This window comes from Anas acuta, chromosome 3 (genome assembly GCF_963932015.1).
Source record: "Anas acuta chromosome 3, bAnaAcu1.1, whole genome shotgun sequence".
NCBI lineage: Eukaryota > Metazoa > Chordata > Aves > Anseriformes > Anatidae > Anas > Anas acuta.
Genome location: NC_088981.1, coordinates 76,333,304 through 76,405,392, shown reverse-complemented (window position 1 = coordinate 76,405,392; position 72,089 = coordinate 76,333,304). Strand labels below are relative to the sequence as shown.

At 35.6% G+C, this 72,089-nt stretch overlaps 1 long non-coding RNA gene across 1 annotated transcript; it reads left to right on the top strand.

Annotated features, from left to right (window-relative positions):
• Window positions 1-30,277: 30,277 nt before the first annotated feature.
• On the top strand, window positions 30,278-36,579 carry LOC137853050 (uncharacterized). Its single transcript, XR_011094193.1, has 3 exons — window positions 30,278-30,311; window positions 33,028-33,149; window positions 34,332-36,579. It is a non-coding gene; the product is annotated as an uncharacterized lncRNA (long non-coding RNA).
• Window positions 36,580-72,089: the final 35,510 nt, after the last annotated feature.

The window sequence follows — 72,089 nt, the reverse complement described above, 5'->3', positions numbered from 1 at the left end:
TCCATGTAAAGGATTGCTGTGTCATGCACTTACATGAAAGGCAGATTTAAATCCTCAAAAAAAGCCACAGGAAAGCTCACATTACATTTCCACAAAGAAGCTTGTTTAAATGTGAATTTAGTTCAAGGTCTGAAGTGTACATTTTTAAAACACCAGAGGGTCTTTTAAACAAACCTTGGACCCTTTTGCATGGTTGAATCAGTGTTTTTTGTTAGGTGCTATTGACACAGATTGTTCACTGATGCATTGTGATTTAATGTCATGTGACCTTAATCCTTGCATGCAAATGATTAATTACAAAGTGTATTTGATTTTTTTAGAGGACTTATCACATTTCCTCCACTTCTTTCTCTATTTAGATTGCATTCTAAAAGCCACAAACCTTTCATTTTTTAATTTTTTCATTCAAGTTATGTCAGAAGATGTAATAATTTACAAGCTATTTAGCTTTTGGATTAAAACAGGTAATTGTTTCTAAAATATTACAGCTTTAAGTCCATAGCAACTTTAAACATTTCAATGTTTGCTTCAAGGCATGAGGAGACAGTGACACAGCTCATTTCCTCTGCTGAGCTCTCTTTGCTGCCTTGTACAACACTTATTTCAAAGCACACCACAGCTTAGAACTGTCGTGATCCCCATTAATATAAAATCATTGACCTCTGCTCCCGCTGGTGAGACTAAATTACATTCTGCTGCTCAGCAGCAGCCGCATATGGGGCCAGCTCTTTTAGTCATGGCCAGGTGCCTTGACGTCAGTGCGGCCCCTCCTACGTGCAGGGTTTTTTCTTTTAATGAGGATTATGCACCTTCAAAGATTGAGGAAACCCACCCCCAGGATGGCAGCGTTTCTAATGGCGTCTGCTCTTATCACAGACAGCAACTTAGTGTTGCAGGAAGCTGTGGAGATCCACTCCATTCTCCCTCCCCTCCCTCCCCCCCTGGTAAGGACTGGGAGAGATGATGCTTTGGTAGCTGTGTTCTCCCTCTACCAGTACAAGCCCAGGACACTGTAAGCAGTAATATCACATTTTTATGAAGCCCTCTGTGCTATGGTAAAACAGTATCCCCTATCATGTCAAAACGCAGGCAGGATTCCTTTCCCCTCCTCTCTGCCTCTTGTTCATGCTACACAAAAACAAAGTGCATCTAGCATAGTTTTATAGTCTGAACATTATTGCCTTTTTGAAAAGGAAAGGAAAGGAAAGGAAAGGAAAGGAAAGGAAAGGAAAGGAAAGGAAAGGAAAGGAAAGGAAAGGAAAGGAAAGGAAAGGAAAGGAAAGGAAAGGAAAGGAAAGGAAAGGAAAGGAAAGGAAAGGAAAGGAAAGGAAAGGAAAGAAAAGAAAAGAAAAGAAAAGAAAAGAAAAGAAAAGAAAAGAAAAGAAAAGAAAAGAAAAGAAAAGAAAAGAAAAGAAAAGAAAAGAGAAGAATATATATATATTTTATAAGAGCGATTGGGATTGAAACAGTTTGAGTGTGGTCAGCTTTTCCCACTGTGTGGTCTTTTTTGCTCTTTTTCCCCTGACCCTTTTCACCCACTCCACCCCATGAGACACTGCTTTGTGAGCCATTGTACACTTTTGCCTGTGAGCTCTGTACACTGCAAATAGGTCTGAGCAGTGAGTTTTTATACCAAATCTTCCTAAATATGGGGGTGTTCAAAAAGGAGTAGTTTTATGTCTTGCAATGAGGTATATACTCTTCAACTTTGACACCCACCAGACAGACTGGATTCCCAATGATAATGTCTGGAATAACGTTTGAACAGTCATCGAAAAATACCCAGCAGTCATTTTGGGTCCAGTTCCACTGAATGTTATTCATCACATTAAGCTTCTGATGTCAAAGTGAATTATCAGTGCTCAGTTCTTTCCTGCTGGGAGTCAAATTCTTATAGATCTTATCATATGAGAGCAAGTAACATAAGAATTTGATACAAATTTTTTTTATACAAGAAAACCAGAAAATGTTTTATGGAATGTGTACATATGTATCTTTCTTTTGCCATAAAGTATCTCAGTGTTAAGAACTTTGGCAGCATATAAACATTGATAACTAACACTCTTTTTTCATGCTTAGGTTATTGCATGATTTTATTCTAATTTTGAAATTAATTTAAATCTGACAGTATTTATTATTTCCAAAGGGTTTGCGGAGTTTTGCATGCCCAGTACAAACTGGTCTTCTAAAATAACAGTAAGTGTTGTTGACTGTGTGGTTTACGTTCTTCATTGTGTTCTCCCCTGTGCTCTGAGCAAAAGTTAATGCTGACCAAAAATGATTAGAAAAGCTGAAGATTTAGAAATTTCTTGTTGGTATATACCCGTTGTTGAACTAAAGCTAAGTGTTTGTAATGCAAAGGAACAATTCCTTGCTTTTCTTTTGTGTGCACGTGTGAGAGGGGGAGGAGGAGGTTTTTAATTGTGTTTTGTTCTTTATGAAAGGTAACATCTGGATTAACAACTTGCTTCTGAAAGCTGATACCCAAACAGGGTGCTTTCTTTACTGAGAGATGTCCTAACCCCAGTCACACGACTGCTAATTTGGCTTTTCTCTTAATCTCCACAGAACTTGCTGAACAGAAGCAAAACTATGTGCATGCTAATGGCTCACTTTCTACATGCTCCCCTCTCTCCCTCAGAGTGTCTGGTGTGCAAAGCTGAGCTGGAACAAAGATACACTAATTATTCTCCATTAATTTGTCTGCTTGAATGGTCCTAAATACCAGAGTGATTAATTAGCGCAAGGCTGCCAGGGCAGGATGTCACACCCTTCTCTGCGTTTAAGTGTCGGCAAGGTTGTGCTCAAGTGTTGACAACAGCATATCTTTAATTTTCTCCGAGAAGAAAAGTTTAGTCAGTACAATTAATTTGAGCTTGGCTAGCTTGCAGGAATAAATGTAACGTGTAGAATAACATTACTGCTGCTTAGGCAATTTTTTGCATCCTTAGGGTACGGTAAAACTTTTTGGCAACTCAGTTATTGAATATTGTTTTCCTATAATTGTTTCAATTTGGTTTAATTACTTTTGTGCATTTTGCAGTTAAAAAGTGGATCATAAAACAGAAATTATTATCTTTAATGACTTGAGAGGGGGTATACATGAATGGCTAGATATGATAGATGAATTAAAGAGAGATGAGTAATGTCAGTTCAGGTTTTGAATCATATAAATTCAGTGCTTTTTCATGGTGACTTGTCTAAAAATGTATGTCAATGTCATTTAAAAATTGCAGTACTTCAAGGAAATTAAGCAAAATAACTTGAGATTAAAATATACCTAGTCAAGTAATATTTCACATGGGATCAGCACTTGCTTTGCCTGTTTTTTCATATGAAGCTGTTAAAAGAATAGTTAAAAATACAGTTTTATAAAATTAGCCCCATAATCATGCTAAGATGTATAAGTACATATTTGTGGACTGTATGTAAAAATTGTTTTTGTTTAGAAAGTACACTATGGAAAATTAAATTATCAGTTTTAGTAGCACTGATAGTTATAAAACCTACTGCATTTGCCACTCCTTGTGTTTTGTTTTGATTTTTTTTAACCATTTCTTGGAGCCTAATTTTTTCCTCAGGGGAAAGGGTATGTATGCAAAAGAAGCGCTAGACATTAGACTATGCCTGTGACCTTTTAGCAGCTACCCTCAGATAAACCCCTGAAGGGACCATAGCAGAAGCTACAGAGAGTTTCATCTCTTCTTGCATTGTTAGTTGTTATTGTTCTCCTTGTCAATTAATTCCCCATAACAAATATTTGACTGTGTTGTGGCTGATCCAAGCAGCTTCAATGTATGTTACTTTCCATCAAAAACAACTCTTTCTCTTGGTCATTCATCACTGTATTTCAATCATTAGTGCATATTTTACTTCATAAGTGATTCTTTTATTCTGGTATATAAGAGCACAGAAGTTCTCATATTACAATGAGAGTTTGGGGAAGGGTTAAACTAAATGAGGAGCATTTATTAGCAGCTTGAATTGATAGAGCCTACGTATACCAGGTTTTGCAGACAGATGTTAAGTACTGGGATGCAGATTGTAACATTCAGTCATGATTAAGTCAGGTAGGGCACCCACATGCAAGAAACAACAGACAATTCTGACAAAAGCTACTGGTTTCTGCCTCCATCTAAGGTCAATAAAAATAAGTAGACACAATAGACTATGCATATGAACTGAAGGTCTTGGCTGTGAAGTACAGACAACAGAATCTTGCATATATATATATATATATATATATTAAAGAACAGGTCATTATGAAATACCATCCCTTTTCTTCTTTGTCAAGGTTTTCCGCTGCTTGCTGTGTTGCTTAAGTAGGACTTTCTTACATCAGAAGTCTGATTGCTCACTCTCTTCTCTGATCAGTGTTGAGAAAATGATGCGGAGAAAATCTTATCCCCTATCCCTGATGTTCTTCTAGTTCCTTTGTCCTAAAAATAATTCACTAAATTTTAGTCTTTAGGTTCTTGCTGACACATAGTGACTTGCTAAGCTTGTCCTCTTTCTGCCCTGTGATCTCATTCTAAAACCATCACTTGCCCAAATGGCTGCATTTGTTTGCAAATTACCAACAGCCGTTCTACACAAGTCAGTGTATTGTATGCATGGTACCTATGGCTTCCTATAAGACAGCTCTGTAACCAATATACTTCATAGAATCATAAAATCATTAAAACTTCCAAGATCCTCTGGTCCAACCGTCCCCCTACCACCAATAACACTCACTGAACCCTGTCTCTAAGCACCACATCAAACCTTTCCTTAAATACTGCCAGGGATGGAGACTCTACCACCTCCCTGGAAAACTTCAAGTCAAAATGTCTAGACAGAATGTTAGGAAAAGAGAGAGTCATCATAATTTCAAATTTTTGTGTGGTTGGTTTGACCAGAGAACTGGGACCCAACTATTCGTATATGCTCCCTGCTCTTATAAGTATTAACTTTTGAAGTTTCTCCCAACAGTATTTTTGTAGGCATTGTTCTTCACACTCTCCTACTTAATCAAAACACCAGCATCCATCAAGATGTTGTGAAAATGAATGAGCTGCTTTGTTGGAGAATCAATTCTGTGTACTATTACAGGACCATACTTGTTGGTAGTGATCCAATTTGGATTTCCTGAAAGTTGCTACCTCGACAGCTAGTCCCATTGCTCTCAACAGGACCAAACTAATCAGTCAGAAGTTATTAAGTCTTCTAATGCTGTTACAAAACTTCAAACAACTAAAACATAAGAAGAAAGGTCAACAGCACATATCTTGCATCATTGATGGTTGATGACTCTAAAATTGTATCTATGATAGAGTAGAAGGCAGTTCTCAAATATAACAATATTTTTTGTTAATTTCTGCCTTCAGGTGGTACATTCATGACTGTCTTCTTGCCATCATTTTCAAACAGCAGCTGTAAGTCCAATATACTCTTTCCAACATACTAAAAAATAAGAAATGCATCAAAGGACCTTCTTTATTACATTGATATTAAATGAAATCTAGGATATACTTGGTGCACTGAAAACATTATTTTAAAGTGAAAAAGGTATTCCTTTAATTTTGAAAGGCCAGTACTAGTGTCAGCTTATCTGATATGTAACTGCTGGTCAAATGAGTTCTCCTTGCATGGGGAGAGCAGATCTAACTTGTGTAGGTGGTGTGTTAGCAGAACTATGCCAGCTGTCACACTTTCTTTCACCCTTGTGTTACATTTTCACACAGAAAATCTCCCTTCTTCCATGTATCAACTAAATGGAAAGTCCATTCTACACAGAAAAGTACAGGATCAACTTCAGAGACATCTCACATGTAGATGGCACAGAATCTCGCTAATAATATTTCCTTTGTAATTAACATTTTTTAAGTTGCTTCTTGTCTTATCCCTTAGCAATTAATTATTTGCTGGAGACTGTGGTAAATCAAAGGCAAAATGCAGCTGTTGTTCTGAAGAATATCTGAAGTGCATCCTATTACTTGACTGATTATAAAGCCCCAGACTTCTGTAGTGTAGCAAAGTATTAATGTGAAACATGGGCAAAACAGGTTAGTCCTTCAGTTTACAAATCATCTACCAATAAGGAATGCCTAAATATGAGGCAGAATTCCAGTGCAAATTGGCATAGCTTCATTGACTGCAGAGAAACTGCATTGATTAGCAATACCTGTTGAGTCCACACCTGCATGAGATCTCTATTTATCACAGCAGGAAGATTTTGTGTGTATGTACTTCAATTGAGCGAGCTCTGGGGGCTAGAAAAATAACTGCAGTTATCTCTTTTGTCTCGTTCAAAGCCAGGCTCAGTGGCTACTTGCAATTGGCAGGTCCAGCTGGACTTCCCTCAAAATTAGGGACTGAGCATAGTTTCTTTACTTGCAACGTCTCCATTAAACTGCTGTCACCATTTTTCACTGAAAACCCTAGCTAGAGAGTCAGGTCCCTTTTGTGTGAAACTCACACAAAGTTAAAAATAGGCCGTACAGCAAGCATTTCAAGTTTAAAAAGCAATCAGACAGTGCTGCATATAAGCAATGAAAATAATAATAATAGATTTTCTTTTAATTCCTAAATATTCTGTTGTTAACTGAAAGACTGGTGTTCAGAAGCCATCCTGTCTTCTTCTTTGTAGCAAGCATCACAATTCTAAACAAATGTTAAACTTCATGCTATAAGTGTGTGGAATTGTGTAAGCTCAATAGCTCAAGACATCACCTTTCAAGGTACTGAGCATCTCTATAAGAATTTCTATTGCTGCCCATAGAAATTGCAGGTTCTTGTCCTGTTATAGAATAAAAGATGTCTTAATGTGGATAAGGCAATTATTCCAAACCCCTCCTTTCATGAAATTCACGTTTTTTCATTAATATCATCTTAAATTAGAGCAAGTTGTTGTCTTTTAAATGATGTCATCACCATCTGCTCCCCCATTTACCTGCTACCTACTGCTTAAGAATATTTTTCTTCTGATAATGTGTGAAAGATGGAAAATATTTACAATTCCATTTGTGGAACAGAGCCTGAGATGTTCTCAGCTTTGTCAGAGGAACAGGTATTTCTGAACAATTAGGCCAAGTAAAATGGCCTAGTAAAAACACTATACTAACAAGCTGTGAGACGCTAGAGGGACACAAGGAAAAATGTATTATCCTGGACTTCTGAATATTTGATGCCATCATTTCTGAAGTGTAGAAGTGCAATAGCCTTGAAAACTTTCCTATCGATAGAAAGCATTTGGATGAGTTCTTGGTCCAAGAGCTTCATCTCTCACAGAGAAAAGGTGATTTTGATAATATATTAGCCTTTCTGATTACAACATATATTCATGCAAAGGAGAAGGAGATCTATCCCTTTTCCATCATGTTATTTATGACATCCACATATCACAAAAGTAATTTGGACAGGATTTGATTCTCATGCAAGGTTACATTAGAGAAATACTAAAAAATCTATCTAGTTACTGTTACCTATTTGCAATCTTTTTATCTTCCTTTGTCACAAGAAAATCCTAAATAGATATGACTGAATGAAATATAAATCACTAAAGTAGGAGGATTTTATGTATTTAAAAAAAAAAAAAAAATCCAATAAATAATAGGAATTTGCAAAACAGGTGATTTTTTTTTTTTCAAGAAATTAGTGCATATGGCAATTCAAAGATGTAATTAGGAAAATTACTTTTAATATTGATGCAGAAGCTGAGTGCAGGGAAGATCATTCAAGTTTCTGGGATCATAATGGAGAATGTATACAGAGGAAAGCAGAATATTTACATAAACAGGTCAATGATGCAGCAGACTGAAGCACAGCATGAACTCCTGGCAACATGTGGCTTTGAACACAGAGTTAGTCCCCTTCCCTTCAAAATGGAAATTCACTTGTGATTATGATCTGACTAAATCTCTCTTCTGGCTCTTGGCCTCACATAGGATTGTAGTGTTGGGCTGAACCATGTGAACATGGCTATAACTTCTCGCACATGCACATGTTCCCACACACAGACATAGACAGAAGGGAGAAGACTGCAGCATCCAAAGGATATCAGGGTCTGCTTCAAATCCTGCCAAAACTGGCAACATACTTGCAATTGGTATTTCTAGGCTGTCAGCCCCTGTATGGGCTGTCACTTCTGAACACTTATTCACAAAGTGCTTTCAGAAATATGTTTACAGAAGAACCTAATTCTGACTTTCATATTAGTGTAAATTAGTGGGAGCACTTTCCTTGGAAGTGCTCTTGGAAGCCATTTTGGAAAGCTCTTATTATTTGCTTGCTACTGTAAATTAATCATGAATGTTTGTATATTATTCACAAACCTAAAACTCAAACAAACCCTCTCTTCCCCCATCTCTCCATGTTTATGTATTTTCCACAGTCAGCTACACTGACCAAAAATAAGATCTGGGACATAGCCTTATATATACATAACACATAAAGGTGGGCATTGTTCTAATCTGGGCACAGTTTTGCCACTCAGTTAATGAGATATTTCACTCTACCTTCACAACATGAGAGCAATCCCATAGTTATGGAAGGATAGAAGTTTGAACATGGGTAACTGAGTCACTTTGTATTCACAGCCTTGCTAACTTGCTTTTATGTTGTGCTCATCTGCCACACCATTAGAGGATCAAATGTACGCACAAATTTAAAAAGTTAATACTTGTAGAGGTGGCTTTGGCAATATGACAGAGGGCAGGTTGTTTGTCAGATTGAACTAAAATCCTGAGAGCAAACTTTTAGTAAGAATATGAACATATTCTGCTGCATATCCAAGCCACTCAAGTAGTGTGATGCCAGACCATACCACTAAAAATGAATACTCTGAGTCAAAGGAAAAAAAAAAAAAAGAAAAAAATAAAAAAAAAAAAAAAAGAGAGAGAGAGATTGTTACACAGATAAGTCAACCTAAAAGACTGTGGAGTTTTTAAAATTTGAGGTTTACTTTAGCAAGGTAATGCCCAGGAAGAAGAGAGAGTGTGCACTGCATTGTTCTGACAAAAGTTCCCATGGAAGTAAGAGAGTTACCAGATGAGAAACCAAACAATGTTCAATAAAACATGTGCGCATCTGCACAATAGAGTAGTCCTTATATTTTACGTTGAGCTACCTCAGGGTCATGGAAGGTGTTTTATTAGCACAGTCAACAATAATAGCATGATTTTTATTAGTAGGAATATATAGAGTGAGAGACTACTAATTATTTTTCAGCCTGTGGGGCATTTTTCCTGAAATAACTGTTAATTTGAACATTGTCGTGCAGTTCACAGATTTACATGAACTTATTTCAGCGCGACACATGGTTAAGAACAAGACTAAAATTGTTGCTTTATTAATGGTTTTCAACGAATGTATTAGAAAGTGCTAACCATGTGAGTATAGGGATGATATTGATAGTACTCAGAAGGTTGAATCTTTTTGGAAGCAGCTAGCCTGAAGCCCTTTCCATGTGATATTTTTTGAACATGCAGTGAGATATTAAGCCTACAAGAATAAAATTCTAGTGAAATGAGAATTTTTTGGCGTTGTCTTTGTTGGTGTTGTGTAGTGGTTTTGTTAGAGGTATTTTTTTAATTAATTTATTTATTTATATATCTATTTTATTTAAACTGATCTGGCAGATCTAAGAGACAGTTTTTTGGGTAATTATTTAATCAATGCATACTGCTTAGATGTTTATGCATATATGTACGTATGTATAAATATAAACACACTCTTAATGAATGTTCTGCTAGAAGTGGCAAAAAATCCTGGGAATGCATTCAAGGTTTTAGCATTTTAAAATATGCTGGCATTTTTCTTACCTCAGCTGTCTCCTTTTCTTTTCAGACCATATACACACACTTTCAGTCCTGAGGAGAGTCATATATGTGATCTGAAAAGCCTTTAGCTCAGATTAAGAGAAACGAAAAGGAACAGAGACAGAGTATCTGCAAGGACAAATAGTTTGAATTTTCTGTTTCCTTTGTCAAATATTGCCTTCACTTTTCCTGAAAAAATGGTAGCTTCCCTTGCTGATGGGGACATTTTTACTGTTATTTTCAGTGTAAAACTTTAGTGTACAGCAATCAGCCCCAATTACTGCATGCCACCATGCAGTGTGCAAACTGGCAGTATGTGTGGCACAGCTGTATCTGAATGGTTTAAGCTTTTTTTTATTATTATTATGTTTATTGCCAGCTATGGCAAACATAGTAGAAGAAACTCCCAGAGTGAGACTGCAAGGTGTCCCAGTGAGCGGTCAGAGTTTTTCCATGCCTTTCTCTCCAAGGACACATGTGTTCAGAGAGTATTTGCCTTCCCTGAAATGGGAGAGTACTGGCAGCACCATTCCCCAGAAAGAGATGAATACAGCCTGCAATGTTCATATTCTTTTCCTAAGCATATATTGACTTGCTGTTCAGACTGAATTAGGGGGAACATTTAGCTATTTTGCTTTAGGAGCATGGTGTAATGTGAATATTTGCCTCCCCTAATGCTCTGATTTCTAATTGCTCTCCCTCCAACACCCACTAGATCTCTTTAGCTGGTGTTGATAACCACTTGCTTGTGATGTTCCAGCTTTGGTCCTTCCTGCCTCCCATTACTCTTTGCTCACCACTGGATCCAAAAGTAACTTTTTCTTCCTTGTGGTTCAGGAATACTTATCAGTAGCAAGAGATACAAGTAATTTATGTGTCATTTTCTGTCTAGATTTGATGAAGAAGAGGAACACAGGGCAAAGCTATGTTTTTCAAATTTTCAAACAGGAAGTATTTCACAGAGACAAATATGTTTTTAAACAATACTGTGTAACTAGGAGTTCCTATAAATTATTTTAACTGGATTTATAAAATGTTTCAGTTGAGATCCTTGAGATTTTATGGTTTATTGTAACTATAATGGTCAGGTCTCAGGGTCCAATGCACTGATGTCAGAAACCTATCCTAAGCCTCTGTTTGGAAATGCAAATAGAAAGAGAGACAAAGGATAAACTCTCATACTTCTGTTGTGGGAGCAAATAACACAGGGATTCATGCAATCAAAGGACAACACAATAGGACAAACCTGCTGAGATAACACAAGGAAGAAGCACCCTTCTTATCAGTTCTTGACCCTTATCACCACCTTTAGTGTGCTGTGGGTCTTAACTGCTGAAGAATTAGGGTGATAAAACAAGATTCAAAGTTGCCTCCCTGCCCTAAACTTGCCTTTTTCTGCTCTAAACTTACCTTTGTCACCAGTGAAAATTTTAGTTGGCTACCATTTGGGGTTTATTGTGAGCACCTAAAGTTATCAGCATTTCGTACATTTTGCCTTTTGGCCACTGATGCTTTAACCATGAGACTGATAGGACATCCTTAACAGGTCCCTTTTTGCTGAGAGAATTCAGGCTGTTGGTCAGAATGGCTGTGATAAGTGTGCTTTAATATCCATTTTTGATCATGATAGAAATTATCTCAGTCATGTTGTAATGGAAATTGTCTCAAGTCAAGCTATTACATCTATTTAAACAAAAAATAGCAAGAAAACTAGGAGAGAAACAGACACAATCAGGCATAACTAGGAACAGATGATAGGAACATGAATTCTTTATTTCTTGTGTTACGGTCATTCTCTAAGGATTCTCTACAAGGTACCAATAGATCCTGATATGCAGCTCTGTATCCTAGACTTTGAACTGTCCTATCATGTATAGTAGCCATTGTTATTACACACAGGCTCTTCTCTGAAATGTAAGACCTAAATAGTAAGGTCCCATCTGAATCTTTCAGATGCACCTTTTTCTAAGAGACTTTACTTCAAATAAATTAGATCTCCTGGGGTTTGAACTGCATCATTTTTACAAGTGTTATCACTACAAAATTGTGATACACTAATAAATATTTCATTTTTAGTAACTTCCTAGTCTATTTTATGTATATGAAAAAAAAAAAAAAAAAAAAAAAAAGCTCTTATTTCAAGAAAAAAACAGTCCGTTTTTTTTATAACTCTTGTATTTAATTTTTATTGGTCTCTTCAAAGGTTTTGAAAGAAACATAAAACTAATATTTGTAAAAAACAAATATATTTATTTAATCTAAATGGAAACTGAAGATATCCCAATCACTATATCCCTTCCACTGTGTCTGAAACTGAAAAAACATTTTAAAAGTAAATAAATAAACTTCACATCTGTGCTGCATCACACAGAGTTGAAGCAAGCCTTCATACTGTAAGATTGATTTATATTTTCATGTTATCCATAGCTTAAAAATTTCTCACTAACTTTTTCTTCAAGCACCCTTTATTTTTAATATACACAAAAGTTGAGGGTAAATAAATGAAATTAATGTTTATAGTAGGTCTTCCTGTTTCCAAAACACATGGAAAACAGAAAATGTTAACTGAAAATCCTACTGACTGAAACTAAAAAGAAGTGTAACAAACATGGTGAAAGTTTGTCTGATTTTTTATTTATTTATTTATTTATTTTTGATCCAGGAAATGAAGAAGCACAGCTAACTAAGCAAAATGGCACTCCTCATTCAACTCTACTTTGATTTTTTCAGTAATCGTTTTCACATTAAAATAACATAAGACATAGTCCTACTGTAAGCTCTTTAATTTTGTGATATATTTCCACATTATAGCAAAAATGGCTCTGGTTTATTATGATGGAATTATGAGCAGAAGTGCAAGATATATCTGATAGATCTGACCCTGTGAAGCTGCTGGACATTTCAACCATTTCTACTTCGTCAATGATGTCTGCAGCCTGAATACCATAAATTTATTTGGAAGTGAACTGAGAAATTTTTGAGGAGAAAATAAACGTGGCTAATTAAACATGTTATAAGTGAGTAGATGTGAGGCTGGGGAAGACCATTTTTAAACAGAAATATCATTTTCAATAACATCTAAAAACATGGGACAACTTCATGAAAGTAAACAAGAAGGAAATGATTATGCAAGAATCAAAATAATATTGTTGTTTAGATGTTCTTTAAAGTTGTGAATAGCTACCTTTGCTTTAAAATTCATATTTCTGAACTTTGAAAAAGGTTCTTGAAGACAATTTGGTGCTGTTTTTCTCCCTCTAAAACCATATGGTTGAGAGAATTAAGCACTGTCCTGGGAATCAGGACTTTCTCACTCCTCCTCTCATCTTTAATGCTGATGGGTCTTAACACTTCCTACTACTTTAAACTTTGGAAATGCTATTTAATTATGCTATGCAACAACCCAGTTTGCAAACATTAATTAAGCCTCATAGCTCCCTTGTGGTCTGAGACAGGTAAAATACCATTAGTCTCAGATAATAGGGAAAATAAGGCTCAGAGGGGTTAAGTGGCATGCCCAAAGTCACAGAAGCAGTAGTATTTGGATCAGGACTATAATTCAAACTGTCTCTTAATCTACAATGACTCTCAAGCAAGGCCCATGTAGCAGTGTGAATTTCTTGAGTTAAAAAGCAAGAAACAAGTATTTTAAATGTTCTGAAAATTCAGTACCTTTAATTTGAAGTTACCTCTAAGCAAGCATTCAGCTGAGCCTTACTGATTAATGAACAACCAGAAGCCACCTGAATACTGTGGAAAATAAACTGAGGATGCAAACAGTGTCTTCTTAAAGTTTCTGGAGCAGGGGGTTTGGGTACAATTATGCAGAGGGCATCACCATGAGGGTATACTGCAGGGCTGTTGCTTTGGAGCATGGACCCAAAGGAAGCAGCAGCAGGATTGCTGCTTATTTCCATGCAACTCAGAAGTGATCTTCTCTGTCTGGGAGGGGACAGGGAAGGGTTTCCATCCTGTCAGCTGACCCAGGTGACACAGAAAGGTAGAAGAGGCCGTTGAGGGAGGAAGTTGGTGACTCCTGCCCCGTGGCTCCTCTGTTAAGGAGCTTTGCTGTCTACCCTCCTCTTAGAGATGAGCCCCAGCTGCGCCTGGTCTCCCTACCAATCTCTCCCTACAGAGAGCCAAAACCAAGACCTGACACAGCAGAATTGTAAGCTTTGTCTAGGACTCTAGAAACAAAGGAGAAGGAAGGATATCCAGTGTTCACAGTAACATTAACTTCAGCTATGAAGAGCAGGCAAAGATCTCAAACAGCACAATGACCAGTATATTTACCCAGGATTAAGTACCAACCTCTCTTCAAGCACTGTTACATATTCCAGTGCCACAAGAGAACATTCTGCAAATAGATAAAGAAACCCTGATAAGACACCCAACTACTTTCCCACATACCTTCTCCAAACATTGGCACATACCCTTATGGTAAGAATATATAAGACGGAATAGTACTGTTGTTATTTCTATACAAATTGTTAAATAAAATCTTTCCTGCAGTTCATAAACACAGGTGAAGTTTTTATTCAATGCATTTCTATGTAGAGTCTACCTCTGCCTGCATTCAGGTAACCAGTTCACAAAGTGTGCAGGGCCTGTGCCCATGCCTTGTTAACATCCTGCCCAGCTACCTTGTGCTGGGACAGAAGGCATTGAAGTGGGTTCACTCCCCTTCTGTTCATCTTCCTTCCTGTGCTCATGACCTAGATCTTTACCAGATCTGTGATGCCTATATCAGATTTCTGAACCACAGCCTATGTGCTTCAGATGCTCTTCTTCATTAGCCAAAGTCAAATCTGTGGAGTTAAAGATGAAGATATGGATAACCTTGTCAGTGGCAGACATCTGAGGTCCCACTTAAAGTTAGGAGACAAGATGACATGTCAGAATGTAGTAGACCGTTTCAAAAATACTTACAAGCAGATTGAAGGAAGTGAAGATATTATTGTCTGGATCAGTTCCTCTGATCTTCCCTTTGCCTAATTTCAGTGTCTTCAGGACATTCTGGCAGATCATCTTAGCAGAGATATCTCAAATGTCACAGGGAACTCCTCAAATACCTTGTCTTCCAAATGTCACGAAAAATACAGAATTGTTTGTGATGTACTGTAGCTGTTAATAAGAGATTACTTCTCCAGAGGAACTGAAAGACTTGGACCTTCATATATGTGTCCATTATATATGCATTTTGGTTTTTTTTTCCTTCAGTACCCATAATATGTCTGCCCTTGGAAAAGCTGTTCAGGCTCCAGTGCTGTCATTGTGATGGCTCCACTTTATGCCAAGTACTTGTACAAATCTAATCCAAATGGAAGCCATTCCATTATGAATTTGAACAGGAGTACTTGGTACCTCTTCAAGTGATGATATTTGTTCCCACTGAAACCCTTAGCACTTCCTCTCAGCTTGATTACAGTTCCTCTGACCACACCTCACTGCATTTCCTGTGGTATGGCCACATTATCTTTATGCCAAGTTACAGAGAAGAAATTCTTGAAACAAGTAACCTCTCCCCCTTTATTTTTTCTTTTTTATTATTTTTTCCCCTTTCTTTCTTTTGCCAGCAGGCTCTGGCTAGCTGCTTAGTCTTTCCATCATCTTTCAATAGATGTTATTTTCCTGGTTCTTATACTACCAGCCAAGAGACTGTAATAACCACAAGGAATTCCTCAAATATTTAGACCTCCAGATATTTCCTTCTTCCATCACTCATATTTTCATCACTCGTATTTTCTAAAGTTGTCCTTGAACCACATCCACAAGTAGAGCTTAAAGCCTTCTTTTGGAAATTAGAACTGTTTCTGTCCTATTTCTTTACTGACCAAGTCTAAACTTAATGTCCTGAATGCAATTAAGCATATTTTATTTTCTCCTTGACAGTGTGGTATTAATCCAAACCTCATTGAGACTAAGTTTATGATGCAGATGAGAAATTTCTGCCAGTTTTGCAAGTAAGTTTCTGATTTTTACCTTCTGCATTTTATCAAAGAAAGCCCTACTCTGTGTTGTTCAGTTTGAACCAATACGATCTCCCTCCCTCTTTCAATAACAACCTTTAAAAATTTATAGTTCACTAACTACACCAGACACATGAAACTGTAGTTATGTAGAAGGTGTGAATTCTGAAAGCATCAAAAGTTTCAGAATAAAACTAGAAATTTCACTTACATGTAAATCCTCAGATAATTTAATTTCCAGACTGAATTGGAGTGAAAGAAATGGCCACTGGAGTCAAGACAAGCCTTCCTATCACTTTGATATTCTTCTAGAAGCTGAAGAGCTTTCCTTGATACATAAAGAGTGAAAGAGTGGTGGAGCAGCCAGGAGAATATCTGGAGACCCCATTCCTATATTGTCATGAATCTTCATTTGACAGAAAAGAATATAATTCAAAATAAATGCTGAGGGCAGGATGAACTCCTATTTCATGCTGAAGATACAATTTATAATTTGGGAAAGCTCTCTTCATTATTTTTTTTTTAGATGCAAAATCTAGTTTTCAAGGGGAAGATTAAAATAGTGTCTCTACATGCATTTATCTTTTCCACATATCATTCTTTTAGCTTGGGTAGGTCAGAATGAATGTTGACATCCCCTTTTTCTCCATGTTGCTTGCACTGTGGAAGTGGGTGATCCTGAAGGGGAAAAAAAATAAAAGGAAAAAAAAAACAAAAAAACACATTTGACATAGTTTAATTCAGTCATGGTCTTTTGCCTGGATTTTGCCAGTGTTCACAGGCATGGTAAAACTGTCCACTTCCCTCTTACAGCTTTGAATGTGTTTGCATCTTATAGGTTCTCTTATATGAGAACTGCTCACCAGAACACAGAACAGCCAACACCGTGTTTTGCGCAGCGTGGCTAAATCAAAATAAGGGCATCCTGGCAAACATTTGGTAGAGAGAGTGTAATAATTATTGGTTTGGTTTTCGTTAACCTCTTTTTGTTTAGTCAACATTAAGTCAATCCACCTGGAGCTTAATACTGTATGTTACTATAGTAACTTTACAGCCTATTTGATTGTGACAAAGGGCTTCATCTCGTCCATTTCATGCTCCTGTGTCGACCTACTCCCTCCCAGTGTTTTATTATATCTGTCTTTAAGAGTATCTGCAGGAGCCACAGCTGCTGTGCTTTTGTAGCAGAAAGCAGCTTTCACTGTGTGAAATACTCTGCTCTAAAAGGTCTTATGGGCTGATGGCATTATTGAATTTCAAAGCAAAGACAAACAACATTAAATTGTTTAAAGCTAATATTCATGTTTTGCTGTACACCATGTATTATTTTTTTTTCAGAATGGAACAGTATATAATCACTGGTTGATGCCCTTGAGAACAAAACCACAAAATAAAGCAATGTAGAATACAAAAAGACTTGAAAGTAATTCAGTTTTCAAAACAAAACAAAAAAAAAATGTGTTTGGGGCTTGGGAAAAACATTAACTCCAAGAGCTGGAGTTAGCAGTTTGTAAAATGAAAAATTGGATAATGCTCTACAAAGGGGCCAGATCCTTCTCTTTTAAACCACCATGAAGCTATTGATTTTAATGGCATTACTTCACATTTATACCAGTATAAGGCTGAGTAGTACATGACCCATGAGTGTAAAATGCTTAAGACTCTCAAACTGTCGCCTGTTCGTTTTACAATCTCATTGTTATATAATACTATAACCAACCATGTGGATGATTGTAACAAGCCACTGCGCAGCTATTGTTTGGATGGCTGGTGCAATGGAACTCCTTCATTATATTGTTTGTTCCTGCTGTTGTTTAAATTTACCTTGCTCTAGCTTCTGAACACAATTTATTCCTTACTGGAGCTCTTTTCCCCGCTACTCTCTACAGATGCTGGCCTTGTGTGCAAAAACACCTTCTAAATCCATTTTTGTTTAGTCCATTCAGATTTGCTCTGTATTCCTAATATTTATCCAAATGTTTGATTCAAGAATAAAATCCCCATCCTAGTTTTTCAGTCCTTGCATGTTCTGAATGCTTCTGAATAAAGCTCTGTGTATTTCTTTGTCACAAGTGCAAGGGCGATGCAGCGAGGCTCCTTACGAATTTCAGCAGAGTCCTGCTCCAGTTGTGTTAATTGTTGCACAGGGAGGGCAGTGAGTGCTGAATGCTGCCTTGTTAACTTGCTAAGCAGCTGGTCAGCAGGGTAGTTTGATTCCAGCAAGGCTCTTGACACCTCTGCCAAGGGTTATTGATACCTCACACACCCCAGCTGAGACAGATTGTTTTAGTCGTGCTTCATATCCATAGCACAGCCTGTAGTTAGGAAAAAAAGTGATTGACAGCTCACACCTCCTGGGCCCTTCTTACTACCAGACACAACATCTGCTATGCCCTGTGGAGCAGTGAACCAACACACACTGAGAGAACTGTTTCTAGCATTGTCAGGGTTGATTTTGTTTAACCCTTTCCGGACGCTCTCTGGAGATGCACATAGGGGTTTCTGTAATCCTTTGCACGTGCTTTAAAAGTGTGGAATATTTGACCGAGTAAACAGCAGAGAAGATGGAGCTAGGGATGGTGAGAAAACTGTTGGTCTATTGCTCTTCAGAAAGGTGATCAGTGTGTCTAGAATCTTGTTTTTCCCATTGTTGCTGCATTTTTCTTGCTTACAAACAGCACTACAGTTGTGGAGGAAGTGGTGCAACTCTGAAACATGGCCCATAATTTTCATGATGCAATTCCCTCAACGCACTGGGGAGGGAGGCTTAAGCAAAATGTTAAGCAAGCCTGCTTTCTGACTAGATGTCTAGGTCAGCCTAGGTGCACCCTGGCTAAAGATTAGGTGATATCTACAGATACCATTGAATAGCTTTTTAACAGATGCTACAAAGATAAAAGGTACTATTTGCTACTTTCAGAAAACTCGTCCATAACAGATTTGGCAACTGCATCATCCTCACTAAAAATGATTACATTTGATTACAAATATGGATCATTAAATATACATGTACCAAGATTTTGTCAACTGTCTTCAATATGTGAAAAAATATAATAGATGCTTTAAAGATTCCAAAAAGAAAGGTGATGGCTTTAGGAGACATCTGACATTTATGAAGGATTGATTTGATTTCTAAGGATTGGTTTTAGGTTGCGCAAGGAAGATGTGGGTTCCTCAACATTAGAAGTGTTCAAGTCACATTGGATGGGGATTTGAGCTACCTGATCTAGTGGAAGGTGTCCCTGCCCAGTGGGGCTGGATCTTTAAGGGTCCCTTCCAACCCAAACCATTCTATGATTCTGTGATTTAGTTTTGGACAGTTTTATTATTTTTTTTTTCCCATAAAAGAGCACCAGAAGTATTGCTGAAACCTACAAATGAATATTTCCATTAAACCTTATTTGCTTTCATCATATGTGTATAGTCAGTGAGACTTTCAAAGAAAATGCTATGCAAAACTACAGAAGTCATGTAGTAGCGGATCAAAATGACATTTTGGTTCTTTTATTTCCACTTGGCTACAGACTCTCTTCTGACCATGTTGTCATGCTTCAGAACGGATGCTTGCCAGCTATATTATCTGTGTTTACAATGCCATAAGGATGTGTTATGCTACAGAGGAACTAATGGCATTATTTATATCTTTATTATAGCGATGTAATTAGCAATATTATTATTGCTAAACATCACTATCACCTCTTGTCAGCACCATGTAACTCCAACATAAGTCACAGTGTATTTTATATCCTGGATGAAATTATTGGCTGAGTTTACATGATGCTGTCTTGCTCACACCTCATGGGATTATATGGCTGTACAAATGCTGTATTCTGCTGGTAGATTGAGAAATTTTACTGCAGTAAACCAGCATTATGACTATATAACTTTCTCCATGCAACACTTACTTCTGGTGGTTGTCTATCTTTTTTTTTTCTTTTTTTTTTTTTTTCCCCCAAATGTTACTACAAACTGAGCTCATTAAACGGTAAACAAGTGACCTTCAAGAACCTGAAATGTAATTTCTGATTATTTTAAAATTCAGAAGAGCCTCAATGTGGATTGCATGAAATAATTCAGAATATCAAATTAGCAAAAGGTCATTTTCTTATTCTGTCTTACATATTTTCTGTAATAGAAATTGCTTTAAAGTTTTCTTCAGCCCACAACCAAAGAAAAAAAAAATGTATAAAAAGAGTTTAGTAAGAAATGAGAGGTATGGCCAGAAGTCAGATGCATGGAAAAGTCAAGCTTTGAATCATACTCTTTTTCTGAATGAATTCTCCCCTCTAGAGGTCATTAATGTAAGAGTGACACATTTCCTCCAAATAAAGGTTGTTTTTAAATATATAATGATGACAAAGGACTTTCCCTTTCTTTGAAGTTAACATCAAATTTGAAAGGGCTTCACAAACATAGAGCTCCAATGTAGACTTTCAAATAATTGATTGGCAGCCCCACTTCTCAAAACATTCATTTCTAATGCTCATTTCTAATGCTCCTATGACAAGAGACATGACACAAACTCAGCAAGTCCTAATTACTGTCTTTTACTAGTTGTCTAAATACACCAGGAATAGAGGTCAGCCACACTTGCAGCCAAATCTCATTGGCAGCATCCTGAACCAACAGCCTTTTGTGACTTATCAAGCATAGAGCAAGTAAGAACATATAAGGCTTCAGAAAGAGGCTGTGGCATCTGTGAAACTCACCCCAAGCAACGTTCTTCAACATCAGAGATTTAGTTCCTGGTATTGATAAATTAATTAATTATTAGCAAAATTGGCTATATATTTACAGAATACAAAACAATATGTACGGCTCAAAATAATTATATTATCAGTATATCAGTAACAAACAGATCAATGTTTCATATCACCAATTGCCCAGAAGTGATATTTAGGTGAAAAGTGAAACTTATCAACAAAGAAAGAGTGTTGGGTTAATTATGTCACATTTATTCCTGTGCAACAAGAACATCATTGAAAAGAAGGGTGAACACCCCTAAATCAGGCACATCGTAATGAAATATTCAGAATTTGGGACAGAAGTAATCAGAATTTGGGACAGTACATCTAGATTGCAAATAACTTCAGCATTGTGGTGGGGAAGGATTGTGGAAATCGTGAAACAAACAAACAACAACAACAAAACAGATATAATTGAAAGCAAAAGAAGGGTCCATATTCTTAATCACTTTTTAAGACTTGCAGTAAACTATCTGTATCAGGTTTTCCCTGTCCCTTCATTTGCTGACATGTCAGAACATATAAAAAAGGTAGCATTGAGTAAGGAGGAAGACATAGTGCATCAAACATAATTATCTCCAGGATCTACATTTCATACGTTTCATTCCTTCCCCCCGCCTTTTTTTTTTCTGAAAAGTCAATCTTATTGTTTACTCTGAATGACAAAACCAAGGGTTAACAGAAGCAACTGCATGAAAGCCTATGGCTTCTGCTGCGTAGAAAGCTCAGATTATATAAAATAAAGGTCTTTTCTGCTCCTGAAATCCTAGATACTTGAAAGAATGAAGGTCTTAGTCAAGCTCTTGTAAATGCAGAAAAGAATTTCACATTAGTTTGACTCTTACATTCTGCATGTGTCTGTGTGCATGTGCGTGTGTGCGCGTGCACTGTGTTTTTCGTTACAGGAGAGCATCTCAATAGAACAATCAAAGAAAAAAAAAAAAAGTTCTGTATGTCTACACATGTACTTAACTACCTCTGAGATCATTGTGTATTCTTGGGTCATTGCTGAGATGTCTGTAACATAAATATTGAGAAACAAAATAATGGGAATATTTCTGAATATTTCTTTGTACTTCTTGGTCTAAGTTCCCTTGGAAAGATACTGGAAGATGAGGCAGTCACGATGCCTTGAATGACCAGAAAAATGTTCAGCATGGTGGGCATTGCATCCCAGCCATGCAGCAGGGCACATGGTCCCCCTCGTACCTCACACAAAAGAATAAGTGAAATGGAGCCATTCAGTCTTATGAGGCTGGGTTTGTTCCTTTAGCAGAAGAAGCTGTAGAGCAAGGATATGTGTACCCAGATTTAATTTCCTTCTGTGCCTTCTTATTGAACAGAACACATTGCAACATATTTCAGAAGACTTTGTGTGAGTGTGTGTGTGTTTAATTAAAATGCTACTTCACTACCTGTCATGCTCCACCCTCTTGGACTGCAGATGCAATTTATATCAGTGGCTGAAAATAGAGCATAATGTACAGCACCAATACAAATTTTAAAAATAAATTTTAAAACTCTCTGGGAAGCCTTATATTCACATATATCATTTTCTTTTTTTTTACTTGGTCCCAAATGAATGGGCTGGCAGTGCAGGAAAATAAAATCATATGAAACATTTAGTTCTGGATTTTTCTCTTCAGGTGGCAGGAAACTGGGATTTGGGGACTACTGTTGGGCACCCTCCTCCTGCCTTTGCTATAAGTCCTTCCACACCACAGCCTCTGGCCACCTCAATCTGATCAAAAATAAACCAAGGAGTTATTAATTATTCAATTTCAGTTATTTAATAATACAATAACTTCCTATGTCATTGAAATGCTGGGAAATGTATAGATTCATAGTATTTACATTTACAAAAGCAGAACTTGGCTTTCACAGCAATCCTTTTTTTTTTTTTTTTTTTTTTTGTCTTTTTAAAAAACAAACCCAGTCTCCCATGTTATATTTGACCAAATATCATTCTATCCAGTCATGATGGTATAAAAATTCAAGCATGGCTTGTTGCATCACCAAATCTGGCTAGTTCCCTGAACATACCTGTATGCAGTAGGTCATTAGAAAAATCTGTACATAGTACTTTATGTGGCAATTCAATTTCTGCCAGGATAACCCAAAGAACATCATTTCCCCAGTCCATTTTGCTCCCTGGTCTGCTGGGGTCTCTTTCAGGGCTTAGCCCTCTGTTGCCCTCTCTTCCATGCTTCTACTAAGCCCACAAGCAAACTGATAAAGTCAGTTCAGTCTGGGGTGATGTCTTTCACTGGATGCAAACAGAATTATTGCTTTGTTCTTTCAGTCTTGGGGTAGGCTTCTTAAGTGGAAGCCAGCTGTGATCCTGAAATGTGGAAGGCAGAATTTTTAGGAACTGATTAAGTCTGTTCTCTCCCTAAGCTAAGGATGACATGCCTATTCAGAATCTCAGTTCATATCAGACTCTTCTGTCCTTCAGACAGCAGCAACTGGAAATATTTTGTTTAATCATCTCAGCTGGAGAATTTTCTTCTTAAATGTAGACTTTGTTACAGTGATCCATAACTGAGAATCCCTTCAGGCTTGTCTACTACATTGCACTCTATCAGATTTGAAGTGTGAAGAATCCTTGAAATTTCTAGTTCCTGCAGAATACAGTTGCTTTCCCTCATAAATACAGTACTAGCAAGAACATATCACAACTCTGCTCCACAGACTATGTTCAACACTGGAAAATCACAGTGCCAAAAAAAAATATCTTAAATGGCCTGTAATCAGTTATAAGAAAGAGTGTGTCTGTGATTGTGGAACTCTTAAACCAAATCTCAAGGACATTTAACAGTCAGTAGAAGTCAGACCTTACAGCTCTAGAAGTGATCCCTTCTAGACTGCACATGAGTGCAGTGCTCTGGATACTTTGACCTAACTTTTGGTTGCCTAGGCTTTTCAGATGCTACCAGTACACTTCACTTAGTACTTCAGTACTTTATTCTAATAGTAAATGTGTTTGTAACTTGTTACTGCCATATGTGCTATAGGTGAGTACTGTACGGCTTGCTAGCCTGAAAGGACTCTACTTGGGGGTCTTGTGGCCTTAAACCTTCTAATGCAGTTATTTTGTAATGCTGTGAATGGGGTATATGAGGAGCATCTTTGTGAACTTTGCACTGCACAATAAGGGGAGCAACTGACCAAATAGTATTTACAGTTGTTTTTAACTTCAACTTAATAAACTGTGCACTAATCCATCCTTAGAAGGTGGAGGGGAAGAGGTGGTAAAATTTCCTACTGCCTTGTACTTTTTTCTACTTTCATCTACAGGTAGTGTAGCTCAATGGCAAATCACTGAACCGGATACATACCTTTTGAATGACTTTGAGACACTCACTTCACATCTCTGTGACTCTTTTTTCCTTTCCCTCTTTGTTGGTCCCTTTAAATGTATGGCATAATATTATGTAGAGCTGTGTTTGGAGAGCATTCTCTATCCTAGCAGGACCCCACCCCTGGCTGTTAATTCCACGATCTTAGGCTCGTGATTAAGTTACTGCAGTGTAACAAGGTACCTTACATCTGTTGCTCATTAGGGGGAATTGTCTGAGCCAGGGTAAATGACTACATCTGAACTAGTCATCTTGACTTTCCCTGTAATCAGTGGGAAAAAAAATTGTCAGTCTTAGGGTGCATTTTATAGTAGATGTCTAACATACACCAGATGAATCATGTCCTCCAAGTGCCTAGTTATCTCCATTGAATATAAAGAGTGTCTAGAAGAAATATCTAAGATAAAGATTTCCACATGGGAGGAGTCTAAAGTTACATGGAAATTACCTTCATAATAACTGCATAAGTATGCTTTTTACCACAAACAAAAGTGAATTACTTCAATGCAACATATGAGCTAGGTCAAATTATCTTACATCTACCCTGAGCTACACACACACATGCAATCAATATGGCTTAGCTGACACATGTTAAGTGGATCATGTGTTCACTCACCTGCTTACATTTCATTTATTTACCATCAGCCTCCTTTGTGACCAAGTCTTTTTAAGGCCCCTTACTTTTCTCCTCCCTTTGACTGTACAGGTTGAGGGCAAGGTCAGTCTTTCTACTGGCTTGCCATATTTATCTTACTCTCTCAAGCAGAGTAACCTCAGTGTACCCCTCTTCTTGAGCTTTCCTTCTCCTTTTACTCATAAGGTCTCCTCTTTCTATATAGCCTCATCAATGATCTCTATGAAGGACACTGTATAAAAATGATATGAATCTTAATGCATAAGTCTAGGAAATTTTTAAAATACAGACTGTAAGCATGTGTATAAACTATTTTGTAAATCAGAAGCCTTACAATTTTTAAGACAGGCTGTAGTATGAATATAAGATCTCTTTAAAGCAAATACTTGTAAAGATGCAAACAGGCACCCTTGAAAATATTTCTTGCAGTGCGTCTATGGGAGATAATATTCCCAAACAAAATCCCTTTTTGTTTTTGTTGTTGTAGCTGCATCATAGAAACAACAGAGATGTTTCTAAAATGTAAACATATTTTTGTGTAGATTTCCAAATATATATCTAAGACTATTTTCTTATTGAAATATGGTTGTTTACCTAAGGTATAGAAATTACAGAGATATACAACATAAGTTTGATGTCTATTGTATACATTTCTGGTTATATCAAATATTTAATACCTGGTATTCTTAGGGATTTGTTAGCATCTCCTTTAGAACTTGCCTGCGGCAGTTACAAGATGGAATGTAAAAAGTGGTTTTGATTATCGTTTTTGGATTGTCACCTTGACAGTTTGGGTTGAGTTTTATAGGCAAGGAGGAAGAACACACACAGACACACACAATTGCTCCTTTTCAGTTTGCATCCCTCTCCCTGTAGACAATGCTCCACAGAAATGGAGCAGAATAGAGATTAAAGGATTACCAAGTGGAGCTATTTGAGGGAAACCTGGCTCATTATTATTTGGAGACAGGAATATGTAAGTGGCTAGTTACATCTGCAAATTGCTATTACTGGGGGATTGCAAATAGACCTTGGTGGGTTTCTGAGTAGTTGAGTCAAAAACACCACTGCCAGCAAAAACATGGGGAAAAATTAAACAGAAGCAAAGAGAAGAGCGGATGGAGGAGAGAAAAAAAAAAAAAAAAAAAGGAGAAGAAAAGCAAAGCATCTTTTGCTCTTTCTGCCCTTTGAATGAATAGAAAATATTTTACTCTAATACCAAGAGAAGTCTAAGGTCATTGCTTTAATTTTTAATCTGAGCTGGAGGATGTAAAAGAAGTGTTAATGCACCTATATATACATTTCCTTTTAAAAAGAAAACTACTATATCTGCTGATTTGAGTATCTCACTAGCTGTTAGCTTACTGGTTCTACATAGGATAAAGGCTGCACTTAGCCTCAACATCCTAGCAGTGCCCATCAATCCCATTTTGCACACTGGGGGAAAGATATTTTGTCAAGAGTGAATGGAAATCTTATCTGAGCATCAGAAACTGGATGACAGGGTTCCAATAACTATATGTTTGTAGTTGGGCTTTGTGTTTGTTTTGATGTAGAGTAGAGGTTGCTGTTTGCATGGTAATTGAGCAGGCTGTTTTGTTAACTGAATCTTAGGCACTAGGAAGACTCATCTGAGTGATTTGATCATGGAAGGAAAGTAAAATACTCGTGATAAATGTTTCTTCCTTCAGATTCTTTCACAGTATGACTGAAAGCTGTGTTTCGGGGATGTTTTGTAAATGACACTGAAGCATCATAATGAATTGAGTATATTAACATCTTTACATTGAGTCTCCATAGCCTAACCCTGAAACCTACAACCTTTTGTGAACCATACAGATTTATTTTTTTCATTTAAGTCCTTTTATTACTGTGGTGCCAGCTATTGCTTCTATCATTAAATGTCTGTCAGCATTTCCATTATAAACCTTATTTTCAAGGGATTTATAACCTACCTATTTTAATTCATGTTGATCTGTAATTTGCCATAGAAAATTTTCAATAATGAAAAGATGGCACTTTCTTTTCTTGCAATATTTGATTTAAATGTGTAGCTATTGTGGACTGACTGATGAACAAAAGCAAAGCATGATCTTAGGTAGAATCATTTTCCTACAAAATAACTGTTGATCAGGATATAAGCCAAAATATGAATTTTGCAATTTGGAAACAAAAATGGAGAACTTTTTATTTTGCAAATAAAATTCGTCAATTTCTGACTGATCAGAGAAGGATATTTTTTTCTCACCGAAAATAAAAACATAAGCTGGAATAAAGTACTTTGGGCATAGTTATACTTTCAGTATTATTTCCTTTAAGACCAATATATTCCTATTTATTCCTATCACTTAAGAATGCACCACAGAAATGCAGAGTTTAATGAACATGTCTTTAAAACCTATTGAGGAGTGCTTTTGGTTGCATGTTATGATGTAATTCTGTGACAAATGGTGAGTTGTTTTGTTGCCACAATACAAGAAAAAAAAAAATCTTTCCATTGGCTTACCCATCTTGCTGTAGCTGAAGGAGCTACAACATTATTCTTATGCAAAAATCTAGACAATGAGATCTTATTGACTTAATACCTAATCCAAAACCTAATGAGGTAAAAGGAATATTTCCTTCGAGTTCAGTAATCAGTAGAGCCTCATGGCTCATTGTAACAGCTCTCTTGAATTTCTAGTAACTGAGATAATCAGCTGCAAATAAAAGTCTGCAGAATATCTGGGGTCTTTGTTGTACACAGCTTTACCAGTTTTTATTATGGCTAACTCACCCTACATCAGAAGACCAAACACCGTTTGGTCAGGTGGACACTTATCAGGTGTTTTTGTTTGTTCGTTTATTTATTTCTTTTACTTGATGTATAACACTTAATTAATTCCTTCCTTGCCACCAGCCTATAATTTTAAGACTGAATGTCAAACTTGAAATAAAGTTAATTTAAAAAGTGAGCCAAAACTAGGATCAGAAGCTGTATGAGCCATGATGGGTCTTAGCGTCTGTTAAAATTTTGCATATATCCATGTGTTTTATAGCCTATTTAGTTAAAGAAAGCACTCACAGATCAGGAAAAAACAAAACAAACCAAACAAACAAACAAAAAACTACTGTACAAAGATATGAAACCAGCTTTCTAAAACAAAATAGTGTTTGAGACAAGGAGAAATATTTTTTCCTCCAACCTCTTTTACTTATAGATAGTAGTCTTGGATGTTAATCTTGTGGTTCTTTGTGAACTCATTTTCTTACTTGGAGAGGAATGGGGTGGACTTGTGTATGATGTCACTGAAATACCGGCTTCTTAAATTGAGGGCTACCTGGAAGAAAATATGACTTTTCAGTGCTCCCACATGAGGCAGGGCTATGCGTGTGAAGCCAGATGTCCCGCTGGCCTTAGTAGCAGAACCACTTCTAACAGTGAGGGATGTCTGTTAGCTTGCCATTGGGCCATGAAATCTGTTTCTGTAACACAGGATAAGTGTTTACTTATTAGCAGTAGCCCTTCAGACAAAGAATCTACATGGACTGCTAAATGTGTAAAAAGTGTAAAAATTTGATGGTTACAAGAGCTGGTAAACTGTATTTTGCTGTTAGATAATCTGATTGCATGAGTCACAGAGAACAGGAAGCTGCCATTCATGTCAGTACTCAAAGAAAAGAAAGAGAAGAAAAAAATCCAGAAACACAAATCTTTTTCCAAAGGATAGATGGCAAATTAAATACAATTCAGGATTCTTTTTTTCTTCTAAATTACATTGTAATGTTCTACAATTTAATCTGCTAGATTGCTGTCCTAGATGTAGGTTAGTGTACCATGTATTACGTACTATTATGTTTTGAAACACTTCAGTCTTTGCATTAGAGTTCATATCCTCTGCTACAGACTTTTGAGGAGCATTAGCTTACAGACCTTGGCTTCTTGGACAGTTTGCTATCATCCAGCTGCTGCTCCAATGCAAAGAGTATATTTTGGGTAAAACTTGTTCTATCATGAACTGGCAACGTTCTCCTCTTCCTATATCTCAAATACTGAGATGTCACAACTACAGCAACATTTGTCACTGGAAGGTGAGTAATACCAATTGAATAAACGTACAAAGGGTCAAGCCCTTGGGAAAATAAAAAGGCAAATCTCTCATTGTAAATGATTAGAAAAAATTGTAAAGCTTCCAGATGCAAATGGCTGATATTTTAGAATGTAAATATGCCTATTTAGAAAGTGTTTTTGTGTGTGCGCATGTGTGTGTGAAAAAAAAAAAAAAAAAAGAAAAAAAAAGACTCGTTCGCACAAATAAAAAGCCTACAAATTTTACATTCATGCAAACTGGAAAGAGGTTTTGTTTTCTACAAATGGATTAATTTTAAAGATACTGTTTTATATTTTGAAGACCAACCAATAACACAATAGTTTAAAAATAGTTCAAAAACAATATTTTATTTTTTATTTTGGCATATCTGATCAGGCCAAAGGAAGTACATTAAGTAGTGATAGACTATTTGGTAGTGACATACTGCAGTCAGAAGTGTAATTGCTCTATGGTGGATACAATTTTTGTGCATGGATTTAAATGTTTATGACAATACTTGTTTTATTTTAGACTGAAAGTAACAGTTAAAATAAAGAAAAAAAAAAAAAAACGTTTTATAGAGAAAGCCAAGGTGCTGCTTCACAAGGGCTAAAAAACATACTTTACCATGATTGCAATAACTACAGAATATTTACTTTATGGAGAAAAAAGTTAAATCGTGGCATGATTTTGTTCTGTACATACCTAGATTTGAAGGAGATTTCTAATCAGAGGGCTCTTTATTTTAGCACAAAGGTAATGAGAATTCAATTGTCGGAAGCTTAAGTTAGTTATATCTAGATTAGAAATAAACAGGAAATATTTAACACTAAGGATCTGTTGCATGTATTACCAACCAATGTGGTTGACTATCCAGTCTTTTATGTTTTTAAATCAAGTTTGTGTGGCCTTTGGAAAGGGCCTTTGGAAAGAGAGGTTACAGTTCAGCCACAAGATGTTAGTTCTTATGCAACAATTATTAGGTGAAAATTTGTATTCTGTGTCACACAGAAAGCAAGGCAAGATAATGATGACAGTGGCTTTTGAACATCAAAATCTAGGATCTGCTGACAGTCAGGTGACTTTCTTGTATTGAAAGTCTCAGATCAAAGTAGTCTACCTCATGGGTACCTGAGTATTGTGCATATTAGACATGCAATTTGAATGTTATCAAAGTAGCATAGGAAAATGTTGGCCAACACTCACTGCACTCATTCTGACTAGGTGTATAGAGTCTCCTTAAAATTATTTATTTTTAAAAAGATATGAATGTTATTTAGTGTCTTGTTTAATCCAGCTATATTTTTCTAATATATTATCACAGGCACTAAACCTTGCTCCAAATAAATTAATGAGGACAGATTTTTACTTAAACTCTACCCTTTATGCATTATAGACTGTGTATCTGTTCCTCAAATAGAATTCTGAAAAATATTCTATTTTTATTGAATATAATGAAGCTATGTTCTAAAAAATATGAATTCAGCAAGAAAGACTGTTGTCTTCAATGCACAGCTTTGATTTAATTGCATTCTCTGGAGAACATCATGTTACTGAATGTCACTCTATTATATTCTTTCTAAACAGTCTGTATAACGATACAAAGCACAGGATATGCTGTGTTTTCCTTCTCCTTTAATGTAAACTTTGGATAAATCGTTATAATTTGTATTGAATAGATTTTATCTTATTTATTAATCCATAGCAATGACAACAAATTAATGACCCAAAGATCAGGTGAGTAATTTAAATAAATGTTTTCATTCCATTTTCTCTGTCTGTCTACGTAAGTATTCTGGAATATATCTGTATATATTGGTTGGTACTGTATAAAAGGTTGATACCTCTTTTTTATTATTTTATTTTTAGTAATGTTATTTTTACTTTTTTTTTCAGGCTGAAGGGAATATTTGTTGATCATATGACACGTGGTTTTCATCAATATAATTGTGGTGGTTTTACCCCCTTTGTCATTCACCACCATTACCATAATTGTGCTGGGCAGCTAAACACCACAACCGCTCTCTCACTCCCCCTCCTTAGATGAGGAGGGGAAGAAATAAAGCAAAGAAAAATCACAGGTTGAGATAAGGATAATTTAATTAAAGGGAAATAATAATAATAATAATTAAAGAAAGATTATTATGAACTAAACAATTTAACTAAAGGGAAAAAAAAAAAAGGGAAAGGGGAAAAGGAAGAGGAAAGGAAAAAAAAAGGAGGAAAACAAAAAAATAAAACAAATGAAGGCTACGTGTAAGTGCAGAGGAAAGAAATTACTCTCTATTTCCCACAAATGAGCGATGCTTGACCACGTCCTTGAAGCAGGGCCTCAACGCACGTACCTGGTGTTCGTGAGGAGGACCAACGTTTTCACAATGAAAGCCCACCCCTCCCCTCTTCTTCCTGTTTCCACCTTTTATTGCTGAGTGTGACATCATATGGTATGGAATATCCCTTTGGTTGGTTTAGGTCAGCTGCTCTGGTGATGTTTCTCTTCTCACTTGTCATGCTACCAAACTGGTGAGATTAAATACAACACTTTTTGGTTTAGGACAAAGATAGCTTGTCTAAGGAGTCAAGTTCTTTAGTTTTGCTTCTCAAATGTATTGTTTTAGTGTTACTAGATCACAGATGTCATCACCTGTTAATCTGTGTGAACAAATAATTACCGTATAAGACCAGAGAGCAATCTAGGTAGCAGGTGACCTCTGTAGACCTATAGAGGCTCCCCATGTCTTTTTTTTTTTTTTTTTCCTACAGGATTTTGATGTTTCCTCTCTTGCCTCCCTTAACTGCTATCAACTGTGCCTAAATAACCTACCTCTGCCTACAACATTACCTCTCTTATCCCATCATAGGATACCTCATAACATTTTTTCGGCATCCTGAATGATGTGACACAGCTGGGCCATATCAGAGATTTTTGCATTGTTCACTGCTGTGTAGGCTGCCTATCCCCCTTCTCCCTCTACTCTTAAGAGCAGAAATTTTCCAGCAGGTGATGAGAGGACTACAGGAATAATACAAGTTTGGCATCCTCAGTAAGGTCCAGCATAATTCAGTATGGCTAGAAGCCCTTCATCATAAAAAGAAACACTAAGACTCCCTTGTTCTGATGTTCTTTTCTAGGCTTCTGTAATTACTTTTAGAGACAGAACACCTGGATAATTATTTTTTTTTTCTCACACACTATAGACATCCTTAGGTGTAGGTACATTTCTTTTCTCTATATAAACTTTAAAATAAGCCAGTCAAATATCAGACATGTCTCCCAGATGGGTACACTTCTTCTAATACAATGCTGTTTGACCTTATTATCTTCCGTGTGTTCGCACTGCACCTAAAGAGTCAAGAGCTATGAATATTATGTTTACCAGATGGAGAACTTAGTCACATAAAGTTAAGTATCAAAGAATAAAAGAGAAATCTTCAGCAGAACAAGTAGATAAATTTCAGGTACCTGTGGTCCCAGTCTAGTGCTTCTGTCAAACAGTTCTTAGTCAAAGAGAGACAGAGGTCATATCTGTTTTTCTGATGACAGGCTTTAGTGTTGAAGGAAATATTAAAACATTTGAAGCTTTTCATTTCAATGTGAACTTGCAGCATCTTCTAATTTTAACCATACTCTAAGTACAGAAAAGTAGGAAGAGAAAATGTTCATGTGTTCAATATCTCTTTATTCATACACAATGTTATATGTATAATAATGTATGCACGTGACGGCTTATCTCCCTTATGACATTCATCTTCACCTCTGAGGAGAGAAATAATAAGTCACTAGTGACTATTGCACTTGACTTATCCCTCCACATCAGAGAAGATAAATGCCAATAGAGAGATCAACTCTTTTGTATTCTTTTCTAGGGGAGAAGGAATTTATCATAGGGATACTGGAATTTATCTTGATCAGATACAAATGATTTCATCATGGTAATAAGGGAATACTTATTGCATGCATACAACATCCATATTTTGAGTATAGTTTCATTTTTTATATATAGTTGAATTTATAAAACAGTCTCCTACTTTTAAGTCAATGCAAGTTGAAGCTTCCAGTTCCTACAGGCTTCCATTTAGTGAGAATTATTTGGGTAAAGGGAGAAGGGAGCAGAAACAAAAGAACAAATGAAGAGAGTGAATATAAAATGTATGTAAAAGGGAATTGGTACACAACTGAGGCATTTGTTGTCATGTATCACATCATATTAAATTGGACACTTCCCAACTTCTGCTAATGTAACACCATTTTGATACAGCTTTTATGCATGAAGTTAATATCTACTGGAGATAGAAATGCAGCAGAACATCTTTTCCAGATATTACATTTGAAAAATACAAGCAAAATTTCCTTCAGAGTAATATTTTATTTGTTCTTTTTATAACCTGACTGTATCTCTTTCTCTATTTCCTTTTCATTTTTATTAACAAAGTATTTTCTCTAAAAATATAGGTCCTATTTCTTGATATATTGTTATGGTTTCATTCAGTGCTGCAGGACCAGGTAGCAGCTACAACAGCTGGATTCAACCTCTAGAAAATATCCTGAAGGTATACCAGCTTTTGATCAAAGAGGTCAGAGTTTCCAGTTTTCAGAGGTCCCTTTGCTTGAATAAACCCTATACTCTTCAACTGTCATAATCTCTTTGTTCTGGAAAGTTTGAGAGCAATTAAGAGGGTTGCTGATACCTCTGTAACTGATGGTAAAACAAGTCTGAGAATCCATGTGAATACCTATAGATACTCTAAAGCTGTTTGTTTGTTTGTTTGTTGTTGTTTGTTTGTTTGTTGTATTTCAGATTTGTGGCAGATGGTAATGGAGAAACTGAAAATTCAGGATTATCACTGTTCTTTTTTCATATAATTTCTTGTTTCTGTAACCAGAAGGACACCTGTTGTATAGGTCTGAAAAACACAAAAATTACAGTGGGACTTCATTGACAGCAACTGTGAGGTGAAGCAGGCAAAGTAGAAGGAAAACAAAATGTTTGTTTATGCTCAATATCTCTTATGGTACAGGAATACTGCAACAGGAATGAAATAAGATGCATGACTATGTTTCAACTATATGTAGTGAATTAGGTTACATTTGTTAATGTTGGCTAGACTGTTTATAAAGACATTTTAATCTATCAGAAAAGTCTATAGGCTCATATTGCAGACAATTCTGATTTGTGAAAGGTTTATGTTATAGGTTCTTTAGGTATCAGCATTGCCTCATATTAAAATATAGAGCATTTTACAGAGACATGCCCTACTGTTTGTCACTTTGCATCATGATGCTATATCTCAAAAATCACAGCCCCACCTAACCTCCCTAATCCTTTTTATTATTTTTTTATTATTATTATTATTTATTTATGGAAAGCAAATGGATACTGAATAGCTCTTGAAAACAAGGGTTTACAAAGATCAGGAACTTGGAAGCAATTCTTAAGTTGGTGTTTCATGGACTAAATAGGTGGAACTGTGACAGCTTAAATTGATATTTTAAAGAGGAATTAATACCTTTAATATCAGTAACTCACTTTAATAAATGTGTTCATCAATATATATTTTAGATAATATTTCCTTCTTTGTTTTATATAAAGAATCCTAATTTGTAACAACAAAACTAAATTCATCAGTGAGTCTATCTGTATATTTAAGATATCAGTTTCTGTGTTTAAGTATTTGAGAAAAATATCATAAAGTTATATTAGGGAATATGTAAATTCATCTGCATGTGTTATCTAAATACTTTGTGTATACTTTTAGGTTCATATTAGTGTTGAAACTAATATACTGCAACCTTGAGCACAGTGGGAGCTATGAGAATCAGGGGAGCCATCAAGCAGGCTGATTAGACTGCCCACTGAGCACAAGTGATATGAAAACAAGCAAGCCTTGGCCAGCGCTAAAGACAGAATGCAGCAGGAACTGCAGGCATGTTATACAAAGTGGGATGCTGTTGGCACTTATAAAATAGCAAGATGGTGCAAAAATGGACCAATCACCCCAAAATGCAGCCTTGAGTGATCAGTGCGTCTCATGGGAATGATGGGACAGAGTTAGTGGAATTGGAAACTAAATCACAGCCTTTGCTGTGCACAGTTATGGATACACATGTTTATATATAACCTGTCCACATATCTGTCAACATTACTATTCTGACTGCTGTGGCACCTTGGTATGCTGGTGATATTTCAGTGAAAGAAAACAACTATTTTTTTAATTTTTATTTTTTTAACTTCTGAATGAATTGTAAACACAATAAACAGATTTGGAAAAAAATGAAATAGTACATACTCAAAGTACTGCATACAATTGTAGTATCAAGGACTGCTATAGGTCTCTAACTAGAGCTCCGTACAATTTCTGATAGATTTCTAAAAGGAATGCATGGATATTTTTTATTTTGGAAATGCATATAGACATAATTTTTTTTGCCTGTAATGCTCCTGTCAATGATGGAAACATTATAGATTTTGTAAACTTGAGAGAAATCAGGTTGAAGGGCAGATACTTCAGCTTGATATCCAATAAGAAATTATGTAACTGTGTGTTCTTCTGAAAAGAGATTTAAACTACATCTTGCTATACACCGCTATTGTGGATCATTCATTTTGTGGACATGTTACCAAGGCTGATACTCTTCATATTCACAAAAGATGAATACACTCTGCCCTCAGTGAAAGGCAGAGGTGGCTTTACAAGTGAGTCTTTCTACTAAGAAAGGCATGGACATGTTTGTACTGACTGCAGGAGGGAGAAGGAGATGTTAGCAACTGAACCAAAGCAAATCTACAAATATGGGACTCCAGAGGATCTAAGAAACCCTTTGTTTTGTTTTGTTAAGGAACTGTTGCTATAAGAAATGACAGAAAAGCCTCTGGTTAGAAAACACTATCTGCTTTCTCCATCCATTGCTCTGTCTCCACCCATACTCATGACAAAGCAAATTTTAAGATTTGTTTACTAATTTCTCCTCAATATGGAACTATTTGGAATACCATTGCATATAGTCTAGTGTTCATCTCTTGTGTCACTTGAGGAACATGGTCATATTGTCACCTTATTTATATCTGACAGAAACCTTTTGCTCTCTTGATTTTAATGATGAAATCTTTTAAAAATATGAAATTAAAAAGAAAAATGAAGGTGCATGAAAAAAAAATATTCACAGCCTTTTAAATCTTCTGCATTGAACAATAGATTTCTGTTCCTCAGTGTTTCTCTTTGTTGCATTCAACAAAAGGGCACCAGTGTTTATAATCATTACATGATTTTCACAAATTTCAAAAAAGTACTTTATGTTTGATGTTATCCCTATGATTTGTGTCAGCTCATATGTGAAATCAAACAGTTAAATTTTTGACATAAAATCCTAACTTTAAAGGGGATGTCATTCACCACCACTTGAAATTTTGGCATTTTGTACTCTAGACTTTGTGAAATAAGGAATGATTACAACAGTAAAACTGACAGTCCCTTCAACTATCAGAACTGAATGTCATGGGGGCATTAACAGTATATCCAGCCAAAAGGAGCTTCAATTTTAATATAAACAAGTATACTTGAAAACTGAAGACCAACAGTAAAGAGAATTTCACAGACTGCTTGGAAAATCTGTCATACCCTTTCTGGCCTAAATCTGATTCCAGGTAACCAGCCCCTTTAATAAATAGAATTAAAGTAAAATAAGCTGCTTAAAATAATTTAATTCTGCTTGGCTATAGTATGGACCACAATTCTTAGGGAGTTCCTCATTATAAATACAATTTTCCTAAGCTTTCAGACTTAAAACAGTGTTCAAAGCAAATATGTTCCACAGTAAATAATATGTCCTGGTATGCATTGCAAGTATCAGTAAAACTCATGTACAGAATACATGATATAGGTCTGCTAACAAAGACTCGAAAGTTCTGAATACCTTTTTCCTGTTTTTCAACATTACTATGATTCGATGGTGTTTCTCATATGAAATCAGTTATTTTATTTCAGTTCAATAGTGTTTGCACAAAGTCGTAACCATGGTTTTTCATATTCTGAATGTAAACCTATTCTGATGGATATATGTATGTTTTACAGAACCAAGATGTCAGTGGCCTTTGGTCCAAGTAATAAAATCACCTCTTACACAGAAACAAGAAGTACTGTTAAGGCTTTAAACATCATCATAAACTATCATGAGTCACTCAGTACATCATCTTCAGGTACATCTTTTGGTCTGTTCTTACCAGCATCCATCGATCACAGTTTATAGGCTCAGAAATGGCTCGGCCAACACTCAGTAGTAATATTTTAGCCATAACTACACTGCAAATAAAATCTATAGAGAAAATGTAAGGTAAATGTCTGATGTCTGGTAAAAAAAAAAAAATAATAATGTTGTATTTCTCTCTTTGTGAAAGTACTCGCTTCTAGGATGCAGGTGTCTCAAGATGCATCCATATCTACAGCCAAGGCTGCTCTAGTACGTCTGCCTCTCTTACAGAGATCAGAACTGAATCTAGACAAATGACATATTAGTTCTTCCCTTTTCTTCATGATTTTTTTATATTTTAAACTTTGCAGATCATTTTGTCAAACAGTTGTTAGGACAGTGATTTATCTTAATGACCAAAATCACAGACAGGGAACATATTCTGCCTTCCTCAGCCAGTGTAGTCTCATGTCAGTCAGTTGATCAAACAAGCAATTTCTAGAAGAAAAGCTGGTACTTTATGTATAGACAAGTAGCTGAAAAGTTAAAGTGAATTTCATGTAATGAATATTACAAGGCTTTGGATTCTGCATCTAAGAAAGCACACACAAGGTCAAGGGCAGAGCCTCAGAAGAGATGTTACTACCATGCCATGGTCCAGGTTCAAGGCTATTGGATGCTTTGGAAAGTTGTTAAAGTTGTCTATTTTGTCAAATATATCATGCTGGAAATTGACCCAAAGATCTCATTGTGTTTTTTTTTTTTGCGCCAATTGAAATATCCTATGTTCTTTACTAAATTGTAATATAGTTTCTATCTTGTTTCATTTTTCAAAAGCTTTTTTTTTTTCCTCAAAACCTTCCCCATATGTATCAGTTTTAGAAGGTACATAATTCCAACACTGTCATATAATACACACTCCATCAATAATAAACTGCTCTGAAATAAAATGGCCTTTAATTTTCTTATAAATATGATCAACATCAGAGCACAGAGTATCTCAAAATCCCTCATTCAATTCACCAACTCAACAGTTTCTCAACTTTGAGGGAAAACTAAATAGCAAAAGTGGTACTTGAAGTATAAGGTTCTCAGGTGAAGCTCAGGAGATATTTGTTCTTCAAAAGTCAATATATGCCTCAGATTTCAGAAGCTGTTCTATTAAGACTGGTATAAATAGACATTTACATTAGTGTTTTCTGCATTGCAACTAAATGTTGCAGTACTCTTGCCATAATCTTAAACTCATCTTGCTGTTGAGTAGTCCATTTTCCCCTTGGATTTCCAAACTATCTTTTCGTTAGATTATTAGTTCTGATAAGTCAATACAAACAGGTACCAATCTCCATGCTAAAACCAAAAACTACTAATATTGGAAAAGAGAGTCTGAGCAAAAAATAATGGCAGTGGAAACTTTTAAGTATGCAGCTGTGAAAAGAGTGAATGTAATCTCTACTGTCTCTTAAAACAATCTAAAACTGTAAGTGACCACATTATGGTTTCTAGTGTTAGTATATTGGGAATATTTACTTAACATTGGAAGAAAGTAGATGTGTGAAAAGTTAGATGATTTCTGATTTTTCATTCATCAAAAAGATATTTTGAAGGAGGGAGGAGGAAAAGTTAATTTATTTTATTCTCTTTGGAAATTATAATCTAAAACATGAAGTCAGAAGCTATTTCTTGGAAAACTGTTTAGCACTTATTTAACGTGTTTCATTTGTGTAATAGGTTTCATTTGTGCCGTCAGTCCACATCCATTCAGCATAAGTTAGAATGGTTCAGAATAGAGTCAAAGTGACATGAAACTATGACTACAGTTTTAATGTTTCTCCTCAACTCAGCCAGCAGGGAAAAAATGTGCTTATGTCAAGCAAGTGCTTAAGCATGTGCTTAACATTATATGTGTGATTCGTTAAAAGGACTGCCAAGTTTGAAGCTGAAAGGGATCATTCCATTCATCTGGTTTGGTCTCCTGACTTAATAGAGAAGTTGTCACTTCTCTGGATAGTGACAACGAAAATATGGTTGCAAGTTTCAAAATCTCCCTAGAGCATCAGGATATAACTTTTCTTGATGGGATATATCATGGAGTTCAGTTTTAAGGACTATGATGTTCAGAAACTTTCTGCCAATAAATGCTGGTCTTGCAGAATTACACATAAAATTGTAGACTTGTCAGTTTTCAAGTGTGTCAGTATTTTATTTAGTTAAATATTAAAAATAATTGATTTTTTAAACTACATAGTATTGTGAGGAGTATGCTGTTACTTAATTTTGTGTGTTTTTAAAAAGCACATTTGTAAAAAAATTTCTCATTATGATAAATAATTTGCAACAAAAATTGATAATCTAAATATTGTTTAAAAATGAAGATGTAGAGAAAATATTTTATTTAGAAACAATGATGTTTATAATAGTTGATTTTTAATAAATATGTTTGAAAATATACTACACATGTTTCAATTCATTCTTGTTTAACATAATGTATGATAAGTGGAATATTAAATGGCCAGACAGTTTAGTTTTTTGTTGTTGTTGTTGTTGTTTTGTTTTTTGTTTTTCCTTAAAAAGAATTTTAATGAAAAGAACAGGCAGGCAAAATATTTCTTGAGCTCTTCGTGTATAGAGAATGTACAGACAAAATATTTTACTGTAGATCCTCACATACAAATAGTTTATAGTGTATTTCATAAATGCTAATTTCCTTTCTAAGCGTCTCTATTGAGCATTGACTTTGGGGTAACTTATTGTATGCTTAAGTTAATTACATCTACAAATATTTGCAAAATCTAGAGAAGAGGCTTTACCTGCTAAAGGCAGCAGAATCTAACCCATTATTAACTTTACTTATTAAAAACTACTTACATTATGTCTTTGTTGTCTTTTGACTTTACTACCAGGAAATGGGTAACAAGATAAATCTATATTACCAGTGTATGGAAAAAAACACCTTTTTAATATATAAACCTTGAAATATCACACTACACAATGCTATGACTTTTGGCCATTTTATCCATATGTCAAATAAGCCATTTCTAACACAGCAAATACAAACACACACAGTCTTTATTATTTAAAAACAATACAGAAACTTTATTTTTAAAATCTAAATTTTAAAAATCCCTAACACTTTTCTACTGCTTTTGATGTCTGTAGATAATTTGTAAATTGTAGAATTTACAAATCATATCATTAGGAAGGTCTCAAATTCTAAAGATTAAAAATAGCTTTGCATTAGCTTTGAAAGGTCAGTGTGTACAGGTACCTTGTGTTAACAGAAGTACCTGTCACTCAAATATTGTTCATTCTTCAGAAAGATATTCACCAAAGCAGAAAAAGTAGCATCTTTTTCTTTTCTTTCTAAAGAAAGAAAATAAAAATAGACGGGGAATTTTGGTAGTAAATATGGTTAAAAATAAGGAAAAAATCACATAATCTTTCAAATGTTATCTATGAATATTGACATATTTAGACTGGAAAATAAAGAAGGTACTTATAGGTAACAGAACAAGAAAGATAATATGATCTGCTTCACCTATTTAAGTGAATGAGTTAATACAGAGAGAAATAAAGTGCTTGATAAGTTGATTCAACAGCCTAAGAAAGAAGTTCAAGGAACTCTACTCTGTACAGTAAAAACTGGAAGAGCTGTCATACGCTTCCTAACATTAATACCTTGTGGAGAAAAAAAAATGACATTAACAAGCATCTGAAAAGTATTTGTTAGGCCTGATGAAACTTAAATTTTTCTTTGTTATGATCTTATTATACACCCTTGTTATGAGGGCAACTCATTGGTATGTTGTCCTTTACAATAAACTGTATTTGCAGCACAAAGTTTACCTTTGTTATTGGAAAATCACAAGCAAGAGTTAGAATGCACCATTCTCAAATCAAACTTTGATTTGTTGAAAACAAGCAGACAGTTCATATTTTATAGGTAACTAAATTATTCCTTTTCAGCTATAGTGCTGGTTATTGAACTAATCATGTGCAAATACTTGCAACTTGCATTCTACGTATTGCCATCAAAACAGATATGCATTGTAATTAAGCAGGTATTTTTTACTCAATTCAATCAAGTTTTTCCAAGTGAAGATATATTTGTGTGTATTGAAAATGCTGCTGTCTTGAAGCCAGGTCATTTCACATCACTGTGAAAGGTTTTCTGACATTATTTTAACTTATTTTTGTGGAGTCCAGGATAGAATTTGAGGCAGGCAGGAGCACTAAATAGAAGTAAAAACTCAGTTTCCAGCGTTTCCTAAGAGCTTAGTGGTCAGGGTTGTCTTGAAATAAAGTCTCTGATTCAGCACAGGATGTGCATTCCCATTGTCCTAGATGAATGTCTTACACAGCAGGCTCTTCTGAAGCACATACCGCCTTTAGCTTCTCCAATTGTTGCAACAGTTGAATATTCTTTCCTGATATATGCAGGAACTGTGTTCAGTATTGTGGCATCCACCTGTCACGTACAAGAATTTTGGAAATTGAAATGAGACCTGAAGATTAGTTTTGGGTAGTTGCCCTATCTGCCTTTTACTCAATGCCTGTTGGGAGCCCGTGGAGAAGAGGGCACTGACATGAGAAACAATGTGAGTTTCAGATTTCAGAATGGCTTTCAGATTTCAGAATGGCTTCGGTTATTCTGGCCTTTTGGTTGTTAGAACTTTTCTTTCTGCACCAGGCTTTTGGGTGTCTGTAGCCTGCTGGCCCAAAATATTTCCCAGTGTTGTCCACTGTTGGCACTCTGCTGCTAAAACAAGTGATGTTCCCACTTTGCACTGTAGCCCCTGGGCTTAATGCCTTGGTATCCATGAGCAGCAAAGTTGCCTCTTTTGAAAAACATCCTCTCTTCCATGCCTAAGGCTCTGCAGTTCCTGGTGAAGACCTACACTACCTCATGTAGAAATTGTGAAAATAATTTTTATTTTAAATGGTTAGAAGCAGGTGTCAAAAGATTGATAATTACTATGGCTCTCAACTTTTCTTATTCCACCCAATAGCATTTTATTTTTTTTGTTTTGCTACAATAAATAATTTGTGCAATGGAGATGTAAAATATATATATATGTAAGTGCATTCATCAGAAATCAGACCAAATACTGTATAAGAACAGACTAGAACAGACTTCTTGCATTGTATGAGCTCACTCTCTTTCTTTCTTTCTCAAGGACTTCCTGAACTGGTGATGCTGCATACCTGTACACCTCAACATCATTTCTTCTAAGCCAATCTCATAGATTTCCTCAGAAGGTCTCTAACTCTGTCTTTCTCCCTGAGCAGATCACACAGACTTCTCTTATTTGGCCAGAATTAACAAGCTGAACCTACAGAATTGAGTCAGCACAACTTTCTCAGTATTTTAATGCACATTCTTACACTTGCTAATAGCTTGGGTCAACAGATGAGGCCTGCATTCCTATGCAGGGGCATAGATCGTACTATCCTGATACAAATGTCAAATAAATTACCAAACCGTTAGTTCCTTGGCCACGCTGTTAGGGGAAATAAATAAGGCTGTGACCTAAGCTATTGTTTATGAGTCAGGTCTTCATCATGTAGTAGATATTATTGTACATGAGAAATAATGGCACAAGCAGAAAGATCCAAAATTTTGCTGTGAGGTTGCACTTACCACATGGTATATTAAAATATAATGAAAATATATTATGTTATGAGTTATAAAATAATGTCAAATAGACCAAAATGCAAGCAGGCTCCTGACTGAATAAATCAGGGAGAATACGCAAGGCAATAAATTCCAGTCAGTTTCCTCGCTGTGTGGGCAAAAGGGGATTAAACAAGGCAGTAGCTTAAATTTATAGTAGCTCTTATTTATGAGTCAGGCCTCAATCATGTATCAGAGACACTAGGCCTATAATAATGGCACAAGCAAAACAGAACTGATTCTCAGAGGGCGGATGCCTTCAGGACATGAAAGTGTTCTACTGCACAATGTAGAAATAGAAAATGAAGGCATAGAGGGAAATCTGAACAACAGCATCACCATATTTCCCTGCAATGGAACACAACATCCCTACAATTTTCCCTTTCTTTTGCCTTGTTTCCTTACGCCCACCTTTACCATTTCCTCCCCTTCCCCATTGCCACTCTTATTTCCTTGAGATAATGTAAATCAGTAAAACCAAACAGTTTCTGCCCAGTTCAGAGTAAAAAGGAAGCTGGAGTTGTTCCCTTTGTCATCTGTCTCACCAGAACAGCTCTCTTACTTCCCGATATACATGTGACAATCTTATATAATTGGACAAAGTATCTAAAAAAAAGACTGTAATTTACTTGTAAAACACAGGGACGCACGTGTAAAGCAGTAATGCCTCACAAAAGAGCTGGGATGATAGTAGCTACCAAATTAAACATGAGCTTACTTTGTGATCCAAGCTGAAAAATCCACTATAATTTTTGGCGGTGTGTGCAGAGTCATCATATCAGGTTGGCAACATACAAATCTCTGCAAACCACAGAGTGAGCTCCAGCCACTTCGATACAAGTGAGATGTCAAAACAAACTGGTGGGAATTCAAAGCGGAACACTCCTTTTCCCTCTCCTCCCTTCACGCCTACCCGCCTCCGAACATCTGACGAGGCTGGAAGAGCTGCTACATCCGGAGCCTTTTATATATAGAACTTGTGAATGGTTTGTACTGATTCATATATGCATCACTGACACTGTGCTGGCAACAGCACAGCGATGAGTGCAGCATAAAATCTATGTAAAATAGGAGAGGATATAACTTTTGCTTATGTCAGTCAGACTTTGTTTCAGTAGATATTGGTTGGTTAGACCAAATTTATATGTGGGACATAGACCTGTGTAAGTACAGAGAGCTGTGTTAGCAGTATTTTGGCCAAAGTGTTATTGCGAAAGGAAGAAGCAGTTAAGAGTGTGTGTTGCTGATATATACCAGTTTGTGATAAATTTATCGATGAGGTATTTCTTGGGTCTAGGTTAGAAAGTCTAGCCTAGGGAGGTCTCTGAGTAGCTGTAAGTCTGATGATCCTGCTCGTCTGGGATATACAAGAGGCCAGGTCAAGTGCCCTGTCTCATGGTTCATCCTAGCAGATTTTATTCAATCTTCTGCAATACAGGTGGGAGCTCTGACCACACATTTATTTCCTGTTGGAGTCCTTCTCAGCAAGAATAAATAGAAGATGGGCTCTGTAGCCCAAGAGTTTTTGATTATTTACTGTGATGTAGAGCACCCAAGTTTGAAGTCTTGGGAGAATAAAAGTTGTTTTATGTAGGAGTTTGTAGTTACTCTTGAAAGAGAGCTATCCCAAAACAGCAAAGAAATGAGGCAAATTTTTCAGAGATAGAGCAAGAGACCAAGAGAGAAACAGGAGTGAAGTGAAGTGAAGTGAAGTGAAGTGAAGTGAAGTGAAGTGAAGTGAAGTGAAGTGAAGTGAAGTGAAGTGAAGTGAAGTGAAGTGAAGTGAAATCTAGTTTCCCCTACAACACATATGAAAGCTCTAACTATTGAAAAATGTTTCTCATATTCTTCTTCCTTCTTATTATGACTTCAAAGATCTTAAATTTTATATAATAAGCATTATGTATATATATATATCATATATATAATATATATAGTTTTATATATATGATATATAATCTTATATATATGATATATAATAATATCATATATATATATATAAAGCAAATTTTATATAACAAGCAATACAATGGATTTGGTATAATTACAATAAGTGTCAAGAAAAACCTTTACCACTTGGGTTACTGAAGCAATGAAATCTCTGCAATAAAACTGATGAAAACTATACTGCTTGGACAGAGAGAGGTATAGGGAGTAATACTAAAAATAATAGGTCTGGAGGATGGACAAAAAGCTTCAAAATCATTTTTCTTAATTCTTTTGATTTTGCTTATTTGATACTCCATATCTCTATAGGCATTCTGACTTTTAATTTTTTCAGCAGAAATATTTTTGAGAATAATCTTAGAAGATGGAGTTTAAGTTGAGAGGCGAAAGAAGTAAATATTTTACATTCTGTAGCATTCTATAGAGATAGAAATGCATCATGACTAGGTTTTTCTCAGATTATATGTTATTTTCTAGTGCTGTTATATGTTTTACAAGACACAATATTGATTTAATGCAGTAGTTGGTTCTCTTGTAGTGCCTTCCAGGCACTATTCATTAAAAAAAAAAAAATCTGCACACTTAGCAAAAAATACTGTATACTGTACTACCATTGCTGGTTGTAGAGTTTGAAGTTTGAGGTGATGACTTTTACACCACTAATACAAATGAGGTGCAAGTTGAGACAAATAACATTCCAAAATCTGAAGAATACTCCTTATAAGTCTGTTCAGTTTTTATGTTATTCTGTTAGCTATTTGGGATGTACTAGCAGGTGTTTTATGCTGAAAAACCTGGTAAGAGAAATTACTTCTATTTGGGGAAATTATACTTCTCTTGCTAGTTATCATCATGTGGTCTGTTTTCCTGTTCATTCTATTTTCCTGTTCATTTCCTGTTCATTCATGTTTTGGGAATCATATTATTCATGATTATGCCTTCTCTGATGTGTGGATCATCTGAAATACAATTTATTTATTTTTTTCTTATCTGTGAGGCAACCATGTTGCCTGCAAGTATGTTGTTTTGTGCTCTTCTGAACGAACATCTCCTTCACAACTTTCTCAAATAGCTCAAAGCTTGAAAAAGCAAAAGTAAATATATTTTTCTTACTCTTTAACTGTATTTATTTTGTGTTGTCTGCTACCCTGCCTGCAGCACTGCTAGTGTTCCCAGAGCTCATGAACTTATTTACTTTCCATCCAGTTCTTGTTGCAGAAGGCTTTGTTCCTGTCTATCACAGTGGGAAAAAAATGTTCACAGCTTTCTGAATCTTATCATAGCACTTGTATGTAGACAAGAAATATAAACAGACTAAGGAGATCTAGGTGTGAGGGTGGAAGAATTTTATCTTTCAGGATCCAACAGTTGGACAAGACTTTACCAGGACATATTAAAGAAGCTGGTAGAATTTGGAAAAGAGGAAAAATCCATTTACATCTCCTTACTTTAATGAACTCCATCTTGTCCCTTTTCCACTGTATATTGCTTAACATTAAAATGTCAAAAGCCACTTCTCCCATTGTTTTTAGTTGCTCATCTGCATTAGGAGATAAGCCTCAACTACCACCCTGCAATTTACAGAATAACTACGGCAGTTTCTCAGATTTTTTTGTTTGTTTTCTTTTTGTTTGTTTGTTTTTAAGACTGGCAGAGGAATAAAGGTCTTTATTCCTCTATAATAAATAGAGAAATAAATAAACAAAGGTCAGAGAGGAAAAGTAGAGGAAAGGAAAATTCTGAGGTTTAGTTATTCAGTTTGGAAGATTTCTGTTGCGGAGAAGCTACATTCTTTCAAGCATATGAGATGCTTAATGTAACTTCCTGGGCAGTTTACTATACATTAATTTTACTGTGTTTAGTCTTAGAAATTCAAAATACTAGAATGGACTTCTGAAGTGGCCAGGGAAACCCAGAAGCCATCTTTCCTGAGGAAAAGGGGGTAACTGAGGAGACATTCTGAAGTCTATGGGCAGTCTTTGTGAGCTTCATCTGTCACAAATGTTGCATGTCTGATATCATTTTCTGTCACTTTATATTTCACTTGTTTACAAAACAGATGTTTTTTGTTTTTGTTTTTGTTTTTTGAAGATATGTCCAGGGAATATTCTTCTGAGTGCTCTGTCAAACAGTTGACTTTGAAAATTGATAACTAGTAAAAGAAAAAAAAAATCTGAGACCAAAACAATTTTAAAAGTATTATTTTTTCCTCTCTTCTAACTCACCAGTGACTTTGCCATGAAGTCTGTACTGTGGCTGTGAATCAGAAAGGGTCCATTTCTGTATTTGCAAGAATGAAGTTGATCAATACAGTGAGTTTTGTAAGAGTTTGTTGTTGTTGATTTGTTGTTGGGTTTTTTTGTTTGTTTTTTCTAATGAAAAATAAGTGTTTATCTTCTAGTCTTCCTTCATTTGTTTTGTTAAATGGAGATAAGAAGCTACATTGATCAAGAGATGTTTATTCTGTGTTTCTGTAGAGTTCTTCATCACAGGGACAGTAACAATTCTTAGCTCAGGCTTTGACATTACTTTAATATGTATAAATAATAACCTTTAATATCTTGTCTCTGCAGTTTAAGGATCACACATTCATGAAGTACTACCAAAAATATATTTCAGTCACTTCATGTAGGAATGTCTTCTTGCCATCTTCCCCTCTTATAGAAAATGTAATAGCAATCACATATGATGCAACCTAAATAAGCACACCCATCTTTCAAGTGGTAGTGTCATACATTCTAGTTTTATTTGGAAGTTCAAACCACTTGGACTAGCCCATTCCCAAATCCACAGTGTCTTTTGACATGACCGCATCTTACTCATTCCCCACAGCAGCATGAGGGCAACATCAGTGAAAAGCACTTCCCGCTCCTGTGACGGCTGGCTCAGTGGGCTAATCTAGTAGCTAGGCAACAGTAAGGAGAAGAGCCTGGGACCAGGGAAAGACGCTTTTGGCAATGAAGGCTGCCTGGTTGCATGAGGGAAGTCTACATATTTCCATACAGAACAGTCTCCCTGCATGATAACAAAGTGTAGTGAACCTTGATTGCAAACACTGTTTAAATAGGGTCAAGGTTTGCCAAGGGTAGTATAACCACATCTAAAATTAACTCAGTAGTCTTTCCCAAGTGTCCCACATTCTCATTCTACTAGACACATTTTGACAGTCCATACTCAATATTAACTAATTTTATGTAAAACAGTAAATTTGGAGAAATATATTCCATTGCATAAAGTTGTTAATGTATGCAGAATTAAGCAGTCAGTTCTGTAATTGTTGCAGACTGTTGTAAACTGAGACAATGAAACTTTTTGTCCTGCATCTATTAGATCATTCTTGTTTCAGAGAATCAAGGCAGATTTCAAAAGAACAGTATTCTTGTCTGTATCCTTTCTGTATTAACCAGTGAAGAAGTATGCAGAAGCTGGACTAAATTTGCTTTGTTTATATGCAGCTTGTATATATTTATGTGTGCTTCATGTATTTTTTCATTTAAATTTCTTTCTTTTCCCCTCACTAACTCCTTTTATCATAGTGTGTCCTAAGTGAAAGACAAACTCAATTAATCATCAACCAACTTGTACTTCTGTGGCATCTGTCTTCCTGATATCTAAGCATTATTTAAGTTTGTGTTGAATTTTGTGTTCAAATTTGCCCATCCTTGCTAGAAAGACTCATGAGGCAATTTCAAGAGCAATTTACAAGGAGCTTTTTTTCCTTCTCTGTATGAGAGCAGCAATTCCTCTGATTCACAGGTTGACAGGAGCACATCACTTGGTGCTCAGATCAGTGCACGAGCTGCCCATCGAATAGCAGATCAAGTTTAAAGTCCTAAGGGCAAATTCTGCTGTCAGTTACACAGGTGAACATGTAACTGTAAGAGCAGAATTTGGCCCCTAGTCTTGATCTTCAAGTCTCTCAGTGGGAAACTTGATTACTGTGCTTAGGACAAAGTGTAAGAATGCTTTGTAAAGAGCTTGGTTCACTAATACTGTGAGCCACAACTCTTTTTTTTTTTTTTTTTTTTTTTTTCTTTTCCCAGTTTGGGTTGTTCTTGAATTACAATTCTTAGCCTGTATGTTGTACTATTGTATTCATTTATAGAGGGAGGAATCATTTTCTTCAGGTCCTGATATGCAGCAAAGAAAGAGTAGCATTGAAAATAATCTTCATTGCCATCTTTTCATGAAAGAATTAGCTAGGAAATTTGAAGCTATAGATAGATTTTTTGTTTTTTGTTTTTTTGTTTGTTTGTTTGTTTGTTTGTTTTAATAGCTATTTTTTACCCCCTTCCTTCTCCTTTCATTGGACCTTCCAAACTACTTAATTGTGTCCAAGGTCCCTTCAGCACTTGGGACAGTCTGTATTTATTAGTATAGATTAGTCCTAATTTCATAATGTTTTCATGTCACACTGCTGTAGGAGCTTTTGGTGGAAGCTGGATAATTCCATAAATCTGGGCACTTTGTTTCATGTTATATAAAATGAATTATTCTCTGGGGTTGATCTTAGCCTTAGTGCTTGAGTGTTCATTAGGTGCTTCCTCCCAGGATATTACTTCCTCCATAGAAGCAGCTCTCTGATTGGCCAAGTGAGCCAGAAGATAACCAACAAAGAAAATGTGCTCAGAGAATACTACATTTTTGGATTCTCTGGATTCTCTACATCTGGATTCTCTGTCTAATACTGTGGCCATGAGAAGGTAGGGGCTCTCACGTTTTGCCCAGATGGTTTTCCCAACGTGAACGCTGGCATTGGGTCCGGGCTCTTCCACAGAGGACCCCTAAACTCTATGCATCCCAGATCTCACAGTACATGTATGTAATGGCAGGTTATTTTGACCTGGTTAATCTTTGCCCCACGTCTTCACAGCTCTGGTCAAACGACTACATCAGAGCAATGTCCACCAGATGGCAGCATGCCATATCAGAAATCAGTCACTTAAATCAATATTTAGGCATCTAAATTTTGTTTCTGTTCCTGTTTTTGTTTTTCCTTAGCCAAAGAATCAAATCTAATAAAAACTTATGACCTCAGAAAGTCCGGCAACCCACTGCATGAATGTAACCTGCCGCCAGTCCCTAGAGAGGCCAGTGCCTGGAAGGAAGGCATCTTAACCTGATGCCAGCATTTTCCAGTCCACTTTTGGAATGCCAGAGAAAAGTAAAGAAACAATGGGGCAGGGGCAGATGCTTCTCCTCGAGGCCTTCGAGGGATGTCTGTGCTCCCACAGAATTTACTGCTTTGCATGTGCTTGCACAACACAGCTATGAGGATCAGATGAGTGGCTACAGAGAGTGAGATTTGGCCAGAGCAGGAGCGTGGGTGAGACCTCCTTTGCAGGGGTGGTGACTGTGGTGGTAAGTGGGCACAATGGCACCTCACTGTGACTGCTGCCAGCCTGGAGGAGCCACAGCTGGATAATAGGGTGCTGTGGCCATGACAAGGAAAGGTACAATAACCATCAACTACAGATGAGGCAGAGTTGGACAAATTAGAAGAAAGTTTCAGAGCAAATAAGAGAGTAAGACAAGGAGACACTCTGCACTAACCTGTGTATATGTTTATACAAGATGGGGAAGATCACCTCCCATTCAAATATGACATTAGCAAAGTTAAGGAAATAAGCAGAATGGTTGTGTAGACTTTAATGTGGCAGTGATGTTTGCAACACCACCAGATCACAGATATGTAAAGCCATGAAAGTGGTCATTTTTATCATGAACATTGATTCATAGTTGCATAACTAGTCATGACAACTTAATTAATTGCTTATTACCAAGGGTTTTCTCTTTTATTAGAGAACAAGTGACTTCCTTCCCTTGTACTGGTGTATATTTCTCTGTGTGATAGAGATTAATGCATAAAGCTTTGCAGGAAACTGCCTCATTGATTTTGTTGCCTTTGTATTTGTCTTCCTTAGGTGACTTCCAGTAACGTAGATTGAGGGGACACAACAAATTTCACTGGGACATCAAACACTGTGCTTACGGCAACTCGAGGTTTGGGCTTAATTTAGAAACCCCATAAGCAGTAGGTCCATTTTTCTCTCTTGTAATTTTTCCTTCAGTTTTATTGACTTATTAGAAAATGCATTGTTAATCCAAATCTGACTGTATGTAATGGCAAGTTATTTTGACCTGGTTCTGCTTAATGTATAATTACCATAATACACTCACAAACACCTTCTATAGCTTTTTGGAAAGCATAGTTTTGTAAACATATATGTAATTGAATATACTTTTGCATGAGACTTTATATATTTTACATTTATATGCGTGTGTTTGTGTATGTATTTTACCAGTACTTTAGACATATTCTGGAAAATTGAAAATTTCTGTAGTTAGTGTTTAACCTTATGTATGCTCAATGAACAATTATTATAGGACCATTTCACCCTGTACATTAGTGGCATATATGTATTCACTGAACCTGAGAAGAAACTTGCCTTTAGATCCAAAAACCTTCAATAAAGAAAAGTCTGATATCAGTACTTTAGAAAGCCTATAGCTTGGGGATAGTGTACATGAAAGAATGTAAGAGAGCTGATGGGGTACTTTTAAAAAATGTCCTGACAGAGTCAAGGTGATGGCCATTTTTAGCTGCCCTGCTATCCATCACCTCTTTCAGCCAGGCATACTCCATCATATGCAACAGCCTCATGAATTTATGCATCAAGCTGTGCAGCCAGTCGTGCCGAGGGCTCTGGTGACAAGTGAAATTGCTGTGCGCCTCATTTAGCTGTTTATTGCGCCTGAGTACGTGTTGCAGCTGTCATCTTACGATGGGATGATAGTGCTCGTTAATAGACAAGACAGGCAAATAATGATGGAGACTATAGCAAGAGATGCTCATCTGCCAATAGGCTCTCAGCAATATCAGAAACATTCTCAAAGTTTTCAATCAAAAATAACAGTGCAAGAAAATACTGAGGCCAGCATCTGTTTTTTATATGACCAGCAGTACAGATTAAACTTCTGAGAAACTACAGCCTAGTCTACCACATAACTTAACTTTTTGATATTTTCCCTCTTAAAAAAAAAAAAAAATCTTTCTCTTTTAGTAACTTTTGAAAGCAATGATTAGCACATGGCAAAATAACCCAGTGTGTTCTTTTAGCTTTTCTGGTCCTTTAGGTACATGTCTGTCTGCTGTAATTAGACCTGTTCTTCCTTGTTTGAGTGTTGTGTATACAATGCACTGGGAACTTACAAACATTGTTTAAATGGTGTTGCAGAAGTTTTGTTTAATAAATAATTTTCAGTTACCTGGTTATGCTGTCATCTATTAGCCTGCTTGTGTACTTCCTCTGGAAAATAAATAAATAAAAATAAAATTATTATTATTATTATTATTATTATTATTATTATTATTATTATTATTATTATTATTATTATTATTATTATTATTATTATTATTATTATTATACATTATACATTATACATTATACATTATACATTATTGTTATATATAATTAAATAATTATATAATTAATAGTAATAATAATAATAATATAAATAAAAGACTTTAATTCAGTGGCATGCAGAATAATTTCATTAGGGGGAAAAAATACCCTTCTGTGAAGCCTGCATTTCTTTCTGTGAAATAGGAGATACAATGCCAATTCATGTGTGTAAAACTCTATCAGTAAAGATGATACCGTATTCTACCTTTCCTGTCTACATTAAAATTTATGTGCTACAATTTGTAACATATTCTTTTCTGTGATTTCCTCAGACTTTTAGCTTTATGATTTTTCTAACTTATTTATAATGAAATCGGTTATGTTTCCTCATTAAATCCTTTATTTAGAATGGCAGGTAGGGGGTTAATGTGTTTTATGTTATTAGAGGAAGAATTTGAGTGTGTTAGTTGAAGAGACTCTATGTAAATCATTCTGGAATTTTCTTTGAAATATATGTTTAAACATTTTTTATGTGTACTTACCAGACACTTTACTAAATATTAAGTCAAAGTTGACACTTAGGATATGCATTAAATAACATAAAACTCACGCATGCACACAAACACACAAAAAGAAAACGCATAACTGCAATATAATGTGTCTTGTAGAATACGCAATAACACTACAAGGGAGTTGTGCAGGAATACAACACCACAGAAAAAATCAAAGTGAATATATGGCAATTATTCATATAGGGATAATTTTCAACATGGAACTGACATGTTTTTCCAGATTATTACTACATAATAAATAATAATAATCTTAAAATACTAGAAAAGTTACGACAGTTTGTAATGTAATTTATGTCTCTATTCAGTTGCTATCATTGTAATATCAAGTTGGCAAAAATGAATCTATGGTAAGTTTATGATGCTTTGAAACCATATATTTCATAGGATGATCTAAAACTGCTTAGCAAAGGGATAAACATTATCCTCATTTTACAGACGAAGACACTGAGGATAGAGAAATTTCCTGCTCCAAATCAATATTAAATAAAATGTTCATGATATAAGACTTGCTCTTGCAAAAGTCTAAATAAGATAAGGGATCTATCATGCAAGTTACTAAAGAGCCACCATAAGACCAATGAGGTTAGGTTTTCTCTAAGTTATTGTCTGACTTTCCCCAAATAGCTACAAACCTACTTAAGTTGCCTGGAGTCTCTCTGAAGAGATCAAATAATAAGAGACCAAAGTGAAAGCCTAGAATATTACACTGATGGTAGCATAAAAGAAGTGGTCATCTGGCAACATCTATTGCCCTCTGCTAGCTTTCGACAACAACTTTGAGAGAAAATTGAGAGAAAACTGATTTTTTGGATAACTTAAGTGAAATCAAATAACCCCACTGTTAGAGTCCAGCCAATATTTTTTGCTAATTAAAATCAGAGGCATAGACGAATCTTGTGGTCTGGCAGAAATCACAGGAAAAGTTTTCATCAGACCTGGGTACTTCCAATTTTTCTTTCATTTCTATGAAACAACTCTACAGCCTCTGTCAGTGACTGGTCTCTCACTGTGAGATGAATGACTCATTTTCTTCCTTCATGAGGGAACATTAAACATAAAAATATCAAAAAGTTGAAATGCTAACTGTATGCTAACCAACCTTTATCATGAGGAAAAACCTGACAAACAATCACGTGGCTTTGACGCCTGTCTGTATGTGGGCAGGGTTAAGGTTGAGCAGTCTTAGTATTGGAAAATTCTTGTCATTCAAATGCTTCATTTTGTGGTCTTTATTCTTACATCTGTAACTTCATGTTTGTATATATACATACAAATATACATGCAAATAAATATAAATGTGTGGGTATTAACACATATGGGTTTCTGTGTCTATTTATTATAGGAGTCTTACTTTGAGGCAGTTAATGAAGAAAAAGACTTTGTAACCAAATGAGAACTTATTTTTGTGGCATGTCTTTCTTGTCTGCAAAATATATTTTCTCTGGTTAAAGAGGTGTCAGTATTTTTTTGAGGAAGATTTTTTTTTTTTTATCCCCCAAAATATTGGCTGCTTTTTCAAATCAAATGTTAGAAATTTTGTTTAAGGAAAAATGGAACATTAGCCCAACAGTCTTGAAAATGTAATATCAGTATGACTTTTTTTCTCCTTTTCTCTATATTTTCTCTTTCCTTATTTCTTCTTTATAATCAACATCTTATCTAATTGTAAACTAGAACAAAAAAATCATAGAAAAGAGAGAACGACTAGGAACTGCAGAAAGACAGGCTGGAAGGGAGAATGAAATCAAAAAGGAAATGAAATTTGTTTACCACATTTTTGTAAATTCTTTGATACTTGTAGAGTAGATCTCTGCTGGAAATTTTCACAACTCTTGCATTTTTTACATATTATTTACACATAACTGGGCCTATACTGACAGTTGCTGACTACAAGCATATAGTTGTATGTACGCATTCCACTATCCCAAGTCAGTAACTACATTTATTCTCTCTTCTATTCATTTACTTCAGTTTTATGTTGATATTAATTCCAATTAATTCTGTAATTTATACCAGTAAAAACAAGAGAAGAATCAATTCCAGTGAAGCATATATCACTACTAACTATAATTACATATAAAAGCAGTATTTGTGCACACGTGCAGACTTATAGTAGTCTATTCTGATTTATGAGATGACATAGCAGTGCAATATGGCAAATACATGTACAGTTTGTTTGTCTCTTCCAATTTGTTCTGAAATTATTGTGAAACCAAATATAGTCTACCCACCACAGTGTTACTGCATTAAAAATAATCTTTCATTTGTTTTTGTCATTTACAGAGCTAATGGTCAGCAAATTTGTGCATCCTGCTTTTTTTTATTTTTTTTTCTTCTTAATAAAATGGAAAAGGGATGTGTGCTACATAAAAAAGAACTTTTATTAATGTTTCATAAAATGGTTGCTACAATCAAAGGAACTGCTATGAAAATTAAATTACTGGGCTGACTCTGAAAATCAGCATAATATGCTCTGTTTAATTCAGTCATGCTAAGATGTTAGATTCTCCTTCATTCTCTCAGCTTTCTCTCTCCTTCACCTGGGGGCATCTGCTGATGAGTCTCTTCTAGAGGTTGTTTAATGACTATTTTACAGCAACTGTCAGCTTTCTAAAGCCCAGTGGCACTGGGCGTCACTGTATTACCAGCCTTTTTACACAATTTGCCTGACTGTAAATCTGAGCTTTAAAAGTACAAGAAAAGCTCTTATTTGATTTAATGACTGGCTGATAGGGTTCAATTAATCTTTTTATGCTTAGATGTTTTACACATAAAGGTCATCTTCTGTTTGTTTACTCCTTACCTCTCCTATCATGGCCAATGAAAAAGAGTTAAGAAATTTAAAGTATCATGCAATTGGAGTCGAGTGTCTTGGAGGATAATGATGGTGCTGTTCATGTGCAGGATTGTTATTGTATATAATTGATATCACAAGAAATCCCAAAGGCACTGTTCAGAATCAGGACCCCATTGTTCTAATCACTGCAAATTCCTAAGAATACACGGTGTGATCTCTGGGATATGGATGATCTAATTTACGAGAAGGTGCAATGAGTGTGCTGCAATAATACAGAGGACAGCAAGAAGGCAAGGACACACAGTGAGAGGCACACTCATAGAGGTTTTGCATAGTATTTATAATAACATGAACTAAGTAAAATTTAAAACAGGTTCTCCTTTAAACACAGAGAATGATTAAACACAAAATAAAAAGCCATGAATGCACTGTAAGTAGTATTTGCAGAAGCACTGAATTTCCATTTTCCAAAGTGACTTAAGTACTTAGGAGCATAAAATTCATCTACATTCGCTGAGACTCAAGTACTTTTTCCAAAAGTTGTACATGCAATAGAAGAACAGAACAGATCTTATTTTTAGAAATCATCTGTGATTCTTTGTCTCACCGAAAATCAGGAGAACTTAAACTCTTACTGGGTACATTTTTTTCAAAAGTCTATAAATATTCTAACCTGGCATCTACAAAGCAAAAAAAGTTAAGAGCTATGTATAGTTCTACAGCTAAGAAGACAATGATTACTGGGACGAACTGGTAATAAAAAAAAAGGCACCTGTTCAGACAAGAATCTCTTTATTTCAACAGTCATATTTCTCCAATGTCACCAATTTAATTTCCTCCATGCAATAGGCTTAGTGGTACTGTCCTGCAATAGGTGTAGTGGTACTGTCCTTCCCTTTGTCTTCAAAATGGTGTAAAGTACCTTTGTGACACTTTAATGGGATTCATGAGAATAGCACGTAAATAGCTATTTCCTCCATTAATTTTGTATCTTCTCAATTCTACTGAGTGGATTGCATACTCTTCTGTCTCATATATTACACAAAGCTTACCCTTGACTCCTAACTCAAATGTGGTAACATGTTCTGTGCAAGAGTAAAAAAGCAGAATTTTTGATCCTTCTGTAGAAACCAAATTTTCATACAACTAGTAACAGAGGTGAATTATGTTTTATCATCTTGAAACTAACAAGATTTATATAACAATATGTTGGACTGTTTAGAACAGTTGTTGAATATCACAGGATGCCTTGATAGTAGCACTGGAAAAGTGCTAAAAGCAGGGCACTTCCCTTGTTGGCAATGATTAGTTTTGCCACTGTATCATCTGGATGTGACATGGTTCAATGTAAACAGATTTACTGTTTGAAATGTTATACTTTTTTTGGATGATGTATTTCTTGAAAGTTTGCTGAATTCCTCTATTATTATTATTATTATTATTATTATTATTATTATTATTATTATTATTATTATTATTATTATTATTATTATTATTATGCTTTGCTGTAGAGAGAAAATTCAGTGTTGAGAAGATAGACTGCAGCTTTCTCTGGCGTTTGTCTTAATGCATCACTTTCCTAGATCACAGATCTTTCTCCTGTGTCTTCTCTGACACCATGTGAGGGCATGCGAGGCATGATGGCCCTCTCAGAAGTGGGGCAAAACATACTAGTGTTTAACATGCACCAGCAATGTGAGGAGAATCCATATTCCAAAGGTTGCAATAGACTAGTTGTAGTAAAGATGGCAAAGATAAGTTCTAGGAGTTAAAAAGCATACAAAAAAAGTTATTTCAAGTCCATCTGAAAAATTAATATTTTAGATGTGGAAAAATATAACAGCTTCAACATTTTGTGTTTGTTTTGGTACAGAAGAGAGGGGATATTTGTCAGTATTACTCTCAATAAAAAGTCTCATCATCTGGGAGCAATCATGATTTGGAAAACTATTGTTTCTATTTACTGCTAAAACTGAGCAAGAACTGGGATATGACTTCGGGCTTCAACATTGCAAAATCTTCAGACTATCTAATTCATGTATTTCTCCTTCCACCATTAGTCTCTTTTCTCTCACATCTATGCAAAAGAAACATATGAAGCAAGAAAAATTTTCTACATAAACTCATTCTTTAGACAGTAGGCTATATTTTAGTTACTCTGCAGTAAGAAAACCTTTCTATCCTTGACTTTCTCTGGCTTTAATCAGAAGTTTAATTCTAGTCTTGAGAGCCTTTCCCAGTCAAAGTTCTGTTGAACTAGATAATCTAGAACTAGATAACTGTTGAACTAGATAATCTCCAACTCAGTTCAATGCATCAGCATTTTTCAGTGAAAGAATCCTCATCTCTAAGCTCCAGTTGGCTTCAAAGCCCTAGTTTATGTTTTGTTTTTGTTGAGAATATTCTGTATCACAAGGCGAAAATCATTAAACTGACTTTAAGATTTGCAAAATTAATTTTGATACTAACAAGTTATGGCCCAAAATTTGAAAAGACTGTATTTATAATGGGTGAATTATTCTTGTACTTCTTTCTCTTGGTAAAGGAATCTTGTAAAACATCTTAGATTTAGAATAACTCCCTAGAGTCTTTCCTTATCAGACTTTTCTACCTCATATCCAGTGTATACTGATATTCAACAAATTTCTTTTTATTTTTTTTCTCTGTTTTCTCTTTCCCTACAGTCTTCCAAAAAAAGATTTATTTTTTTTTCCTCTCAGTTGACCTCATTTTTTTTCTCTTTTCTCCTTTCAGTGCTGCTTTTCTATGAACATTTCTTAAGATCAGTGAATATTGCACTAATATCTAACTTTCAAATTCATATAGGGGAGAAATCAAGCAGTGCTAAATTCAATTTTTTATTAACTTCATTCCTTCTGTTGTGCAACAGATGGATGGTCAGTTCAGTGTATCAGTCAGTAAAAGTTCCTCAATAGGTGGTTAATGGATATATCTGGAGAATAGAGATTGAGAGTATGAAGGAATGTGAGTAAAATATCTATATATATTCCCTATTTTAAGCAGTGAGCTTCAGGATGAAAGCTTAATGTATGTCCTCTCTGAAGGTCTCTATTCTGAATACAGAAGTCTATGCTGCTTGTTTGTAAGATCAAATTAATATTTTTTGACCTTGATACAAAAAAAAAAAAAAAAAAAAAAAAAAAGTCATTTAAACATTTGGCTCTGCACCATTATCATTAGCCTGGAATTACAGAAACTGTAACAGCCAGGCAGAGGAAAAGTAGGAAATAAGTTCAGCAGATCTGTGTGGCAATATCTGTGTGTAAATCATCACACACAAAAAAAAAAATACAATCCAGAATAGTGGAGATGTTAATATATACCTATCTCACAGTTCTGCCTTGATTTAAGCCACATTCTGCCATACGCCATATGATAACTACTAACTAGCAGGTCTCATCTCACATCCTTTATATTAATAACTGGTCATATGGAATCTCTTATTCAGCAATGCAAAACATAGCCTATTGAGTTTCCAAGTATCCCGTATTCTATGCACTATGCACTCTATGCACTAAAGTCATTCTGTTACACAAAGTAAACTTTATTTCAGTCACTGAAACCATGATGTAGAAAAATTTTTATGATTCTCTGTTTTCTCTGAAACTCTCAGTGTTGAATCATGTTTATTTGAGAATTTTAATACTTCTGGTTACTTTTGCTACTGTACACTGACTCTGCAGGCAAATAAATCTAAAGTGGATGTGTAAATCTCTGACCTAAGGGTAGGAGATGTTTAGGCCTGATAACTTGATATGTTGCTGTCAGTATCAGACCTGGTAACTTGACTTAGTAAGGTTCTTCTAGTAGTCTTACTTCCCTTTTGAAGGTTTCTCTCACTAAATACCATTTTGGAACCTCATGCTTACAGACATATGTTCCAATTGTTCATGTAAATATGATTTCATCTTTTGATCCCGATCATTTTGCAGGCTTAGGCTGGAAATATTGGAACTGTGTAGATTCCTGTTTTTCTTGTAACCATTTTGGCAGGCATGTGTCAGTTTGATCGATAATGATGTCTGGATTAGGCAGTCCCAGTGGCAAAAATGGACTCTTCTTAGGCTTATTGCCAGATTTTGAAAGCCTTTATAATGACATTCTGCCAAGCAAGCAAGATCTGAATGCTGATTGAACCCCTTTAAAAAAGTGCAGACTAATAGGCGTTATTGCGTGAATAATAATTAGCACAATTAAGTGGCTGGCGCTTTGCCTGTGAAATTTTCAGAGCACACAATTAAAAAGCTCTACAGAGTTTTGTTGACTATTGTCGAGTATAAAATAATGGAAAGAAGGAATTACCAAGAATGATGCAATCTTGAAAATCACTCATTCGTAGTGTAGGAAAAAATGTTAAGGAAGAAAGTTTGAACAGAACATATTTGAAGGCTATACAAAAACTGCAAAACTTGGAAGGAATTGCCCTGTGAATCCTCTGATGTGTAGTTTTTTGAAGGAAGATAAAAACTTGCAGATGCGAATTTTGAAGTCCTCAAAAGTTTACCTTGAATTATGAAGCTCTTTGGGTTTTTGTTTGTTTTGTTTTGTTTTGTTTTGTTTTGTTTTGTTTTGTTTTGTTTTAATTTTGTATTTAACCTTCATAAAGTTCTTGAAAACAGTGAAGGGGTTAGATTAGGGCACTGGAAAGAGCTAATCATCCTTTGTTCTTCCTGAGTTTATGGACTGAAGGAATGAACTTTCTAAGTCACTTTTGGCTTCACGAAATCCTCTCTGAAGACATAAGTTATACATAAGTACTGAGTACATTTCCTATCTAAAAATACAAATGTCCCTGCTAGTTCCAGAGATATGTTCATAACTTGCTATCAAATAAAGATTATTTTCTTACCAGCTCTTCTAGTTCAGCCGTCTTTGACATACACATGGTTTGGTATGAGCTATACATAGCACAGTAATATATTAGCTTAACATCAGCTCAGACAAAATACTGTTGAACCTTATGTGGAATTTAATAAGGAATTAATAGATATGAATGGCTTTATAGGACATGAAGTCTATCAGACAAACCTAACTTATCTTTTAAAAAGTACATCTTCCCTTGTAAAAATAAACATAAGCTTTTATAAGGCTTTTAGCTTAAATACACATTGTCTTGTGGCTAAACTTTAGTACGAAACATTAGTAGTGTATGCTATAAAGATTAAAAACTGTAAAACTAGTGGAACTCTAAAGGCAGCTGTCAATGAGATTGTCATTTTGAAGGGAGTGGTTTTAATAGGGTGCTTCAGAGATCAGTACTTCCCCCAGCACTATTCAATATTTTCATCAGGGGTTGGGAAGTAAGTATAAAATTGCTGCTGATAAAATTGGCAGGTGACACAAAGATTGGCAAAGTGGTTCATAATGATGAAGATGTCAGTCATACCAACTGAATTGAATTGCATAGTAAACTGTGCTTTATTCAAACAAACTACATCAGGAAGTACAAAGTTGCAGTTGTAGGAACAAGAATGTATATACAGGGTGAAGGACGATGTCATTAAAGTGGTGACTCCAAAAATGATTTATGGGTAATTATAGATAACAACTCCTATCAAGCTCCCAGTGCATTGTTATGGTAAAAAGTACTAATGCAATCAGTGGATTCATAAACAGAGAAGTGCTAACTAGAGACATGATGTCTCTACTTTTCTATAAGGCAACAGTAAGATTGATATTAGACTACAGTGGAAATTAGTAGCATCCACATTTTTGAAAAGGTTATTAGAAAACTGAAATTGCAGTAAAGCTCCAGAAAACATTTGAATTTTTGAAACAAACAAAAATATATATATAGGTTTAGAGTGGGAAACATGAGGAATGCAGCTCCTGAATTAACATTTTTATGGAGCATTGGTATCTCCACATGGAGAAAATAATGTGTGTTGCAGGTTTCTGAAATGTACTAGAAAACAACATGAACTTGTAGCTGTGTGAATGTAAATTCATTCATTCAAAATTTGACCTTTTTTGGTTTGTTTGTTTGTTTGTTTGTTTGTTTGTTTTTAATTGTATAGGCAGTTAACCAGCACAACAAAATAGAAGTGAAAATCAAAGCTATGTCAGATCTGGTATTTTCTTCGTATGAAAACTGAACATGTGTCAGGGAGACAGCATTTAGCCAAACACATCACTGGCCTCCATCCTGAAATGGAAAAGAAAAAATGCAAAAATTTATTGGACTACATGAATCTTTTTTGGATTCACGTTCCTTGTATCTGTGACTTTCAGGAATATTCTTCTTTTCCATTCTCTAGACATCTTGAAGAATTGAGGAGAAATGTAGGCACAAAGAAATTTAAGGACACTGGTGAGAAATTCCAAAATGTTTGACTTGTTACTGGTGTGTACTGCTAGCTGATAATCTAGTTTCTGATAGATTTTTTTTTTAATTGTTATTTTGTATTTATGGACATTCAGAAATAACTTCATGATGATAATTGAAAAATGCACACAAAATTGTATTCTTCCACTCCACAGTGCTTTTGTTTCTGCTGAAAAATAAGACTCTTGAAGCAGGTATAACTTAAAAATAAAAATAAAAAATAAAATAAAAATAAAAATGGGGGTTTCTTTGTTTTTCTTTTTGTTGTTGTTGTGGCTATAAATCTGTTACTTAGCTTAATAGAAGATCATAAGGAGACCATATGGCTTTCCATGAACTGATTCTGCTTCTGTTTAAAACTTCTAAATTGGCTCAGTCCATAAGATTAAGTGTCATGTTTTGTTTGCATACATTGGAATAATTGACTGAAGATATGGTAAAACAAATACTCTTCATCTAGTTTGATAGAAGTGCTAAGTATTTTTTAACTTTTCATAGAGGTCTAAATGCCCATTGGAAAAGATTAAGGATTTCTTTCTAAAAATAAGTGTTTCTTTTGCTTATGTTAGGCAATGAATAATGATCATATGATAGATGTTGACATCTTAATGGTGACTACTCTACTTTCTGTAGCTACTGATTTCTCTGCTGTTGGAGGTGTGTTTTTTTCAAGAGTGATTCTATTTGAAATGAAAGCCAAGCTTATTAAATTAATTAATGGGACCCACTCCTTATAATATATATGCAAATTTCCAAGTTGCATATTTGGTTAATAAATCTGAAAAGAATTTGTGACCTGCTCTGTACTCCTAGCTTTTCATGACATGTCCCCACCTGCAAACAGTTTAGGAGACTGAGAGACTGGTAAACCAAAAAGACATCACTGTAATAATAATAAAAATAGTACAACTGACAGAAAATGACAGAGCACTAAATGGCTGATATATATATGTGCAAAATTTAGAAAAGAATATCAAAGAGAAAACCTCTCACAAAGTTAAAGGCAATGAGTCACTTCATGATGAGAGTTTGTTAAAAGCAAGAATGCAGTTTATGAAACATTAGCAATCCCCCTGCTAAGATGCAATCAAATCTTGAGTATACAGTATATGTTTGTAGTGGTAGTGAATAAGAAAATATTCTGAAATCTTTTGACATATACAAGTCATAAAAATTAAGTGATCTACTTCAGGTATCTTTAAAATGAAGAACCATGCAAAATCTCCTTGTACCTCACTTTCATTATATAATGTGCATGTAATAGTCTCACAGGAATTTCAGAAGCTCATCAATATTTGTTAATTTGCAAGTTCCTGATGAAAAGTGGTATGTGGTATTTCAGCACACCTGAAGTAGCAGAAGCATTAAGCACCACTTAAAAAAAAATAAATAAAAAAAAAATCAAGATTGTAATATTTTCCTACACACACGGAAATAAGAAAATATTATGTGAAAGCAGTGAAAAAGCCAATGGCTTATATTTATATATATAGCCTTTTGGATGTACTATTATCTTTTCTCCTTTGTTTGCATATCACCAAATTTGAACTAGTTTTTTAAAAAATAGTGTGTTAATTCACATTTGTCATCAATACAAGCAGAAAGTTTAACCACTTGTGAAATGGAAGAACTTTAATCATTATATGCGATCACACATTACAGTCAATATACAGTCACTAAAGTGAAAAACAACTCGAGACCAGAAATATTCAATAGCACATGATGTACTACTTTCTCAACAGAGAGTAACCCACAACACGGTAAAAAAAAAAAAAAAAAAAAAAAAAAAAGTGGGAACAACGTTTCACATCAGCAGACTGGAAGATGGAAAGAAAAAATTGTGACTATGAAAAGGCAGAAGACTAAGAACAATTCCTGCAAGGTTTCAACTCCAAGTTGGCTAAGGGATAATAAATAAATGTAAACATGAAAGAAAATGTAAAGTTCTGTGTAGTTCCAAGAGACTTAATCATGGCAAATCAAATATGTGACCCTGAACATTAAAATTTGTGTCCTGCTTAGCTTTAAACAAGAAAATTAGCCAACTACTTGAAGGACAGATCCCTCTCCCATACTGACAGAAAGAATGGGGGAAATTTTTCTCAGATGCCCATCTCAAAAAAAAAAAAAAAAATTCCTCTCTTGGGTATCTGTTACTCTCTGTGGACTATAGAGGGAGCTTGAATGATTAGTTTAAGCCTGAAGTCTAACTTTTAGACAGTTAAAGCATGCTGAGACAGAACCTACCCTTTGTTTTCAGCTCATCATCTCCAGCTGCTTGGAGGGAAGAGAAGTATCTGACTATCGATGTTATAGCAAAATACAGATTCTTGCTGGTTTACCTGGCACTAGAGATGGGAAGTATAAAAAGGCTGGTGTACTGGCTACAGTGGATTGAATAATATTGTCAAGTGTTGCATTTGGTTTCCCTTTCTTAAATATTTGAATCTTATTTTTTCCCATTATTCACCTAGCACTAGCCAGAAATATAAGTAGAGCTGGGAATGGCTTTTCCCGAAGCTACAAAGCATCTCTCCTGAATAGTTCTCACCTCTCAACTCTGCTTTATGTGACTCTGTCAGGAAGACATGCAAAGCTTCCCTTACCCTAAAGTAACATTTCAAAGTATGCCTAGAGGTATTCACTTTTGTGCAGGGTTTGGCAGTAATAAAACATTACTCATTTCCCTGCTGTCTTTCTTTAAGACACAAGAGCAAACATATAGTTGGTGATAGCTCTGTCCAAATGTTACTGGATAAAATAAGAGAGCAAGGCTTGCATATATTAATCCATCATGGAAATAGAGAATATCATGCTTGGGCAATATGAGAATACAAATTAAATTCAGAATTTGCCTTATTTAATACAATTTGAAATAAATTGGTATTTGGTTGGTTATGATATTCTCACATTTTTTTTAAATGTAAAACCTGAATTCCTTCTTTAAATTGTCAGAATTTTATTTCAATTTTAAAATATATACTTACATAGAACTCAGATATAATATATGCAAAATTATAAGTACACAGCTTTTTAATATCCTCTCTTCAGAGATCTTTATTCTTACAAGATAATGAATGAAATTTTACATAGGAGTTATTTGCAACCCTAACCCAGTGTCTCCCATGAGGAAGACAGTTTAAAAAATCACCTTCATAACACTCTGAATATCACAAGTTTCTCCCGATGACTGAAATTGTAGAAATTTCTCCTTGAGAGCAAAAAGGCAAGCTGATTAAGTCAAAGAGGTGTTATAAACCCCAAGGGAAAACAACGTGCTTTATTTTTGAAGTATTCCCAGCAGAAGTCTGGGAAATCTTACATGTCCTCTCACCACGATCCATCATTATAACTTAGCTGTTTGCAAATCCTCAGCAGGTCATCATATTTTACACTTGCTAACCATGTAAACACAACTGGGGACTCCTAATTACTGTAGATAATCTCAAAAACTTTCCACTTTCATAAAGCATACAGAAAAGGCTGGGAATAGACTGCTTCCCATGTCATTGTGCTTTGCTCATGTATATTTTTATAGCTGTCATTTTTCTGGATTTCTAACTACAAGTGTAAAAAATCTTTTTCATGCACATATAATGGCTTGTAACAACCTTGGAGATGCTCAGTTCTTGTTCTGCATACAGCAGGTGGGTTTGCTGTGCTTTTGCTAAATTGTTTAATCAAAGTGCTTCATACTGAAGGGTCCATGAATAAATATTGTAAACATCATCAGGGGAAGTGATTTATATTTACTTCAATTTTGCCAGAATAAAACCTAGATTATCTTGAATTAGTAGCTGAAGTTTTTGTATATTAGAGTTTGTCAAGTATATTAAGGAGAACATCATGTACAAAAAGAGCAGATTTCTCAGGTTTTTAGGTACACACTTCCAAAAACAGCTTAAATGCCATTTATTTATTCTTCTATTTGGGTAAAATTTGCACCAGTACATTTTACAGTCCTGCAAATGAATGTACAAGTATGTCTCAGATTTACCAGCTGAATTTTGCTGCTCCAAAATCTGAATCTATTCCTTCCTGAGTGAGGAAGAGGGCATGGGCATATCAGGTGTGAAGAGCCCAGACAAAGCCCTGCAGGACCAGGCCAGGTTCTCCAAGGTCACACAGGGAAGATGGTGATGATCTGTTGGGATCCATCATGCATCCCAGCAGCAGCCCCTGGTGCATGAGTATCAGGGCCCCGTGGGAGGACAGACTGGCATGGATCTGCCAGGTCCCAAGATGGAGAAAGTGAATGAAAGAGTAATGGAAGAGTGGTGGCTTTTCTGCCCCCACTTGCCTGTTGTCATGGATAGCTGTCTGGTTCACCTCTGCCTGAAGTTTGCTTCCTGCATATTGAATTTTACACACAGAGCAGTCCATAGATATGGTTATTATTTATTTATATGCTCAGTGGCAGAATAAAGGCTATGGTAATTATCACTTCTTATAAGAATGTTTTAGGGAAACAGATGAATATATATTTAGTATATGTACTTGCCATACTAGGGTAATAGTTTAATCTGATCAAACTTGAAGTGTGAAGCATGATTCATGTTAGGACAAGAAAGAAGAGGTCACTATTGGCAGATCGAGTTTACTTTGCTAGGGTGTTGAATGCATTCCTGTATGTAGAGGGTGGTTCAGCATAGATCACTGTGCTGTTGCACAAGTAACTGCACAGCCAAAATCACATTTTTAATGGCAACTATTGTGCTAAGGGTTATATTTTAGTTATTCTCAAATTATTTCATGAGGTTAAGGAAAAGTTATAAGGAAACATCTACTCATTTGCTTCATCTATGTCTATGTTTTCACTTTATGAATTTTGTAGCAGCAGAGCTTGTTTTAGAGGTTTTACCACTCCCTGGACCATTGAACTGTTGTTGCCGATTCCTCACAACTTACTCCCAGTTGAAGTTACTGTCATCTTGACTGCAATTGTCACATATTTACATATATTTATACATATACATAGATGAAAATGTGTGTGTCTTGGTGTATGGACATAGATAAGTATTTCTATGTATACGTATGCATGGGCATGTGTGGCTATGTCTGTGATAAATCTGAACTGTGAAATGATCTGTCCTGCTTGTTTGCCAGTTTCTAATGGATGGAAGAGGAAGGATATTAGCGTCCCTGGAGGAGACACAGGGAAATAAGATTAAACTACAGGAGCCGGGAAAGGGAAGGACGAGGGACCTGTTCAATGAATTTTGCTGCTGGATGACTCATAACACAGCCTCTTTTAAGGGGTTACATAGCATGGAGTATATGCAACAATTGCACATGCTCAGCAGACACATTTCAAGTTGCATAATGAGTCTTCATGTCGTAGCACATATCAATAGACCAGGCCAGATTCTGCTTTTCTAGTTCCTGTCTTTCTACAGATATTCAGGAAAGCAATTTGTATGAATGACAGAGGCACAGTCAGAATCTCTGCTTCTTCATCTGCCTTTCTTTTCAGTTTAGTAACAGAAACCCCACTGCTAAGGTTTTGCTGTGTTCAAACCTGCCTGTGATGGAAAGATTTATACTTGTATTTAGAAATCCAGAGACATATGGTGAATGAGAGAGCTGGTCAGCAATCAAGAGTGATTGATTTAGGTTTAGTCTATCAATTAAGTGACAGAGTAATTTTAAACTTTATCTTTATTATCTTATTTTAAGCTTGAGACTTCACTGGAATATTATAAGCCCTTTAACCATGCCCATGACAGCTAACTTGTACCCATAAACTTTGCTGCATTGATCTATTAGTTCAGCTACTTCAATACATCTTCTTTTCCATAAATACATCCAAGCTGTGACTCTTTTCCACCCTCACCAAAGGTATCCTTTTTTGCAGTGATCTAATATGTACAGTGGTATCTGCACTTGCAGTCTAATATGTTTTGAATAGCCATACATAATTCACTATGAGCAGTATAGCTGCACAGTAATCTACAGTTAAATGACTTAGCATTGAAGCATTTGCCTACTCACAGCAGCAAGAGTCACTGGTTAATAACAGCTCCCCTCTTTTTTTTTTTTTTTTCTTTCCCCAGGGGAATGGGGTGGGAGAGATCACAGAGGAGATCTAGATTGCTGAAAAGAAAATAAAAGAACAAAAAAAATAGAAAGCAAAGCATCTTCCTTGTTCACATATTTAGCTTATGTCTTTTGGATTCATTCCCTACCTTGTGTCAGTTTTCTGTGCTGACAGCAATTCTTGTACACAGTTGCATGGCAATATTAACTTTAAATCCTCCTCTCCTCCTTCTTCCTCCAGCTTCTGCCTGTCATTGTCTGCTCTTGGGTAAGCAAAGTGAATGTGGTCAGAGTGGTGTGGGACTGTGCTTTTCCACTCTCAAGGGCAGCCACCCTTCTCATCAACAAATCCACGCTAGCTGCTAGAGCTTCATATATTAAACTGATTTTCAGTCATGAGGTTAGTTTCTCACTGGTGAAGCACTCAGCATAATAATGCTTTACACCTTGTACTTCTGCAATCCTTTCAAAAACACTGATTTAGCCTCCCATCCATCTCTGAGGTAGGTCAATGTTAGTCTACCATATGAATGGGGAAGCAGAAACCCACAGAGGTTAAGTGACCCATCCAGAATCATGCAAGAAATGTGTGGTAATGCAGAGAACAATAAATAATAAAATAAAATAAAATAAAATAAAATAAAATAAAATAAAATAAAATAAAATAAAATAAAATAAAATAAAATAAAATAAAATAAAATAAAATAAAATAAATAATAAAAAAGCCCTTCTGGCTCACAGACTTGCACTCTGCAGTGGGAAAAATTATCAGGTGTTCAAACAAGGTTTGTGGTGAAAGAAAATAAAATTAAAATTAAAAATATACCCTCTTGGGGGAACAAGGGATACTTTATATTCACTGTTTTCAGATGAGGGAACCGAGGTGAGAGAAGAGTTAAGTGATTTGCGTGAGATCCCATAGGCAATTTTCACCAAACATAGAAATTAAGTGTGTAGTGAAGACAAGACGAGAGACTGTAATTAAATAAGTGACTTGTCTGATTGTGTTATTAAACACAAAGAAACAGGAAGACAAAGGGAGTGTGAGGCTCTATATTGAACTTTCAGATATCCAAACTCAGTTGCCATCTTTATTTGATCATAACTTCTTTGTTTGATTTGACTTTCACTTTACTCATTTATTTTCTTTCATTTGTCCTTTGTTTTTGTTTGACATTAGATATTTTAAATATTAAATTCCTTGTTTCCTTTAAGCATGTCAATTCTCTTAATCATTCTGTTTTGTTGCTTCTTTCTTTTTATCTGACTTCTATTCTGTATCAATACCCAGTTTCCAATTTTAAAATATCTCACATATTTTCTTGTATTTTCTGCCTCTTTGGTCCTTCAGTGTGTATTAATCTTCAACTCTGTTCTCCACCATTCGTTGAATTCTGGAGAACCATTTCTTTTCAGTATGCTTTAAATTAATTGTGTATGCTGTTTTCTGTTTCTCTCTAACAATTTATACTGACATTTATACTGACATTACTGAAAATTAAGAAATATATAACTCTGAGATATCTGTATAGATGAACCTTCCTTCAAAGACTACACTCCACTCCTGTTTCTCCCAGAATGTGTTGTCCTATATTATATTATACTACTATTAGAGAATGAATATTGTATTGTTTCTTCTTTGTGACACAAAGCATGAACTACGCTCCCAGAAAAATGGCTTACAATTTCTAATGTCAACTATTGTGTCTTAAAAAAAAAGTTTTGCATCAATCTAGGGGTTTTAGCTATTCATCATGCATTTTATTTCTGTCCACTTAAAGAACAGATGTTAAGCCTTGTTATGAATCTAAAATCACATTCATGACTTTCCAAACTGGCTAACACCTTGTTTCAATAATGGCCCATGAGAGTTACACAACTGAACTTTTTGTTAAAGAAAAAAGTATTTCCTTGTTATTGACTTGAACATTTTCATTGTTTCACTTATTATTTGTGATGCCAGAGAGACGTAAAAGAGTGTACTTGTTTGTTTGTTTGTATTTTGTATGGTTTTGATTCTTTTTAAATGTTCTTTTCAGTCTTTTAATATGATAGGCTACTTCTGTCTTAAACAGTTTGTGCAAATTCTCAATTTCTCCTAAAAGTTCTTTTCCAAGCCCTTCCACCACTTTGCTACGTTAAATAAATAAATAAATAAATAAATGATAGTAATATGCTTAACCTTATGAGCATAACATCATAATGACAGTACATAATCCTTTCAATACCAATCACTCTCTTTTCCCTAATGAAACTGAAAAACTTGTTTGCTTCTTTGACCCTAAGAGAAAGCCTAAGTGTAGAGCCAAGCCCAGATCTTCAGTATTCCTGTCCAAGTCATCTACTTAGCTCACTAGTCCATGACTCATGACAACCAAGATCTCAAAAAGCTAGTCATTAGTTCCAGCTGGTAGCTAGATATAAAAAAAACTGTTTTGATGCAACGAAGCGATGAGTTTATGGCAAATCTGTGGGGTATGTTCTTCCATCAGCTCCCAAGCACAAAAATCCCCATTGATTTTTGTGGAACATCCCTCAGCAGACTGCTGGCACACTGTGGCTCCCTAGTGATTCCACCATGGAAGAAATTCAAGGAATTTGTCTCTGACCACAGAGTCATGCAGAAAGTCCTTCATGAACGGCAGGGAGCAGGCAAACAGTTCAGGGCTTGTTGGGTTTCTTCCTTTCTTTTTGTTTTGTTTGTTCTCTTTTGGGATTTCACATGTAAAAAAGAAAGAGTTGAGAGGGAATTTTGGAAAGTTTTCAACTCTGGCCTATCTCTGTTTCCACTGAAATACAAGGCTAAACTCCTGCTATCCTCAATGGGAATGATGAACATTTTTTCGTTGTTACAGAGTATTTTGTTGTTTGTTTGTTTGTTTGTTTTTAAATTCATATATGTTAATATTTAATTCAATATAATTTTCAATAATATTTTTAATGTGCTTTGTCCTGCAACAAAAACAAAAATTATATTTTCAAGACTAGTGCATTGTTTTTATGCCAAAAAAGAAAGGTAGCTGTTGCCTACAGAGTGGGATTTCATAGCCAAAACACACAGGATGTTGCAGCAGTCTTCTTTGGTGGTAGTACTACTTTTTGCTCCTATGTATTACTTTCATCACAAGATCTCAAAATGTTTTCAAGCAGTGTTCCACCACCTGTAATCTGTAAAGTATTTGTGATCCAAGCAATACTGTAAAGTGGTCAAAAAACAAACAAACAAACAAACAAAAAAACTGTAATCCTTCTCCCCTGCATTACTGTATGATCACAGAAAATAAATGCTACACGCCAAATGCTATATACACTCATTCTTGCATACCCAAGCAAGGAAACAGAACAGAGGGGAAAATACAAGTGACAAAGGGAAATGTCAAGTTTAATCTTACTTTTATTTGATTGTAAATGAAAATTATTGAAGCAACATTAGACATGATGGGCATCAGATTTGACTTTTTTCCCCTTTTCTGTGGAAAGTCTAGGCCAGCACAGGATTAAAAATATTGAGGAGCAGATGCCTTAAAGAAATCTGTATTGTTACCCCTACTTTACAGGTGTCAACAATTAATTTTGATGAAAAATTAATGTTTTTATAAGGAAATGCACCTAAACTGTACCTGCTTTTAACATACCTCTTGAATAGAAATGGGCCAGTTTTCACAGTTTAAAACTTGTATTTGAAGCAGTGTTATAAGGATAAAAATAAGTATGTATTTCAGGACTGTTTTTGCAGTCAGTCACTATATTTTATAACTTCAGGCTCATAATTTATTCCACTTAACCTCAGGCACTCTCACTGCAGGGCTGTATGAGTAGCAGAGCCACTACAGCAGATGAGGTTGATGCATCAGGCAATCCGATCGAGGAGAGGTGAGCTACGTGCCCCCAGGTCCAGCCATAAGCAGTTCTGAGCATGTGTTCCCAGTAGGCATGCACACATACTACCCTACCAATGCAATCCTCGTAGATCGACCTAGAGACAATACAGCCCTCATTCTAATGCAGACAGCACCAATGGTGCTGTCTCCTCTCTGTTCTCCTCTCTGGCTGAGCAGAATGAAAGCACATTTGGGAAAAATATAGAGGACTATATACAGTACTCTCCATCAGATAGACCTCCTGGTACCTGCACCTGAATCCCAGTCTCCCCAGCTGCTGGCACCTGTGGGATACAAGCCCCCTGGGTCCACAGCCCCACTACATTTTCTGGTACAAACCCCTCACTGGCAGATGCAGATACATGATATGGATTCTTCCAGCAATTGGTCTTAGGCAGTTTAACCTGTAGTTGACCCACAGATTCCCAAGTGCTCCATTTGCTCCACAGAGACACACAGGTGCAAACAGTATAGCAGTGTACTGTATAGTATGGTATGATATAGTCTAGTCTAGTCTAGTCTAGTCCAGAGTGTAGCTGGTCCAGAGCTATGTCCTTATCAATAATCAAACCTCAGCTCCCAGTCTTTCCAAGCTTTTCTGGACCTTTCTTGGACTGCTGCTTCAGTCAGCTGTCAGACCACTCTGTGTGTGGCCCAGACTCACAGTTGCT